The 71,662-nt window shown below is 42.9% G+C and overlaps 4 protein-coding genes and 1 pseudogene across 6 annotated transcripts; 2 read left to right on the top strand and 3 right to left on the bottom strand.

Moving 5' to 3' along the window:
* Positions 1 to 5,172: 5,172 nt before the first annotated feature.
* LOC105028617 (ileal sodium/bile acid cotransporter-like) lies at positions 5,173 to 12,931 on the top strand. 2 transcript variants are annotated; one of them, XM_029115492.2, is made up of 7 exons: positions 5,173 to 5,724; positions 6,296 to 6,414; positions 8,312 to 8,400; positions 9,827 to 10,002; positions 10,557 to 10,714; positions 11,434 to 11,509; positions 11,973 to 12,074. In XM_029115492.2, exons 1-7 carry the CDS (start codon positions 5,330 to 5,332, stop codon positions 11,986 to 11,988), a joined length of 1,029 nt encoding a protein of 342 aa, XP_028971325.2. In that variant the 5' UTR covers positions 5,173 to 5,329; the 3' UTR covers positions 11,989 to 12,074. The 2 variants fall into 2 exon arrangements, with proteins under 2 accessions (XP_028971325.2, XP_028971324.2); XM_029115491.2 differs by lacking the exon at positions 11,434 to 11,509 and having other exon boundaries at positions 11,973 to 12,931.
* Positions 12,932 to 16,405: 3,474 nt separating this feature from the next.
* On the bottom strand, positions 16,406 to 18,590 carry LOC117593487 (annotated as a pseudogene).
* A 2,631-nt stretch (positions 18,591 to 21,221) lies between these two features.
* On the top strand, positions 21,222 to 22,476 carry LOC114829938. The gene is made up of 3 exons (XM_034289104.1): positions 21,222 to 21,309; positions 21,410 to 21,692; positions 21,823 to 22,476. The coding sequence occupies exons 1-3, from the start codon at positions 21,269 to 21,271 to the stop codon at positions 22,474 to 22,476; spliced, it is 978 nt and encodes a 325-aa protein (XP_034144995.1). The 5' UTR covers positions 21,222 to 21,268.
* Positions 22,477 to 24,387: 1,911 nt separating this feature from the next.
* LOC105028615 (ileal sodium/bile acid cotransporter) lies at positions 24,388 to 30,361 on the bottom strand. The gene is made up of 6 exons (XM_020041459.3): positions 29,600 to 30,361; positions 29,140 to 29,258; positions 28,452 to 28,540; positions 27,248 to 27,423; positions 26,513 to 26,670; positions 24,388 to 25,635 (listed from the first exon to the last, which is right to left on the bottom strand). The coding sequence occupies exons 1-6, from the start codon at positions 29,992 to 29,994 to the stop codon at positions 25,454 to 25,456; spliced, it is 1,119 nt and encodes a 372-aa protein (XP_019897018.1). The 5' UTR covers positions 29,995 to 30,361; the 3' UTR covers positions 24,388 to 25,453.
* Positions 30,362 to 34,296: 3,935 nt separating this feature from the next.
* On the bottom strand, positions 34,297 to 51,971 carry gtpbp8 (GTP binding protein 8 (putative)). 2 transcript variants are annotated; one of them, XM_010901482.4, is made up of 7 exons: positions 51,822 to 51,971; positions 48,824 to 49,269; positions 47,214 to 47,312; positions 45,810 to 45,940; positions 45,113 to 45,212; positions 44,141 to 44,256; positions 34,297 to 34,770 (listed from the first exon to the last, which is right to left on the bottom strand). In XM_010901482.4, the coding sequence occupies exons 2-7, from the start codon at positions 49,145 to 49,147 to the stop codon at positions 34,689 to 34,691; spliced, it is 852 nt and encodes a 283-aa protein (XP_010899784.1). In that variant the 5' UTR covers positions 49,148 to 49,269; positions 51,822 to 51,971; the 3' UTR covers positions 34,297 to 34,688. The 2 variants fall into 2 exon arrangements, with proteins under 2 accessions (XP_010899784.1, XP_010899785.2); XM_010901483.4 differs by lacking the exon at positions 34,297 to 34,770 and adding an exon at positions 41,988 to 43,948.
* Positions 51,972 to 71,662: the final 19,691 nt, after the last annotated feature.

A 71,662-nucleotide genomic window follows, 5' to 3' on the forward strand; every position in this document is an offset into this window, starting at 1 on the left:
CCTGGCAATGTGGTTGGATTGATTTCCTGCCTGTTGGGCCCTGTCCGGGGCCTCCCCCGGGTAGGGCCACAGTGTCACCGGACCCCCCCGTCTCAGTTCCAAGGTGTTACGCTGCTATTTTAATGTGCTGGGGGACATGAGGGATGTACTACTAACTTTTCTCAGTTTCCTCCAGTTTTAAATTTTAGAAGGAGATGAGGTCCTTGTCCACACCTGTGGATTACCTGGTTTGGGTGGTCCGTTGCTGTCCCTGTCCTTGTCCACCTGGTCATACTTCTGACCTAGTTTAAAATCAAATAGACTCTGGATTTAGCCCAGAGCAATGTATTTATTATTCAAATTGGACTCTTAATATCTCACCCGGCACAGCCAGAAGAGGACTGGTCACCCCTCTGAGCCTGGCTCCTCTCTAGGTTTCTTCCTAAAATTCGACCTTCTTAGGGAGTTTTTCCTAGCCATTGAAATTCAACACTACTGTTGTTTGCTCCTTGGGGTTTAAGGCCGGGTGTCTCTGTAAAAGCACTTTGTGACAACTGCTGTTGTAAAAAGCGCTTTATAAATACATTTTGATTGATTGAACCAAGCATAAAGGGGAAACACTCTAAACTGTTATAAATAATATTACAAAAGCAATGGTTTTCCTTTTTTTATTTTATTATTTTATATTATTCATACAGGCAAAAAACTAACTGAGACCCTGGTCTAATTTACAGTGGTGTATTACTACAACAAACAATTAAACATAACATACAAATAAAAAGCATTTTAAATACATAAAACATGTAAAACAAGCATAAAACATATTATTTAAAAAAACATAAGTAAAAAGAACTGTACCTGGACAACATCCTGTTAATTTCCTTCACTATTAAATGTGGTGGCAGGACAATCATTTTCAGAGTTGACAGCAGTAATAAAATGGCTGTTCAAAGCGACAGAAATGGTTGTCCTGTTGGTAATAGAACCTGTCTCCAAAAATAACTTTGGTATGATTACGATTGAGTAAAGCAGATCGGTAGTAGTCTGATTTAGCAATACACTTGATGTTTTGCAGTTACTTAATCCTGAGCCAGTCAAAACTTAAACATGTTTTTCTAGACTTGGCCCATGCCTTATCTTGATTATAAATGGCCTCAAATAAATCAGCAGTAAACCAGGGATTTGATCTATTCCCTACTCATGCCTTTGTGAATCAGGCGTGCTTATCAGCAATGGTGTTAATAACACTAGTAAAATGCTCTATGGCCAGTTCAGCATTAACAAAAGCATGGATGCAATCCAGGTTAAAATGTTCCATATCATGTAAGCTTGTTCATGGAACAATAATTTATTTTATAACTGAAGTAATGTCTCTGATATTGTCTTTTATTGTCTTTGTTACAGACCGTAGGACTGTGGTCACAACATCTAGTAGAGAGACGCCACTAGCCATAGACTTGTCATGTACATTGGTGGGAATCTTAAGATTTGGCCTGCTAGGATTTTGGATTAGCTGTGTGAGGTTCAGCTCATTACAGAACTGTTTTATAATACCTGAGTCCTGTGTTTCCCAGTACAGAATTACATCTCAGGTAAAAACAACCTCAGAAGATATGATGGTGGCTAGAAAATCAGTTAACTGTTTAACCATATTGTACATCAGAGAGGGTCGAATGTCTTAGGGCTAATCATTCTTTTTGCTTTAGACTTTCACACAAAAACTAAGAGGTGATTTTTTTGTATAAATCACAACACCACCGGCCTATCTGCTCTGAATACACTGTATCCATCCAGAGCTATATCTGCATCACTGATGCTCTTGGTTAAATCATTGATGCTCTTAGCTTTCTTTACATACATGATATATACTACATTCTTGCTACATTACTTGCTGACCAGATTTTGCTCGGAAGGAAATCTAGTGTTTTTTTCAGCTACCAAACGCTGCATTTGGTGACGTTAACCATAACGTGAAATTCCGTAAGATAGCCACATTAGAGGCTACTTAGCTTTCTATGATTTTTGGTCTAAATCTAGGCAAAGATATTGATAAAAGTGATCTTGTCTTATATATATATATATATATATATATATATTTACACACTTATAAAAATGGCAAGGTGGTGTAAGCCTACAAAAAACACAAACCTTATAAAAATCCCCTAGGAAACAAATATATGTCCAAAATATATGCTTTTCCAGTTTTGCCACAAAGTTTTATGGGTATTATGACAATTAAAACTCATACTATTTGAGTCTATATCAATGCTATACCTGCACATTCCTCTCTTGCTAGATGTCTAATTAAAGGGCCAGAGGCATAATAAATAGAAATTATATATTTTTTAATCCAGATATAAAAACAGATATGAAATTTAATGTTTGACATGAATTCCAAACATCCAATGTTGTTTCTCTATAAATATTTGTATTTTTGCAAGTCAATAACGGAAGAACTGCATTGTATTTTGCATTTTCAGAAAATACAGAAATCTGCAAGTAGTAGTGAAAGGGTATTACCGATGATTTGTATAACTAAAAGAGGATAGCCCAAGAGAAGGTTTTAAACCAAATGTGTCAAACCTGGGAGATTGGCAGAGCCAAGCACAAGCTATCAAGATCCTATTAGGTAAAAGGTTGTTCATTCTGTTAGGAAACGACTAGGTACATGTTTGCAATAACATAATAGGCCTGCACTACCAATTTACATTTTAGAAAGGTTGGCCAAGAGGAAATAACATTTTTTAATTGATTTTGTTAAGCCCTTCTCCTGAGGAACAGAAGGGTTAAAATTAAAATACCTCTGCAAATTGAATGCTTCTGTTCCTCACTCAAAACTTTCTTTTTCAACTTTTTTGGAAAGTAAAGGAGAAAGTGCAGTGATAAATTTTTTCCGGAGCTGTAAATAAATATATACACATATCAACCCTGGTCAAAAAAGCACAGCAGTGCCTGTACTTTTTGAAGGAGGCTGAAGAAGTACCGCTGCACAACTGGGAGCATTCTGACTAACTGTGCCACAGTTTAGCAGTTGCTCCGTAGCCGACCAGAAGGACCTACAATGGAGAGTGAAAACCACCCAGGACATCACTGGTGCACACCTTCCAGCCATCGTAGACCTCCAGCGCAAACAGTGTCTGCACAGGGCGCCTGGCATCATCAGGGACCATTCACATCCAACAAACTGTTTGCCCTCCTACCATCAGGCAGGCAGTACAGGTCTCTTCGTTCCCGCAACAGCAGGCTTGTTGCACTACTCCCTTTGTACTACTCTGACACTGCCTTGCAAAGTCTGATAATAGAAGTTTCAGTTGTTACATGTCTACCTTGGGAACCCCACTGCTGCTGTCCCTGCATTTCAGTTGCACCTGCACCTTGCATATTCAATTAGCCTCATAGCACATTTAGAATTGCCAAAGTACTTGCATTTTTACAGTTTTAACATACATGTCTACCTCGGGGACCTCATTGCTGCTTTCTCAGCATCCCGGTCGCACATGCTACCTTATTCCTTCATTTTGCATTGATTGCACTTCTAGTATCTAGAAATGCCATCTGTACCCGCACAACTATTTATCCCACTTGTAAAATACATTATACATAATACCTGTAAATGTTCTGCCCTCCTCTATTTTGCCTTAATGGCACATTGAGTATTGCCATTTGTACTGCATTTGCCTTCATTGCACATCAATACATTCCCTTTGTAATATAAATATACTTAATACTTTTAAATGTTCTGCCCTCTTCTATTTTCACTTCTGGTTAGATGCAATCTGCATTCTAATATATCGTTGTTTTTCTTTCTATAGGTACATTTTTTAAAGATAAATAATCATATCAAAACGGAAACCTCATTGTTATAGTCAGGCTAGAACATTCGAGCATCAAACACAAATATCATATTCAAATAAAAACACATTTATAATTTTTTTTGAATTAACAAAACCTTTTAATCCTTTGCTACAATGTTACAAGTAGGCCTAGCTATCCACCCCGTTCCGTTCTGTTAGGAATGTAATACTCTGTCATGCTTTCTAGATACGTGTCTTTTCTGATTCTACAAAGATTTTACTTCATCACTGCACTCTCTTTGTCAACCTTCATTCTCCTTATTCCTGTAAGTTACATTATATAGCCAAAAGTATGTGGACACCTCTACTAATTATTGAATTCAAGTGTTTCAGCAACACACATTGCTCACATTTGCATAAAATCCAGCACATTGACATGAAATCTCAATAGACAAACAATGGCAGATTGCAGTGACTTGGCACTGTCACAGGATTCCACCTTTGCCACAAGTCAGTTCATAAAAGTTCTGCCCTACTAGATCTGCCCCGGGTAACCGTAAGCTCTATAATTGTGATGTGGAGGAGTGGAAGAGCAATAAGAGCCCTGCTACGAAGTAGTAGACCACACATATACACACAGAGCAGTGCTGCCGAGTGCTGAAGCGTGTAGCACGTAAAAACACTGCATTGCATCACTCACCACAGAGTTCCAAACTGCCTCTGAAAGCAACATCCACACAAGAACTGCATGTCGGTAGTTACCCTAAATAGGTTTCCATGGCAAAGCAGCCTAAGCAGTCGGATGGACAAATCTGAGTGTAGTGGATGCCAGGGGAACGCTACCTACTAGAATGCATAGTACCTACTGTGAAGGTAGAGGAGGGATAAAGGTCTGGGGCTATGATTTAGGGTTTGGGCAAGGACCCATTGTTCCAGTGAAGGGCCATCTTAATGCAACAGGATGCAAAGTAATTCACTGTGGTCCCAACTTCAGGCAGTTTTATTCATATATAAAAAAAAATCTTTCATAGTACCTATTGTCAGTGGGGAGAAGTGACAGTAATGCACAAAGGACAGGACCTTGTGCACACCCCAGCTACATTTAGGCATCTCTCCTTTGGTGGCATGACCAGGATGATCATGTAGCATGGCTGTGACTGAAAGAGACAATAAACATTTAAGGGCAGAGGTTTAAAAAAAAACAAATAAGATGGAGCAATCTCACTTATTGTACCTAAAGTAACTTCATTGTTCTTTACTTTGCGTTTGCATGTGGACAATGACCTCATAAAAAATGTAAGGCACAAGTTAATGTTTGACCCCCCCCCCCCCTGGTTTTAATTAGTGGTTGCTGTGTATTAAAGGTCATAATGAGCTCTGAACAGTCTCAATGCAGGTTTCACCCTGCGTGGATAACAGGAGTAGGAAGAGACAGAGGAACGGCCAACAATTGGACTGACTTCACCTTCCTCTATTCACTGGAAGAACTACGGAGTTCTTCCACTGAGATATTATTCCAAAATATATTTTCCACCCTCCCTCCCCATTTAATCATTATGAATGCAATAATGACTGCTGTGGTGTCAACCACCTGCCACCCCAACGCCACAAGATGCTCCGGGACGTCGTGCCTGGTTTCAGCAAGCCACTACAACGAGGTCCTGAACAAGATTCTCAGAATTGTCATGACCGTCATGGTGGCCTTGGTCATGTTCGCCATGGGCTGCAATGTGGAAGCCAGGAAGCTGTGGGAACAACTCAGAAAGCCCTGGGGAATCGCCATCGGCTTCCTGTGCCAGTTTGGCATCATGCCTTTCACCGCCTTTGCCCTGTCGCTGGCGTTTAACGTGCTGCCCATCCAGGCCATGGTCGTCATCATCATGGGCTGTTGCCCTGGGGGCTCCAGTTCAAACATCATTGCCTACTGGCTGGACGGAGACATGGACCTCAGGTGAGACTGACTGGAGGTGGCTGCACTCCTCCTCACAGGGTAACATACTTTGAATCTAGGCAAGACCTTTTTGGGCTCAGTGTTTCTGTGATAGGGACCATGGCCCATTTCCCATCTACATGAGCAGGACTATAGTGATTTCAAAGATGCATTGGACTTGCTTTGATATTTATGGAAATATGCATACAGCTCCAGAAAAAATTAAGATACCACTGCACCTTTTTCTTTCCTTTCCAAAAAAGTTGATAAGGAAGGTTTTGAGTGAGGAACAGAAGGTTTACAATTAAGAGATCTCTGGAAATGTATCGCTTATGTTCCTCACACAAAATCTTCCTTTTCAACTTTTTTGGAAAGGAAAGAAAAAGGTGCAGTGGTCTCGTATTTGTTTCCAGAGCTGTAAATAAAGGGACTGTCTGTAAGTTTTTTTTTTAATAATATTTGTTCATGTAAGCTGGTTTCAGTTCTTGCTGCGTCTGTGGATAACTTGTGTTTGAGTTTTGCCTTGGGTAAAGCCCTTTCATGTGAAGTATGTACCCAGCCTGATGTACTAATGTGGCGGTTCATCCTCCAGTATCAGCATGACAACCTGCTCCTCCATCCTGGCCCTGGGGATGATGCCTCTGTGTCTGCTCATATACACATCTGTCTGGACCTCTGCTGACACCATCCAGATCCCCTACCAAAGCATAGGTAGCTATCAGGGCTGAAACAGCTTGTCATAATATGTGATGATTGACCTCATGTTAGATTAGGGGACCCTGTTCCTGGAGGGCAAGCAGGCACATCATGGAGTAAAGGCATCAGTTCACTTACTGAATAAATTCAACACCCCTAATGTTCCCAGTTAAATCAAAGAGAAATGTTTCAGATTTTTACCTCAGATATTGGCTTAGTAGTAGTGTTATTGTAACAGCACCTTTTTGATTCCATCAGGCTGCCCTGTTACTAAAACATGGTACAGATCTCTGTGTACAGATTATATTTCAATGTATTGGAACACAATTAGAAATGCAAAAGCATTCTGATTTGTTTAGTGTAAATATCTAGGACAGTGATTCTCTACCCTGCTCCTGGGCGCCCCCTGCCCTTCATGTTTTAGATCTCCCCCTGCTCTGTCACACCTGATTCAAATGATCAACTCATTATCAAGTCCGTCATTAGCTACATCAGGTATGTTTGGGCAGGGCGAGATCAAAAACATGCAGGGCTGGGGGGCGTCCAGGAGCAGGTTTGAGAAAAACTGATATAGGACGTGCATTACATGACACCTCTGTCTCTAGCATGACCCTTCTGTCTCTTACATGAACCTTCTGTCTCTTACATGAACCTTCTGTCTCTTACATGACACCGCTGACTCTTACATGACACCTCGGTCAATTACATGACACCTCTGTCTCTTACATGACACCGCTGTCTCTTACATGACATCTCGGTCAAATACATGACACCTCTGTCTCTTACATGACACCTCTGTCTCTTTCATGACACTCCTGTCTGTGAAATGACACCTCTGTCTCTTACATGAACCTGCTGTCTCTTACATGACACCGCTGTCTCTTACATGACACCTCGGTCAATTACATGGCACCTATGTCTCTTACATGACCCTTCTGTTTCTTACATGACACTTCTGCATCTTAGATGACACCTCTCTGTCTTAGATGACCCTTCTGTAGTTACATGACACCTCTGTCTCTTGCATGACACCTCTGTCTCTTACATGACACCTATGTCTCTTACATGACCCTTCTTCAGTTACATGACACCTCTGTCTCTTACATGACCCTTCTGTTCCTTACATGACACTTCTGCATCTTAGATGACACTTCTGCATCTTAGATGACACCTCTGTCTCTTACATGACCCTTCTGTAGTTACATGACACCTCTGTCTCTTGCATGACACCTCTGTCTCTTACATGACCCTTCTGTCTCTTACATGACCCTTCTGTCTCTTACATGACACTTCTGCATCTTAGATGACACCTCTGTCTATTACATTACCCTTCTGTAGTTACATGACACCTCTGTCTCTTACATGACACCGCTGTCTCTTACATGACACCTCTGTCTCTTACATGACACCTCTGTCTCTTACAAGACATCTCTGACTCTTACGTTACACCTCTGTCCCTAACATGACACTCATGTCTGTTAGATGACACCGCTGTGTTTTTAGATGACACCTCTGTCTCTTACATGACACCTCTATCTCTTTAATGACACCTCTGTCTCTTACATGACACCTCTGTCTTTTAGATGACACCTCTGTCTTTTAGATGACACTTCTGTCTCTTTAATGACACCTCTGTCTCTTAAATGACACCTCTGTCTCTTTAATGACACCTCTGTCTTTTAGATGACACCTGTCTTTTAGATGACACCTCTGTTTCTTAGATAAAAACGTTGCCACTGCAAGGCCTCCTGGCATTACAGGGAAATTCCAGGTGGATTGGGCTACTTCGTTTGAGCAAAATTATAATTATTGGTAAAAAATAAATAAAAAGAGGCAGATTTAGAGGCCTCTGGAAAACAACATTTGAGTTTGTTGAAATGCTAACAGACCTACTGGATGTTTTTGTCTCCAGGTATCACACTGGTGTCTCTCCTCATTCCTGTCGGCCTGGGAATCCTCATCAAAAGCAAGTTTCCCAACGCAGCCAAGAAGTTCCTTGTGGTGAGATTACACCTCAAGATTACACAATACAGGGCAGATTTGTTGAGTCCTTGAGATGTTGGTTTCACATGTACACTTTTACCAGCCTTTCCCATAAAAGCCTGTAAGTCAGTCAAAGTTGCATTTGGCCTCAGATCAATCTCAAACTCATCCAGTTTGGAGGGACAGCCTAATTTGGCAGGGTCCTGGAGAGTGCTATACAGTTTTCACTTGCAATTAATGTTGGCCATGCTCCAAAGCATAGTGCAAGGCATTTCAAATACATTCAAACCCCTTCCCTGTTGTGTGTCTTTCCAAAGCTTAGTCCCTTAGTTCTTTGAAAAGCAACTTGGTGCTCATGGTTGAGCACATGCCTGCGCATATTCAATACCCAACAAAGGAACCTGTAGAAACAGCTGAATGCATCTTAACATTGTTAGCGGTCCTAACATTGTACAAACATCTCATACAGTAATTAACAGATTGCGTAGTGACGAGATTGAATAGACCTTCTGAAGTCAAAAAGGAATGACAGTTTTTCTGAATTGCTAAAACACTAAATCCCATTGTAAAAACTAAACTGGCAACTGCCAAAACTCTTTTATCAAATCAATCACACTGTTGTCAAAATCTTAAACACTATTCATCTGTTTAGGACACAATTTGCGAATCTGAATCGCCCATTTACCAAAACTCTTAACACATTCTCAAACACAGAACACAACTTTGCAGTGTCATACACTTGTACCCAGAATGGTGCACACAGGCTACAGAAGTTAAACACAACTAACACACTGTTCTCATCCTTTACACACTGCCACTCAAAATTGAAAACACATGTGTCCAATCAGTGCACACAATTAGAAAACAGTATTTCAGCCTGGTCAAATGCAAATGGCATGAGTTGATCCAACAATGGCGCAGAACAGAGGAAGAGGTGGAAGAGGAAGAGGAGTCTGTGTCAGAGGTGGTGGGCGAGGACAAAGACCAAGCAGATCAATAATTTCAAATGACATTCGAGCAACTGTCATAGATCATGTTCTGGTGCATGGCATGACTATGAGGGAGGCAGGGCAACGTGTGCAACCAAACCTAAGCAGGTTCTCAGTGGCTTCTATAATCCGGACCTTCAGAGAAGAAAACAGGTAAAGTATACTTGTCTCAGAAAGGGGACAATGAGACATAACTTTTGTTTGCACATTAGCTGGTTTTGTGTGGTTTTTGACGGTAGTGAGTGATTTTGATTAAAGTTAAAATGGTTTTGGGTCAAATGTTTGGTTTTGCAAGAGGAGTCAGAGGTTTTGTGAATGTAGCTTGAAAATTGGGTTTTGTGTTCACAGTTTAGAGAAAAGGAGAGCAGGTTTCAAGAAATGTGTCTTAGCAATTCAGAAAAACTGTAATGTACCTGCATGTGTGTGTGTGTGTCTGTATGCATGTGTGTGTGCAGGTGGGTTCCATCGTGGGCGTGCTCTTCATCGTCGTCTTCACAGTGGTTGGTGCAGTGCTGTACCAGTCCTCCTGGATCATCTCTCCCTCTCTCTGGATAATCGGAGCCATCTACCCGGTTGTGGGATGCGTCCTGGGCTTCTTCATGGCCCGCTTTGTGGGACAACCCTGGCACAGGTACCGTTTGATACGATATACATGAACACCCGGTCTGACTGCTGTCAACTACAGTAGCTTTTATTTACTGTAAAGGCGTTCTGTGAAAACAATAAGGGGACTTTTACTTGGATTTATTTTACAGACCAACAAATTCTTTGGTGAAAGGTCAAATCGTTCTTGGCCCCCAGTTAGCACTGTTAGCACGCTTCGGGGTCAATGGGTGTGTGTCAAACAGGGTTGCATATTTTTGTGGTGTTCTAGGCAACACCTGGTGTAGGCCTGGGGGACTGCATGGCATTTTTGCCACAGAAACAAACCCTGGTAAAGCGAGCAGTGTCAAAAAGCTGAGTGTCGATCATGGGGGGTAGTTTTGATGATGCAGGCCTTAACTGTGACGAAGGCCTTCACTGTGAACTGATCATCACGTAATTCAGAGAGGCTAAAAAAGACGTGCGATAAAAGGCACTATTTTCTATTACCAGCAACTTTCTGAATTCTGACCCAACCACTGAGCTAGATAACTTGCTTCCTAAAAAAAGAGAGAGATGTTTGGATTCCCCTTTTTGGATTAGGTGTCGTACCATCGCCCTGGAAACCGGCTTCCAGAACTCACAGCTGTGCAGCACGATTGTCCAACTGTCATTCACAGCCGAAGAGCTGGATGTCGTCTTTGCTTTCCCACTCATTTATAGACTTTTCCAACTGGTGGTGGCCGTCATGTTTGTAGCAGGTGAGTCCGAGGTTTATCACACTGATGAAGTTTGTGGAACTATTATGTTATTATTATGTAATCCTAGCCTCGTACAACTCTCCTTATCTTGCAAGCTCACTTTCACTTCACACATCAGTCTGGATACACAATGACATTTTGTCTTCCTCCGTCCAAAGGTTTTATTTGATGATGATTACGAATAGCGCAAAATTAGAAAAACAAACAACATCGGTGTAACGGTGAGGTGACTGAAGCCTCCGTCATCTCCCTCTTTTCCTGGTTTCCAGTCATTCACAAACTCACCCGGGACTCATTCATTGTCTTGTCAGATTAAACTAGAACTGACTGATGAGGTGACTCACAAAGATGAAATTAGATCTGACTGATGAGGTGACCCGGTCAGGTGAAACTAGAATTGACTTATGAAATGACCCAGTCAGATGAAAGGAGAACTGACTAATGAGGTGACCCGGTCAAGTGAAATTAGAACTGACTATTGAGGTGACCCGGTCAAGTGAAATTAGAACTGACTATTGAGGTGACCCGGTCAAGTGAAATTAGAACTGACTATTGAGGTGACCCGGTCAAGTGAAATTAGAACTGACTATTGAGGTGACCCGGTCAAGTGAAATTAGAACTGACTATTGAGGTGACCCGGTCAAGTGAAATTAGAACTGACTATTGAGGTGACCCGGTCATCTGAATGTTGAACTGACTAAAGGGATGTCTCCCTACAGGGATGCATTGTTTAGGAAAAGACACAAAGTGTTTGGACATCCCAGTGGGCACAGTTGGATCAATAATCCATCATATGTAAGTTTTTTAAGGGACAGGCTGTGAAATGGAGTAATGGTACAACAATCATTCATATGAAGTGGTTTGCTTCAACATGGCCTGTGTTGGTGGGTGGCAAGGAAGCAGACACACATGGTGCTATGTACAACAGAATTGGATGATGTCACGCTATTTAGTCTGCAAGATTTAGTTGTAATGTGGATGGTTGGGATGTGGTTCTGTGTGGATTAACCGTTTAAGCAACAAACATGTTGTAGATTTATCAATAAGGTTTGGTGTTACTGCCATTTTGTAATTTACATTAACAATAGTTCTTTGACATTTTAGCAGATTATTGTTTCCAACCTGATTGTTCACTCAATTTACAATCAACTAAGAAGTCATGGTTAAATAGAATTTCATGGATGCTTTTCACTGATAAAATGTGGTTTTAATGGTGCTCAGGTAGTAGGTGTAATATGAGTGGTTTTCCGTCCTACAGGTTATCAGATGTATAAGAGGATGTGTAGACGGAGTTCATCAAAGTCAGACCGCCAGGGAGCAGAGGGGGACGCAGAGACACCTCCTTCCAAGGACAAGCAGCAGAATGCTCTGGAAAATGGTGGCTTTGAATGTGACAAGAAAAGCAACACTGGACTAAAGCGCCAGATCACCCAGATGTGAGCATGAACAGGCCACAGGACTCTTGGACAGTTAACAGTATTGCAGCGTCTCGGGATCAATAGCTACAGACTTCCCTGTCAACCATGCCATCAATGAACACTACATGCCATCTACAGGCTGGAGGTGTGCATTACAGGTCTAGACATCAATAACGCCCTAGTCAATTTCCCACAGTGTGACCTACATAGCTTTATGTAGTGTTATTTTTCTCCAGTAGCAAGTGGCAACAAAGGAAGCAACGATGGCAATATAAGCTATTCCTGCCAAAGGGCATGATACACCCAACCAAAGCCACGCGTCCAACTCCCATTCATTTCAAATTGATATTTGCGTCGATAAGCGATATATGCAGCGGAAGGTTAAACTGCGCAATTCTGGCTTGGGGAGCAGTTTACCATTTCGACAACATCATTATTACCCTCGCATATAACCAATCACCGGGGTTGCTGTTATGTTTCGCTGGAATCTCTTTGCATGTTGGACAACCAAAGCTGATCCCAAATCATCCTTTGTTGGACAACCAATGAACATGTATCTGCTCTTTCAGAGCTATATTAACAACAAATAACTATGAAAGGCACTCAGACAGCAGCGGAGCTTGTTTGGGATTGACAAGTGTACACTAACATACCGTTAATATCGTCATGTTGCCCATATTGTATTTGTATTTTATAGGTGTTCATAGTGGTTTTATAGTGGTCGTTCTAATATATAAGCACATATTTTTATTTTATTTTTGTCAACTATAGCTTATAAATAAAGACAAATCTAAATCGATGTTCTGGTTCTAATCACGATTTTTCTGAATGTGATCATTCACAGATTTAGCAATTTAGGATTTTATGTTGCCACTCGGCAGTCCCCAGATTGTGTTATTACTCTTATCAACTGGTTAGGAACACAATTATAGCAATTAAAATGTATTTGATGGTCTCATATACCAAGGCAATCAGCAATCAGGGTTTGAACCACAGAGTTCCTAATTATTTGTAGTGCATATCAGTCATTTATTATCTCACAATTCACATGCATCATAGAAACTTTGTATTTCATTTTACATGGAACCTCCAGGATTTCCAGAATGCTTCTTTATGAAATGATGTTACTGGTATTTAAAATCTCCAAAAGGACTCATAATACCATGTATGCAATTCTTGACACACAGAAGTGTTGTGCAACTGCAGGTGCCAAAGTAATGGGACAGTGGAAAATGTGGCTCTGTTTTTCAGCATTTTGGTTTGAAATAGTACAATGACTCTGGGATTCATGTGTACATTGTTAGTCTTAACATGAGGATGCAGTCTGGTCATGTTATTTTGCTTCTGCACTCCAGCGCTTTGGATTTGACATGATACAATGATTATGGGGAAAAAGTGCAAAATAACAACTTTATTTTGAGTGTCTTCGTGGCATTAACCTCTAGGATCACCTGATTAACTTACCTCCTGTTACTTGTCAATTCTCAGTTCCAACCAAGTGACCGCGCCAAGCGTATCTGGTTATTTCAAACTTGCCCTGGGAACGTTTTCATTAGATTTTACGTCATTGAAGAGATTACACTGAACTCGGTTGCACTGGAATGTAGCGTAAGGAGCAACTTGACCCAGTTCAAGGTCAGTTAACTTCCACCTTGGATTGTGACACATCTCCTATGTCTGGAACCATCCTATCGGCCAATCCTCTGACAGATGAACGTTTTATGTTGCCACCTGGCGGTCCCCTACGACTCAGACTGGTTTTAGTTTCGTTTTTAGGAAGTACTGGGGGTTGCTCCTATCAGATATATGACCTATCAGATATTCTCATCGCCTTACAAGCGACAGAAACCAGGGTTTATTAGTTTATGGAGCTTGTGGTTTGTCTCACTGGCTAATATCTCTAGACACAGGGCTGTGGTTCAGAGGCAGAGGAAGTACGATCAAGTACCTGACAATCAAACAGACTGATAGAGGGAGGGTTTATACTGACCAGTTCCTTTATTCAGGGAGTCAGTCAGCAGTATAGAAAGACTCAGAGAGGCAGGGTTTATACTGACCAGTTCCTTTATTCAGGGAGTCAGTCATCAGTACAGACAGACTGAGTGAGGCAGGGTTTATACTGACCAGTTCCTTTATTCAGTGAGTCAGTCATCAGTACAGACAGACTGAGTGAGGCAGGGTTTATACTGACCAGTTCCTTTATTCAGTGAGTCAGTCATCAGTACAGACAGACTGAGAGATGCAGGGTTTATACTAACCAGTTCCTTTATTCAGTGAGTCAGTCAGCAGTACAGACAGACTGAGAGATGCAGGGTTTATACTGACCAGTTCCTTTATTCAGTGAGTCAGTCATCAGTACAGACAGACTGAGAGATGCAGGGTTTATACTAACCAGTTCCTTTATTCAGTGAGTCAGTCAGCAGTACAGACAGACTGAGAGATGCAGGGTTTATACTAACCAGTTCCTTTATTCAGTGAGTCAGTCAGCAGTACAGACAGACTGAGAGATGCAGGGTTTATACTGACCAGTTCCTTTATTCAGTGAGTCAGTCAGCAGTACAGACAGACTGAGAGATGCAGGGTTTATACTGACCAGTTCCTTTATTCAGTGAGTCAGTCAGCAGTACAGACAGCTCTGGGTTCTGTAGGGTTCTAGTAGCCAAGAGACAGACACTCAAGTCAAATGTCAGGTGATCTGCCCTGTTAATGAGCCACCTTGGCCCTTTAATACAATGGATTTTTACTCAGGGAAATTTTCTTGCAAGCATTTCGTCACTCTTACAAAAGGTTGCAAAAGGTCTCCTGGCCTAGACCACTTACAATCTCCTTAGTTATGCTGTTTGTGGGCTCTCTTCATCTCCTTGCAGATTAGGTTGAAGTCTTCCTCAGACTCTACTTCCTTGGGCTTGTAGGTGACGACGACAGGAGAGCCTGGCATTACCATTTATCCCCAGGTAGCCCGTCCTCCCTGACTGGTTGCTCTTTAATGATCACCTGTTCCGGGACTGGGTCCGGAGCTGACACTTTGAAGCTCACTTCCTGTTCTTTTCCCATTTTCTCAACAGCGTATTTTCATTCATTTCTGAAGACCATTTGGAAACAACAGCACATATTGTACGTAGTCCCTCCCATATAAAGCTTCTACTAAAAGTATTAGGAAATGGTCTTCCCAGCAGTCGTTATTAGGCAGCTGTGTGTGTGTTTCCATCATACACATACACAACATACCTGTCGATATCTAGTCTTGATTCTAGGATTTGCGTTTGTATGTGGAGTCTGTTGCTGGTGTCTGAAAATATGAGAATCAAATAAACGGAAATGCATGTCTAACTAACCAGTGAAAATCTGAAAATTTCAGATTTCTCGATATTTCCTCTGTCACAGAGACTTGGCCCTGTCTGATAATTTCTGCCTTTTTTGAATCACTGATCACCCCGGATGTTCAAGCTAACTCTGTTTCTGTTAAGAAAAGGTACATTAATGAGAGTGCCAATGCTCAGTTTATGGAAGCCATAGCTATCTCTCCAACAATAAGTGCAAAGTCAGTTGATGTACTCCTGGATAATTTTAATGCCAAAACACTGAATGTCATGGATCGGATTGCACCGGGCGTCGAGTGTGTGTACGCTCTTTCACATGTTAAGTGAGATCAAAAGTGTCAAGTACTGCAAAAAGTTACTTGGCATTATTGTCTGTATAATTATCTATGTGGACGTTAAAATCCCCTGTACTAATAAACAAGTTATAATCAACTGATATAACAGGGTAGAGTAGTTCAACAAAATCATCAATCAAATTTGCAGAATATCATGGAGGTCTATAAATGGTTAAAATTTGAAATAACTTTACTGATTACATAGAGTATGGTAGTGTGTACATTATTTATATCTCACATTTCACCTCACATGTTAAATAAATGTACATTTTACATCAAGCATTAAATGCTTTATTTCACATCATATGTTTAATATGTTTTCATTTTATGTCATGTGTTTAATTTTATGTTTTACATCACTTTTTTTATTAAGTGTACATTTTACATCACATGTTTATTAAGTTTACATCACATTTTTTGTCATTTAGAAAAAAGTACATCCTACTCAATGAACCTGTACGCAAGGTGATGAAAGAAAAACAAAACATATAAAACATATCAGATGATGGTTCACTATTACAATGCTGGGGTTGGTAGTAAGATGTGAATTTTATATACTCTTTAGATAACATTTCCCACAACATTACATCATCATAACACTGTCATAGAAACCTCTGATCTCATTCTTCAATTGGACATTTGAGTTTTGACCAAAGTCTGTCCCAGAAGGCCTGGTGCTGTCCGAGGTCCTGGGTCCAGTCCAGATAGGTCCTGGTCTTCACCAGGCGGGCCAGACTGTGGTGGGCAGACAGCAAGCGAGGGGGGATCTCCTCCAGGAAGACCAGGAGGAGGATGTCCCTTTGCTCCACCTGCAGCCTGGCGGTGGCCAGCTTCATCTCCAGGGAGCACCAGTTACTGCGCAGGTAGTGACGGCTGACCAGACAGAGGGTGTGGCGGCTCCGGTAGAGGCTGTCCGTGATGTTCTCCACAATGTCCTTCCCCAGCTGGAAGTCTCGGCTGTGCAGACAGAGTCTCAGGAAAGGAGGACCCCTCTGCTCCAGGTTGGGCAGCAGCTCCTCCACCACCCAGCGCTCGTCCTTCCCGCTGTAGGAGACAAATGCATCATAGTCGTAGCGCCCCGTGCCGTTGGACCGCATGGCCTCAGACAACCAGCCGAGGGTGATGTGGTAGAGAGGGAGAAGATTAGAGCCGACCAGGTTATGGGGCAACACCACCAGCATGAAGAGCAGGACTCCCAAGGCAGTGGTAGCAAAAAGAATAAAGTCCACCTGAGTAGAGCAGTTGGCCTCTGCGTACTTGACAAAGTTAGGGGTGTCTATTCCATCTCCTGACAAGCATTTCAATTCATCCAGAGGAACATCATACATGATCACTTCAACCTGCCTGAATTGTTTTGACCAGTTAATGAGCCAATTATTGTCACAACTGCAAAACATCTGTAATGTTTCAAGTACTAAATGTCTAAGGCTTGAGAGGGGTTCAGTAAATCTATACAATACATTGTAAACATTCTTGATACTCAAATATAATGTTTTCAAATATTTAAAGTCTCTAGTTAAACTCCCTTCTAAAGTGTAAATCCTGCAGTTTAAAAGTTTCAGGACCTCTAGTTTAGTCAGGTTGTGAAAGATGATGTCGGCCCACTCCTGATTTACAAGATTCAGCTTATTGAGAATCAGTTCCACAAAGGAATTCTTCTGCATCTGTATTCAGATATGTTACAGACTTAAAGATAGGTTGGTCACAATCCTCAAACGATACCGTCTTGCCTTTCAGCTGGAGACTCAGGTTCTTTTTAGATGTGATGTCACTGCCAATAATCAAGTGCATTGGCCGCATACCTGACCTGCACAGGTCAGTCAGCTGACTCAGAATGTTGCCTAATATAAGTGTCAGATTCATCCTGATTACAGGTTCTGTTGGTGGATAGTTGAAATCCCCCAGAAACATTTGTTCTAGACATGTGAGATGTATGAAAGCCAAGGCCTCAATGTTGGGATTCAGCTGATTATCTCTAAGATCTAAAAACATTAAAATTTGCAAACCAAAAAAGGTATATATTTTTTGTTATGTGTAAGAACTCAAGTTTTGTCAAACCTAGGAAAGCGTAGTCCTCAATGTGTGAAACTAAAAATATAGAGAATGCAGGTTCTCAACACAGCTGAACTGCTTTTCATAAAACATTTCTAGAGGACCCCCATGTAAATATAGTTTTATTAACCAAGTGATTGGTTGTTTCTGAAAGGAGCAAATGTAATTTCTCCTTTCTCCTTTGGAAGTAAAATCCCACTCAAAATATGGAATAATTGATTGATTGCATATATTCCAGTCCAATGCACAGTTTTATACTTGACATTGAGAGGCTTCTGAAATCAGCATCATATACAGTTATTTGATGGAGAGCAAACAAATGACTTTACAAATACTTTTCAAATACATTTTACTACCAAGAGTTAACCTCATTAATTCTATTTGTGTAATAACAGACAAAGGAAGTTGTAGTAGGACATCCTCAATCCTCAAAACGTGTCAGGTTCTGGAAACAGGCCAGTGAACCTTCCTCGATATGTTTGATTTCTCCAATTAATAAATGTACTTTTGTTGGTTTGTTCAAATCAGGTGTCATACGTTCTCTGGTTGTTAAGATTGAGCAGTTTGATTGGTTCAAAGATTTTACCTTTGTTGCCTCTACATGCAGCTCTTTAAGGGATGTTATATCAATTTTTCTGCATAATACCTCAGAAAAATCCTCCACACAGGGTGATATGGTGTCATAGATGTTTTGATATAAAAAAGAGAATTGTAGTAAATCAGGAATGCCATTGAAAACATCTGGGGCCATTGCTGATAGACTATGACCATGTACAGTGGGGAGAACAAGGATTTGATACACTGCTGATTTTGCAGGTTTTCCCAATTACAAAGCATGTAGAAGTCTGTAATTTTTATCATAGGTTCTCTTCAACTGTGAGTGACTGAATCTAAAAATCCAGAAAATCACATTGTATGATTTTTTAAGTAATTCATTTGCATTTTATTGCATGATATAAGTATTTGATACATCAGAAAAGCATATCTTAATATTTTGTACAGAAACCTTTGTTTGCAATTACAGAGATCATACGTTTCCTGTAGTTCTTGACCAGGTTTGCACACACTGCAGCAGGGATTTTGGCCCACTCTTCCATACAGACCTTCTCCAGATCCTTCAGGTTTCAGGGCTGTCGCTGGGCAATAGACTTTCAGCTCCCTCCAAAGATTTTCTATTGGGTTCAGGTCTGGAGACTGGCTAGGCCACTCCAAGACCTTGAGATGCTTCTTACGGAGCCACTCCTTAGTTGCCTTGGCTGTGTGTTTCGAGTCGTTGTCATTCTGGAAGACCCAGCCATGACCCATCTTCAATGCTCTTAATGAGGGAAGGAGGTTGTTGGCCAAGAACTCGCGATACATGGCCCCATCCATCCTCCCCTCAATACGGTGCAGTCGTCCTGTCCCCTTTGCAGAAAAGCATCCCCAAAGAATGATGCTTCATGGTTGGGATGGTGTTCTTGGGGTTGTACTCATCCTCCTTCTTCCTCCAAACACGGCGAGTGGAGTTTAGACCAAAAAGCTCTATTTTTGTCTCATCAGACCACATGAACTTCTTCCATTCCTCCTTTGGATCATACAGATGGTCATTGGCAAACTTCAGACGGGCCTGGACATGCGCTGGGTTGAGCAGGGGGACCTTGCGTGCGCTGCAGGATTTTAATCCATGACAGCGTAGTGTGTTACTAATTTTTTTCTTTGAGACTGTGGTCCCAGCTCTCTTCAGGTCATTGACCAGATCCTGCCGTGTAGTTCTGGGCTGATCCCTCACCTTCCTCATGATCATTGATGCCCCACAAGGTGAGATCTTGCATGGAGCCCCAGACCGAGGGAGATTGACCGTCATCTTGAACTTCTTCCATTTTCTAATAATTGCGCCAACAGTTGTTGCCTTCTCACTAAGCTGCTTGCCCAGCCTTGTGCAGGTCTACAATTGTATCCCTGATGTCCTTACACAGCTCTCTGTCTTGGCCATTGTGGAGAGTTTGGTGTCTGTTTGATTGAGTGTGTGGACAGGTGTCTTTTATACAGGTAACTAGTTCAAACAGGTGTAGTTAACACAGGTAATGAGTGGAGAACAGGAGGGCTTCTTAAAGAAAAACTAACAGGTCTGTGAGAGCCGGAATTCTTACTGGTTGGTAGGTGATCAAATACTTATGTCATGCAATAAAATGCTAATTAATGATTAAAAAAATCATACAATGTGATTTTCTGGATTTTTGTTTTAGATTCTGTCTCACAGTTGAAGTGTACCTATGTTTTGTAAGTAGGAAAACCTGCTAAATCGTTCTCCCCACTGTAACACACACTTTAACAACTCTCTGGGGTAGTTACTTTCAAGAGTCAGCATGTGAGAAACTGAACCTTACAAAAGGGTAAGTGTGACGAAATGCTTGTAAAAATGTATTGTATTACAGTTTTTTTCAGTTGCTAACAAGCGTTTGTCCAAACAGTAGTCACATTTTCAAAACTCTAAACACAATTAGCACAGCATCGGTCTTTTGTGGTCATACCATTCACACATTTAATGTCGTTTTCACACAATATGCAGTCAGTGAACACATTTCCACAATGCTTACATTTTCTTAACAGACAAGCTATACCTCCCAACAAAATTATTTATTGTTTTTGTAGTATTTACAAATGTTAACACACAACATCCCACAATAGCAAAAACAATATTCCAAACCTTAAATACAGTATAAAAACCTCTGCTTCTGAAATGATATCAGTTCAAAACCAAAATATATCAAAACTATATCTCAGCTGATAATAAACAAACAATTGAATAATTGACACAGCTGATTTATGTTTGGTGAATTGGGCCAACCACAGCTGATTCCAGTCTGGCTTAGACTCAGTGGCAGGGGCTTATTTTTTCTATTACTATAAAAGGAGGACTTTAAGGAGTGATGTTTTTGGAAACAGTAACAGAAAAAGACAAACATTGTAATGTCTGGACGAGGAAGAGGAAGAGCAAGGGGCCCAGGGAGAAGACCAGGTCCAGTGAGAGATGCAGAAGGAGGTGCAGTGAGAGGTGGAGGTGCAGTAAGAGGTGCAGTGAGAGGAGCAGTAAGAGGTGCAGTGAGAGGAGCAGTAAGAGGTGCAGTGAGAGGAGCAGTAAGAGGTGCATTGAGAGGTGGAGGTGCAGTGAGAGGAGCAGTAAGAGGTGCAGTGAGAGGTGGAGGTGCAGTGAGAGGAGCAGTAAGAGGTGCAGTGAGAGGAGCAGTGAGAGGAGCAGTGAGAGGTGCAGGTGCAGGCCCAAGGAGAGGGCAAGGTAAAGGTGTAAGAATGCGTGGTGGTGGCATTCCAAGGGCTGCAAGAACAGTAGTCAGTGATGAAATTCGTGCCACTATCATTGACCATGTAATCAACCATGGTCTCTCACTAAGAGAGGCTGGTGAAAGAGTCAAACCCAATTTGAGTCGGTCAATGGTTGCCTCCATTATTCGCATCTTTCAACAAACCAACAGGTAAGTATTGCATTTTACATGGTTTGTTTCTATTCTCATTTGACATGTCAATAAGGTCATACAGTAATGCATATGTTGATATTTTTATTTTTCTCTACAGAATGCAACGTCTTCCACCCTCTGGGGGAAGAGGAAAGCTCCTCAATAATGATCAAGAGCTTGCCATTGTAGAAATGGTTGTTGCAAATAATGCAATTAAACTGCATGAAATCAAAACTAGAATTGTGGAGGACCATGAGATATTTGCCAATATAGAAAGCATCAGCCTCACAACCATTACGCGGACATTGTCCAAACACCGAGTGCGGATGAAGCAGCTCTACACTGTTCCCTTTGAAAGGAACAGTGAGAGAGTCAAGGAGCTACGACGACAATATGTCCAGGTATAGTGTATATTCAATTCAATGTCCAGTTATATAACCTTTGCACTTTTCAAGTAGGTTACCTACACAGTAATAGGTTACAGTACAGTATGGTAGACACAGTAATGACATGACTTAAACTTTGTTTCAGAGAGTTATGGAATTGGAAGCCAACCAGGCCCCTCATGAATTCATTTACATCGATGAGGCAGGATTCAATCTGTCCAAAAGGCGTCGACGTGGACGAAATATAATTGGAAAAAGGGCCACAGTTGATGTGCCAGGACAGAGAGGGGCAAACATTACTATGTGTGCAGCAATGGCAAATACAGGATTACTCCTTCACAGATGCCAGGTTGGACCTTATAATACTGAGCGCCTCCTTGCGTTTCTTAATGATCTCCACCAGCGCCTGGTACCAGAGCAGGGTCAGGAGGGTGAAAACATGAGGACCTTTGTAATTACCTGGGACAATGTTGCTTTCCATCATTCACAAGCAATAACAGCATGGTTTGAAGTCCACCCAGTACTGGTGAGTCTCTTCCTTCCACCCTATTCACCTTTCCTCAACCCCATAGAGGAGTTATTTTCTGCATGGAGGTGGAAGGTTTATGACCATCAGCCACATGACCAGATGTCCCTACTTGAAGCCATGGATGCTGGATGCAGGGATATCACAGTTCAAGATTGCCAAGGGTGGATCCGACATACCAAGCGGTTTTATCCCAGGTGCATCGCCTTAGATGATATCAGATGTGATGTTGACGAAAACATGTGGCCTAACCCTGAAGATCGCAGGGATTAGATACATCAATTCTGTGCCATTTTTAGTTCCCCCCCTTTTTATTTGGGCTTTTTGCTGTTTTTTTTTGGTCAGAATGCTCTTGTGTTTCATGGATATTTTGTAAATAAACCTTGAAAATAAAATAAACCTTGTCTGTTCTACTGTACCTTCTTTGGTAAACAGTTACTGTAAGAAATAACTGATTTGCTTTTTACTGGAATGCGTTTGAATGTGAACATTACTGTACATGTGCACATACAGTTCCAAACCAATAAATTTAGTGTAAACGGTGGATTGCATGTTACCTGAAACATAAAAATCTATGCAGTTTTTATAATTTTAACAATAGCCAGAATTTTGAAACCTGGTGTACTTCGTTTGACTGCATGTACCTTGTGAAGTGAAAACAAATGTTACTCTTTGACAGAATTATTTCATTTTGAGTCAGATTTCCAGTGTTTTGGTAAAGTTAGTGTGTGTAGAGAAAAACATGTTCTGTTTTGAAATTAAGAGTTAGTATATATTTAACAAAATGTGTTTTTGAGAAGAAAATGAACAATTTGGCCAATTGTGTTTTGTAGGTGTGAGTCTGTGTTAAGAGTTTAGAAAAATTATCTAAAGTATGGGCAAGCGCTTGTTAGCGATTGAAAAAAACTGTAAAGGGCCAAGGTGGCTCAGTAACAGGGCAGATCACCTGAAGCTTTACTGTGTGTTTGTCTCTTGGCTGCTGGACGCAGAGCTGTCTGTACTGCTGACTGACTCCCTGAATAAAGGAACTGGTCAGTATAAACCCTGCCTCTCTCAGTCTGTCTGTACTGCTGACTGACTCACTGAATAAAGGAACTGGTCAGTATAAACCCTGCCTCTCTCAGTCTGTCTGTACTGCTGACTGACTCACTGAATAAAGGAACTGGTTAGTATAAACCCTGCCTTTCTCAGTCTGTCTGTACTGCTGACTGACTCCCTGAATAAAGGAACTGGTCAGTATAAACCCTGCCTCTCTCAGTCTGTCTGTACTGATGACTGACTCACTGAATTAAGGAACTGGTTAGTATAAACCCTGCCTCTCTCAGTCTGTCTGTACTGATGACTGACTCACTGAATAAAGGAACTGGTTAGTATAAACCCTGCCTCTCTTAGTCTGTCTGTACTGCAGACTGACTCACTGAATTAAGGAACTGGTCAGTATAAACCCTGCCTCTCTCAGTCTGTCTGTACTGCTGACTGACTCACTGAATTAAGGAACTGGTCAGTATAAACCCTGCCTCTCTCAGTCTGTCTGTACTGCAGACTGACTCACTGAATTAAGGAACTGGTCAGTATAAACCCTGCCTCTCTCAGTCTGTCTGTACTGCTGACTGACTCACTGAATTAAGGAACTGGTCAGTATAAACCCTGCCTCTCTCAGTCTGTCTGTACTGCTGACTGACTCCCTGAATAAAGGAACTGGTTAGTATAAACCCTGCCTCTCTCAGTCTGTCTGTACTGATAACTGACTCCCTGAATAAAGGAACTGGTTAGTATAAACCCTGCCTCTCTGAGTCCATCTGTACTGCTGACTGACTCCCTGGGCTCGCTTGGCACCGTCCACCTGGTTGAAACTGAGAACTGACAAGTCAACAGGAGATAAGTTAATCAGGTGATCCTAGAGGGTAATGCCACAAGAACATGGAAAATAAAGTTGATATTCTGCACTTTTTCCCCATAATCATTGTATAATGTCAAATCCAAAGCGCTGGAGTGCAGAAGCAAAATAACACGACTTGTGTCACTGCCCAAATATTCATGGACCAGACTGTATCCTCATGTTAAGGCAATCTACACATTAATCCCAAAAGACCTAATCAGACCTAAGATCACAAAAACAAAGCCACCATTTTTTTCCAGTCTTTAAAGAAATATCTGCCACAGTAAAACCTGTTGATACGCCACTTTAGAAAAAAACAACGTTAACCTTTATTGACATTTATGGCAATTCAAGAAAAACAATATGTTAGAAGCCTACCATAATTGATTCAACCAAATATTAAAGTACATCATACTTTGTGGAGTTCTTCACTGATACATAAGGATATTGATCTCTGTTCATAGTTACACATGCTCTATAAGCTTACAAAACTATTATTACATCGATACATTCATTCATTAAAACACTGAAGAAACACAACATTTCTGTGTGTCAAGAATTGCCTACATGGTATTATGAGTCCTTTTGGAGCTTTTAAACACCAATAATAAAATAAAATAATGAAGCATTCTGAAAATATCCTGGAGGGTCCAGGTAGATTGAATACAAAGTTTCCATTTTGAACTTCAAGATGGGTAATAAATTAGTTGACACTAAAGAACTATAAACTGGGGGGGTTCGAATCCTGATTGCCTGAGACTGTAAATCTTGAGTATAACATCAAATTACTTTAACTTGCTATTATTGTGTCGGCAACCTGTTTCTAATCGCAACAAGGCGTCTCGCCAATATACCACGATTAAGCTCTTGTTTTATTGCGCTAATGAACTGCTCTTAGCTGTGGTATATTGGCCATATAACACACCCCCTCATGCCTAACTGCTTACAAATGTTTTAAACATTATTGTAGGTCTGATTGGAGTGACCAATCAGAAACCTTTTCATGGTGAACGGTGTTATCTTGTGTGTCTTTTGTGGGGCTAAAGAGGATGACACCCTGACCTCTTAACAAGACTCACAATCCCTCAGCGTAGTCACTGTCACACAGCAACCCAGGCCTCCATCAGGTCCCTGCTTGTTTTTCAATGACATAACATAGTTTCCTACTGCTGAACAGTATGTGCTTTTACATGAGGTAAATATTAATGGACACTTGTCCCACGTTGACAGTTGGCTAGCCTGGTATTGCACACCTCCAGCCTGTAGAGGGCAGTGTTTGTTGATGGCATGGTTGACAGGGAGGTCTGTAGCTATTGATCCCGAGACGCTGCATACTGTTAACTGTCCAAGAGTCCTGTGGCCTGCTCATGCTCACATCTGGGTGATATGGCTTTTTTGTCCAGTGTTGCCGTTCTCGTCACATTCAAAGCCACCATTTTCCAGAGCATTCTGCTGCTTGTCCTTGGAAGGAGGTGTCTCTGCGTCCCCCTCTGCTTCCTGGCGGTCTGACTTTGATGAACTCCGTCTACACATCCTCTTATACATCTGATAACCTGTAGGAGAAAAAATAAAAAGCATCCATGAAAAGACGAGACTTACAGTGGACAAGACTTACAGTGGACAAGACTTACAGTGGACAAGACTTACAGTGGACAAGACTTACAGAGGACAAGACTCATTCTTTTACATCACAACAACCTGGCATTTTAACAGGGGTGTGTAGACTTTTTATATCCACTTTAGTAGCCTGAAAACTAAGTCAGCGATCAGGCTGGCAACAGTCATCTGCTAGAATTTCCAACACCTTTTGGTAACATAGATTGCATAACGGTAGTAGTGTAGTACACGCTAGTTCCTTAAAGGGTTATTCCGCCCAAAACCACATTATGACGACCCAGATAACTACTACCTGAAGTCGGCAGGCTCAGTTCTAGTTTCACCTGTGCGGGTCATGTCATTAGTCCATTCTAGTTTCACCTGTGCGGGTCATGTCATTAGTCCATTCTAGTTTCACCTGTGCGGGTCATGTCATTAGTCCATTCTAGTTTCACCTGTGCGGGTCATGTCATTAGTCCGTTCTAGTTTCACCTGACCGAGTCACATCATTAGTCCGTTCTAGTTTCACCTGTGCAGGTCAAGCCTTTAGTCAGATCTAGGTTACCGGCACCTGCCACTTTGCTAGTATTATTTTCAGCTGTGCTGACCCAGTTGGTGTCGGACAGCCGCTGGGACATTTTTGTAGTTTTAGTTCATTTAGTTGTGTTGTTTTGCTCCCATGTTGACACATTGTTAAGCTTCAGTTCACACAAAAAACAACTAAAAGTTTAATTGAAATGTATTTTTTATTTTACTGACAGGAAACATGATTTGTTTTTCTGGGGGTGGATAACAATCTACAAGCCTCATTGGTTTTATAAACCTGTGACTCACCTCCTACAAACATTACGGCCACCACCAGTTGGAAGATGCTATAGATGAGTGGGAAGGCGAACATGACCTCCAGCTCTTCGGGTGTGAATGACAGTTGGACAATCGTGCTGCACAGCTGTGAGTTCTGGAAGCCGGTTTCCAGGGCGATGGTACGACACCTAATCCAAAAAGGGGAATCCAAACATCTCTCTGTGACGTTGGGCCAGTTATTAGACGGTCGATTGGTAAAGAAAAAAAAAAAAAACTATGTATTTTTTTTTTTTTATCCTCTCTCAATTTTTGTCACTGTTATGGCCCTGCCTCATTGCAACTACTCCCAACAAGATAAGGGAGAGTTGATGACCGTCATACGTCTTTCAAAGCTTCTTGATACACTGCCCACTTTGCCAGGCGGCACAAACGCCTTGCATTCCCCTCAACATACCACTGGTGGTGCCTAGAGAGCCACAAAATGAAGCAGCCGTATTCGACATCCCCCCACATTGCTCCCAGCTCTACAGGAAATTCTGACTCTCAGGGGTATGTCATGACCTGGTTTTTCTACTCCTGGTTTCAAAGGAGTTGCAAATTTGGGGGCTCGCCAAGATTTGACATTTCAGTGAAGAATGTGTTGGTCTGTCAAATAAACCAAAGCTAATATGTCCTTGGTTGTTTTCCCAGAATTATTTTGGAGTAAATATAAGCTAGTTGACATCAGTCAGACCGGGTGTTCATGTATATTGTATCACACGGTACCTGTGCCAGGGTTGTCCCACAAAGCGGGCCATGAAGAAGCCCAGGACGAACCCCACAACCGGGTAGATGGCTCCAATGATCCAGAGAGAGGGAGAGATGGTCCAGGAGGACTGGTACAGCACGGCACCAACCACTGCAATGATGATGATGAGGAGCAAGCCCACGATGGAACCCACCTGTGCATACAGACACAAACATACACAAACACAGAGGTACATTAATGCAATCTTTTTGCAACACAATCTGCCAATTCCTCTATGACATGTTCATACAATGTTAACTCCCCTAACAAATGAGAATAATGAGGTACTCAAACAAATATGTTAATCGGCTTCCACTTCTAATTCACATTGTGAGTGGAGGAATTCAGCAGTTTCTATATGTTCCTTCTGTGGGTATTGATTTGCACAAGCACATGCTCAGCCATGAGTACCCAGTTGCTTTTCAAAGAACCAAGGGCCTAAACAGTTGAAAGACACACAACAGGAGGGACTTGAACATGTTTCAAACGCCTTGCACTATGCTTTGCAGTATGGTCAAGATTAATAAAAAGTGAAAAGTGGCCCTCCCCAGACCCTGCCGAGATTAGGCTGTCCCTCCAAACTGGATGACTAGGCAAGTAGGAGATTGATCTGAGAGGCTGTCAGGAGGCCAGTGGCAACTTTGACGGAGTTACAGGCTTTTCGAAGAAAGGCCAGTCAAAGCGTACATGTGAAACCAACACCACAAAGACTCAACAAATCTGGCCTGTATTGTAGAGTGACAAGAAGGAAGCAATTCTGGAAATATTTCAGCTTGAATACCATTTTTGCAAGTATACAAAAAAAATTACAGCATCACTTTATGAGGATTCATCATGAGGGACTGAAGCATATTTCAGGATAGAAGCGTAAATAAATGGAGTAAACATGCTAAACATGTTCAACAGGATTAAGACTGCCTAGCCACTGTAAATAATTTGCAAGATAATGTTTACACATATCGGGGGTTGACATCCCTACAAGCTGCATAGTCACATTTCTACCTCAGCATAGCATGAAATAGACACTGCTTTGGTGGAGTTCCATTGACCTCTTTAGCTAATTTATCCAATTGATGTTTACGGGTTATTAGTCAGATCCATGCTGATCCAGTTGGTACATGGCCGTCCTGCCATCAGACATAAGGCCTAGAGCAGTTGCACCGAATGGGGGTTGAATCTCACCTTGAGGATCTTCTTGGCTACATTGGGAAACTTGGTTTTGATGAAGATTCCCAGGGCGACAGGAATGAGGAGAGACACCAGCGTGATACCTGGGGACAAAAACATCCAGTAGGTCTGTTAGCATCCAGGGCGACTGGGACCAGAAAAGCAGCACTGACATTTCAACAGACATTTTGTTTTACAGAGACTTCCACATCTTCCCCTTTTACCAAGTCATTATAATTTTGCGCATGAAAATCAAGTGGCCTAGCCCATCTGGGATTTCTCCTTAATGCCAGGAGGCCTGGGAATGCTGAAGAGACAGAGGTATCATCTAAGAGACAGAGCTATCATCTAAGAGACAGAGGTGTCATCTCATGCACATCTTAGAAGTACAAATTTAAATGCTTTTGTATTTCTAATTGTGTTCCAATACATTTAAATATAACCATAGAGATCTGATCCATGTTTTAGTATCTGGGCAGCCTGATGGAATTGAAAAGGTGCTGTTACATTAAACCTCCTACTAAGACAAAATCTGAGGAAACATCTGGACAATTTCTCTTCAATGTATTCAGTCACTACTGATGCCTTTCCTCAGTTCCATAAAGGGCCTGCTTGCCCTCCAGGAACAGGGTCACCTTCCTCTCATCTAACATGAGGTCAATCACCACATATTATGACAAGCTGTTTCAGCCCTGATAGCTACCTATGCTTTGGTAGGGGATCTGGATGGTGTCAGCAGAGGTCCAGACAGATGTGTATATGAGCAGACACAGAGGCATCATCCCCAGGGCCAGGATGGAGGAGCAGGTTGTCATGCTGATACTGGATGATGAACCGCCACATTAGTACATCAGGCTGGGTACATACTTCACATGAAAGGGCTTTACCCAAGGCAAAACTCAAAAGTTATCCACACAACCAGCAAGAACTGAAACCAACTTACATGAATACATATTATGTAAAAAACGGTCCCTTTCTGATATATATAAATATCAAAGCAAGCCCAATGTATCTTAAAATCACTATAGTCCTGCTCATGTAGAAGGGAAATGGGCCATCTCTGGTCTCTATCACAGAAACACTGAGCCCAAAAAGGTCTTGCCTAGATTCAAAATATATGTTCTCCTGTGAGGAGGAGTGCAGCCACCTCCAGTCAGTCTCACCTGAGGTCCATGTCTCCGTCCAGCCAGTAGGCAATGATGTTTGAACTGGAGCCCCCAGGGCAACAGCCCATGATGATGATGACCACTGCCTGGACGGGCAGCACGTTGAACGCCAGCGACAGGGCAAAGGCGGTGAAAGGCATGATGCCAAACTGGCACAGGAAGCCGATGGCGATTCCCCAGGGCTTTCTGATGTGCCCCCACAGCTTTCTGACCTCCACATTGCAGCCCATGGCGAACATGACCAAGGCCAGCATGACGGTCAGGAAGATGCTGAGAATCAGGCTCAGGACCTCGTTGTAGTTGCTTGCTGGAACCAGGCACGACGTCCCAGAGCATCTTGTGGCGTTGGGGTGGCAGGTGGATGACACCATGGAATTCACCGTTGTGTTCATAGTGAAGAAATCTAGCAGAGGATATTATAAAAAAACTGATCTCAGCAGGACTCCGGAGAAGGCTATCGAGTGGACAAAGGTAGGTGAAGTCGTTCCTGTAGTTCCCCTGTCTCTTCGTACTTCTTTATCCATGCGGGTGAAGCCTGCATTGAGACCGTTCAGCGCTCATCCCATCCTTTAATACACAACGACTCCTAATTAAAACCAGGACAGAGAATCTGAGAAAATCAAAAATTTACTTGTGCCTTACATTCTTTTTATGAGGTCATTGTCCACAAGCAAATGTAGAGTAAAGAACAGTGAAGTTGTGTCAACTTTTAGGTACAATAAGTGTGATTGCACAATCACATTTTTTTTTTTATCACTGTTCAGCTCTTAAAATGTTTATTGTATCTTTCAGTCACAGCCATGCTACACGGTCACCGTGATCGCGCCACCAAAGGAGGGGTGCCTACCTGTCCTGATGAGCGTGCACAAGGTCCTGTCCTTTGTGCGTCATAGTCACTTCTGCCCACTGACAACAGAAGCTATAAAAGTGGAGGACTGTAAAAGAATATACGAATAAAACGGTCTTGGAATCATTGTAAAAAAAAAATATATATATACAAAAAACATTGTCATTAGGAAGGAAGTCACTGTGCCTGTCGCTGCCAGATACTGTGTTATTTTATGTTATAAGACTCATACCAGGGAAGGAATGGACCATTTGGTCTCCAACCTTTTTCAAGCGTTCTACATGTACTTAAAGAAATATATTGGTTTCATTGAAGTTTTAGAGGGTTTGATTGTTTCTCACTATTTCCTCAATTTCCTTTACCCTAATGGTAGGGATAGGTGAATTAGAAGACCCCCCCCCCCCCCCCCCCACACACACACTTTTTTCCACACCACACGTTTTCTGACCAAATAGCATATGTTTAGAAACGTGTAAATAACGATACCTACATTAGTTTACTGTTACCGACGGGCAACCAAAGTCAAAACAGCTTTGCCCATAACAATGCCAACAGGTTTACTTGCGCAAGTCTGTGATTGTACGGTGAAACACAATTCCACTACTACTTCAGATAGTATTTATTTTCTGTAAATACTAAATACAATTCAGTGCTTCTGTTAAATACAATTCAGTGCTTCTGTTAATTGAGTTATTTATAGAGAAACAACACTGGATATTCTCAGTACATGTCAATGATTCATTTTATTTCAACAAGGAACACAGACTGAGACCAAGGTGTCATACAGCTGGGCCTCGCGTATACATTGACACATAGAGTTTAGGTACAATGATTAAAAACAAACTCAGGCCTCAAGTTGTAGTGGCTATTGGGCCTGGCAAGGATTATGGGGTCTCTTAGATGTAACCCAGGGACGGGGTCTTTGCTGAAATCAATATTGATATTACAGCCAATAACAGGACCGGATTTTCTAAAGAAAATGCAGTGCGCTTGTCTTCACACAGTGGAAAACAGCACATGGTGCATACATGTATCTCACACAGATACAAGTAACATCTCTGAAACAAATACAAGTCATGTAATACTATGGAAGTGTACATACAAGTCATGTAATACTATGGAGGTGTAAATACAGGTCATGTAATACTATGGAGGTGTACATACAGGTCATGTAATACAATGAAGGTGTACATACAGGTCATGTAATACTATGAAGGTGTACATACAGGTCATGTAATACTATGGAGGTGTATATACAAGTCATGTAATACTATGGAGGTGTAAATACAGGTCATGTAATACTATGGAGGTGTAAATACAGGTCATGTAATACTATGAAGGTGTACATACAGGTCATGTAATACTATGGAGGTGTACATACAGGTCATGTAATACTATGAAGGTGTACATACAGGTCATGTAATACTATGAAGGTGTACATACAGGTCATGTAATACTATGGAGGTGTACATACAAGTCATGTAATACTATGGAGGTGTAAATACAGGTCATGTAATACTATGGAGGTGTACATGCAGGTCATGTAATACAATGAAGGTGTACATACAGGTCATGTAATACTATGGATGTGTACATACAAGTCATGTACAGTCAGAATATGTTTGATGTACCACTCTGGAGGATTACCTGCATAAGATATTATAAAATATAAAAATTATACACTAATTAATAACAGACACATTTGCCAGGTGTCATCATTTTGATGTAACTTGATCACAGCTTTTCTCGATTGCTTACAAGCATCGGTCAATACTGAAACCGCAATAACAAAACTCTTCACACAGGGTGCATTACCAACATGCATCGTTGCAAAACAGTCACACCCCCAAAACTCACTAAAACCACCAAAAATATTCAAACATAATTAACATTTTCTAAAAAATATCAAAAATGTTCTTTATGTTTCAATCTGGTTACTGCAGAAATGCACACCAGTTGCCACCATTCTGTTTTGAATGTGTTTTTAGCAGTTTTGATAACTGTGTGTAAGCATTTGAGAAAACATGGGCTGTGAATATATTGTTTTGTAGGTGGTTGAGTTTGAATGAGAAAAGAGTTAATGGATTTTGGGGAATGTGTTCATTGAATGCATTTTGTGTGAAAGCAAAGAGAAACTATTCACAGTTTGGTTCACATACACTTCCATTTTGCTGACAGTGTGAAGAGTTTTGTTACTGTAACTTCTGTATTGTTCGATGCTCATAAGCAATCGGGAAAAAAAGTTTAGACGCAGTGTCATGTTAACTAGCCAGCATTGGCAGCAATTTTTCACAAACTTTAAAATGGCTTGCTAATGACATCACATCTGTCAATGTACATTTTGATGCTAAGATATTGATTGCAGAGTTGTTTTCTATTAAATATCAGCATACTTTAGCAATGTTGTCATAAATCTAAGGCGCTATAGTGTAATTTGGACAAAATGGTAATCAGGCCTGTTTAAAGTCAACAGCCCCCTTTATCACCAATATCACTGCAGCGTGATACAGAATGTTAACAACCATGGCAACGTTGCGAGGCCGGGTGATGGGCATGAATAGACCTGTAACTAGGGTGTTATTACATAACTATCCAGTTGATGTTACATAAGTCACCTTCCTTTACCTCAGACGACACTGGGTTTAGTCTTAGAACTGACCCCTTCCCACTTGAATATAACTGTACCTCCCATCTTCAGTATGAAACCAGTTGCATGAGTGTGTGTTCACCTTAGTGATTCAGGGATTCTGTCATTCAACAGATGCCTGGAACAATGTATGATCACTTTCATCTGTACATTAAAGTTATAGTATACTGTGAGGGGGAAAAAGTATTTGATCCCGTGCTGATTTTGTACGTTTGCCCACTGACAAAGCAATGATCAGGCTATAATTTTAATGGTAGGTTTATTTGAAAAGTGAGAGAAAGAATAACAATTTTAAAAAATCCAGGAAAATACTAAAATGTTATAAATTGATTTGCATTTTAATAAGGGAAATAAGTATTAGTTCCCCTCTCAATCAGAAAGATTTCTGGCTCCCAGGTGTCTTTTATACAGGTAACGAGCTGAGATTAGGAGCACACTCAGACAACTGGGTGAAAGTGTTGTGGTCAGATGAGAACAAAATCGATCTCTTTGGCATCAACTCAACTGGATGTGTTTGGAGAGGAGGAACGCTGCCAATGACCCCAAGAACACCATCCCCACCGTTAAACATGGAGGTGGAAACATTATGCTTTGGGGGTGTTTTTCAGCTAAGGGGACAGGACAACTTCACCGCATCAAAGGGCATCACAGGGCCATGTACCGTCAAATCTTGGGTGAGATCCTCCTTCCCTCAGCCAGGGCATTGAAAATGGGTTGTGGATGGGTATTCCAGCATGACGACCCAAAACACACGGCCAAGGCAACAACGGAGTTGCTCAAGAAGAAGCACATTAAGGCTTGGAGTGGCCTAGCAAGTCTCCAGACTTTAATTCCATAGAAAATCTGTGGAGGGAGTTGCCAAATGTCAGCCTCGAAACCTTAATGACTTGTAGATTCCCTCCTGAAATGTGTGCAAACCTGGTGGCCAACTACCAGAAACGTCTGACCTCTGTGATCGCCAACAAGGGTTATGCCACTAATTACTAAGTCATGTTTTGCCGAGGGCTTGAATACTTATTTCACTCATTAAAACGCAAATCAATTTATAAAACTTTTGACATGCGTTTTTGAGGATATTTTTTTCACTGTTTAAATAAACCTACCATTAATATTATAGACTGATAATTTCTGTGGGTAAACGTACAAACTCAGCAGGGGATCAAATACTTTTTTCCCTCACTGTAGCTACTACAGGCCCAGAGTTTACAACACAAACACCAACACATCTTTCATGTTGGTTTTTTTTACTACAAAATAAACACAAAACAATTCATGCTTAAACAGAAATAGCAGTCTTCCCATAACCTATTTTCCTTTCAGTGATTATGTTTTCATGTAAAACATTGTCCATAGAAACCAATGAAAAGGCTGGAGAAGGGGTTCTTAGATTAGCTGTCTTTTTTATTAGTTAGAACAGAAACGCTGGCTGCAGCATGAGCCAAGCATGACGAATTTCCAGTCACTTTTCAAATCCACAATACTGTATCAGCGGAGATTGTTCATAAAGTTCTGATCTGATTCCCAATTGGTTTTCAGCTGTGCTCCGCTATGTAGTCAATGAGATGGTGGGATTACCTGGTCTGAGATCAGTTTTAAGTGTTTCCCAGCTGAATGCTCCCTGTGACATGAGCAATGAAACACCTAAGCAGATAAATCCCAGAGAAATTGACAGAGCTGTAGAGAAAGAGAAACATAAAGTGAGATATGAAATTTCCAAAGATGCATGTACTTCACAGCCCAAGGATACATTGTGCAAAACAGGACATGGTAAAAGAAAGTTTGCATAAGTCTGAAGTGATACTCAATTTAAAACATTAGTGTGTGTAAGTTTACAAGCTATTAACGCTACATCCACCAAATGCCTACGCCAATTGGCGCTTGAGTGTGTAATAAAAATAAAACTGCCATTTTGAAAGCTACTTCCATGACTTTTCCTAAATATGTGTATATTACATTGTTCCACTGTCAGACTTCTAAACTGCCAAACAGAAATATATTTAGAGACTATTCACCAGTTTTTTACCCTATTTTCCGACTTAACCCACTGCACAGCCCACAGCACTTAGCGTTACCAAAATGGAACCCAGGTGCTAATCAACTCTCACTGAATGCATAACGTCAATGGATGAATGCGCATTACTCCCAGATGAATGATACAGCCTTCGTTAAATTTGAATGAACATACAAATGACATACAAGAATTCAATAACAACTCAATAATTTAATTAGGCTCTTATTGAAACATAATACAAACGATATAGGCTACTTGACAATTTAATATTGTATCAGACGTTGCAATAAAAAAAAAAAAATGTCCATAGGATATTCAGCTTCTTTTGTAGGCGTATTCATCAAATGTAAATAAAAAATGTAAATCTAAATAATTATTCATGAAATGAAATACCAACGACATTCTTTATCAATTTACAAATAATTTTACTAGGAGACCAAGAGAAACAAAACCGTGCACACATCCTATCTTCTCTCTTTGAATTTCCTCTGCTAATTTTACTGAAGATTAAGATTCTACAAATGTATAAGGCTACATAATTATTCACAAACAGAAATACCAAACATGTTCTTCAATCACAAATGACCAATTCAACTCAATGTTCAATGTTACACGTTACTGTTTTTAATAGGAAAAACATGAGTTTTTTTCCCGTTTTGTTTACATTCGTTTCAGTTGTTACATTAATGAATAGCAATGGAATAGCAATGATGTCAATGGATGAATGGGTGATAAACCCCTGATCAACCTAGACACACTCAGACACACCTATGCATGTGATTGAAGTGTAATGATGAAGAATGATGATGAGGATGGAAACCGTACATAATTTGAACTCGGTGAGCAAGTCAGACAAAACTCTGACACAACAGCATTTAGATAACAATGGCAAATCCAACCTGACGATTCAACGGCCTGACAGCATTGCAGATGCAGCAAAATTTTGATGATATGGCATCAGATGGAAGATCAGAAATAGGTCCCAAAATCTACATTGAGGAGAACAAGTATTTGATACAGTGTCGATTATGTAGGTTTTCCTACTTACAAAGCATGTAGAGGGGTCTGTATCTAAAACAAAAATCCAGAAAATCACATTGTATGATTTTTAAATAATTAATTTGCATTTTATTGCATGACATAAGTATTTGATCACCTACCAACCAGTAAGAATTCCGTCTCTCACAGACCTGTTAGTTTTTTCTTTAAGAAACACTCCTGTTCTCCACTCATTACCTGTATTAACTGCACCTGTTTGAACTCATTACCTGTATAAAAGACACCTGTCCACACACTCAATCAAACAGACTCCAACCTCTCCACAATGGCCAAGACCAGAGAGCTGTGTAAGGACATCAGGGATAGAATTGTAGACCTGCACAAGGCTGGGATGGGCTACAGGACAATAGGCAAGTAGCTTGGTGAGAAGGCAACAACTGTTGGCGCAATTATTAGAAAATGGAAAAAGTTCAATGATCTGAAGAGAGCTGGGACCACAGTCTCAAAGAAAACCATTAGTAACACACTACACCATCATGGATTAAAATCCTGCAGCGAACGCAAGGTCCCCCTGCTCAAGCCAGCGCATGTCCAGGCCTGTCTGAGGTTTGCCAATGACCATCTGGATGATCCAGAAGAGGAATGGGAGAAGGTCAGACCACTTTATACTGTTACGGGCAATACAATGTTGGTATTCAGGACTAATATCAAGGAATTCTCAAAGTGGGTTAAAATGAACAAACCCCCCTGCACTGTGAAACATTTTTGTTAACCTATTAACTTTTTAAACCAAACCTTGGCTAAAATGCACCATAAGCATTGAACTGTGAAACTCACCGAACCGTGAAATAAATGAACCATCCCATCCCTATTGAACAGTGACATATCCACCACCGTTCAAAGGTTTAGGATCACTAGGATCGCTATCCATTAAAACATAAATGACATGAGTTTGAATAGGAAATATAGCAAAATGAATAGGAAATGGTCATTGACAAGGTTAGAAATAATGATTTTTAATTAAAATCATAATTCTGAAGAGATGATAATATTGAAATCTCTTCAGATTACCTCAAAACATTGCTTTTGTCAAACCCTCCATTCGCAGCTATTACAGCCTCGCAGACCTTTGGCATTCTAGTTGTCAATTTGTGGAGGTTGTCTGAAGAGAATTCATCTCATGCTTCTTGAAGCACCTCCCACAAGTTGCATTGGCTTGATGGGCACCATTTATGTACTATACGGTCAAGCTGCTCCCACAACAGCTCAATAGGATACAGAATACCATGTGGTCTGATGAGACAAAAATAGAGCTTTTTGGTCTAAAATCCACTCGCCGTGTTTGGAGGAAGAAGAAGGATGAGTACAACTCCAAGAACACCATCCCAACCGTGAAGCATGGAGGTGGAAACATCATTCTTTGGGGATGCTTTTCTGCAAAGGGGACAGGACGACTGCACCGTATTGAGGGGAGGATTGATGGGGCCATGTATCGCGAGATCTTGGCCAACAACCTCCTTCCCTCAGTAAGAGCATTGAAGATGGGTCATGGCTGGGTCTTCCAGCATGACAACGACTCGAAACGGAGTGGCTCCGTAAGAAGCATCTCAAGGTCCTGGAGTGGCCTAGCCAGTCTCCAGACCTGAACCCAATAGAAAATCTTTGGAGGGAGCTGAAAGTCTGTATTGCTCAACGACAGCCCCGAAACCTGAAGGATCTGGAGAAGGTCTGTATGGAGGAGTGGGCCAAAATCCCTGCTGCAGTGTGTGCAAACCTGGTCAAGAACTACAGGAAACGAATGATCTCTGTAATTGCAAACAAATGTTTCTGTACCAAATATTAAGTTCTTCTTTTCTGATGTATCAAATACTTATGTCATGCAATAAAATGCAAATGAATTACTTAAAAATCACACAGAGATTTTCTAGATAATTTTTTTTGATTCCGTCACTCACAGTTGAAGAGTACCTATGATAAAAATGACAGACCTCTACATGCTTTGTAAGTGGGAAAACCAGCAAAATCAGCAGTGTCTCAAATACTTGTTCTCCCCACTGTACGTGTCGGATGTCAAGTGTTTTTCTGATTCTGATAAGGAGCCGCCACCTCCAATGCCTGAGCCTCCTCACAAAAAAAAAGAAAATGAACTAGCGGTGACCGCAAAAGACACTGTGAGCCTGGGAGGGACGGCACGATTCGGGCACACCAGGAAGACAACATTCACAGAATGTCCTCACCGAGAGAGCAGGCCCAACAACCCAAGACAGAGTGCACTTGACAGTTGTCTTTGTTTGTGTGACGTGCAGATGCGGCAGCACATCGGAGACTGTACTGTCACTCGTGCACACAGAAAAGGAGAGTGTGCGTGGGACATGTCTGTTGATGAACTCAAAGCATTCATTGCTCTCTTGCGTGTCCGCGGCGCATGTGGTGGGAAGAGCATGGATGTGCAGTCATTTCGGTCTGATCGATCTGGGAGGGACCCTTTAGTGTTGGTAAATGAGTGTTTGTGTGCTGGTTTTGTAGATCTGTTGTCAGTTCTACATCTGCTTCCCGACAATTAACGTTTATGGAGACTTCTAACGGCCGTCCAAATCACCAAGGCCTTTGGTAATGCTAATCTGTGCCAAAGCTCTTAGGAATGTAATTACTGACCAATAAAGGAAACCCTTTATTGCTCTGTCATTTTTGATAAACCCTTTATTGTTTTCCGTAAATCATTATATAAAATACATTTTATTCCCAGGAACAGCACCTACAGGGAGAAGGTGTGAGTCTGGTTGAAAAGTAGTCTTGAGGCGAAAAATGTATGGGAAAATAAAAAAAGCTGCTTCTGGTAAAATCAAAAAATTATGCATGCTAGTTGGTTTGATGGCCAACGTCCAATGTTGGTTTTGAAATTGAGGATGTGCCACCCACATTTAAACCGAATGCATGGCAATACTTACATTTGGTTTAAATAAAACAATTAAAAGGTTGTCGACAAGACTACGACCATGCAAGTTATGTAAAATTAACACAGCAAAAACAACAGATACTTTTTATGATATTTTAAGAAAACATTATTTACACTTTATACTGTTACGGGCAATACAATGTTGGTATTCAGGACTAATATCAAGGAATTCTCAAAGTGGGTTAAAATGAACAAACCCCCCTGCACTGTGAAACATTTTTGTTAACCTATTAACTTTTTAAACCAAACCTTGGCTAAAATGCACCATAAGCATTGAACTGTGAAACTCACCGAACCGTGAAATAAATGAACCATCCCATCCCTATTGAACAGTGACATATCCACCACAGTTCAAAGGTTTAGGATCACTAGGATCGCTATCCATGAAAACATAAATGACATGAGTTTGAATAGGAAATATAGCAAAATGAATAGGAAATGGTCATTGACAAGGTTAGAAATAATGATTTTTAATTAAAATCATAATTCTGAAGAGATGATAATATTGAAATCTCTTCAGATTACCTCAAAACATTGCTTTTGTCAAACCCTCCATTCGCAGCTATTACAGCCTCGCAGACCTTTGGCATTCTAGTTGTCAATTTGTGGAGGTTGTCTGAAGAGAATTCATCTCATGCTTCTTGAAGCACCTCCCACAAGTTGCATTGGCTTGATGGGCACCATTTATGTACTATACGGTCAAGCTGCTCCCACAACAGCTCAATAGGATACAGAATACCAGCTGGACTGCATCTTCCCTAAATAGTTTCACCAAACTATTCTTGCATAGTTTGTGCTTTGGGTAATTGTCCTGGGCTTCAATCAAGCGCCGTCCACAGGGTATGGCATGGCATTGCAAAATGGAGTGATAGCCTTCCTTCTTCAAAATCCCTTTTATCCTGTACAAATGTCCCACTTTACTACCACCAAAGCGTCCCCAGACCATCACATTGCCTTCACCATGCTTGACAGATGGAGTAAAGCACTGCTCCATAATCTTTTCATTTGGTCTGCGCCTCAAATGTTATTTTTTGTGATCTGGACATCTCAAAATTAGATTTGTCTGTCCATAACACTTTTTTCCAATCTTCCTCTGTCCAGGGTCTATGTTCTTTTGACCATCTTAATCTTTTCTTTTTATTGGCAGTCTGAGATATGGCTTTTTCTGTGCAAATCTGTCTAGAAGACAAGCATCCCCAAGTCATCCATTCACGGTTGATGTTGGAACTGGTGTTTTGCAAGTACTATTTAATATAGCTGCCAATAGAAGACTTGTGAGGCATCTGTTTCTCAAAGTAGACTAATGTATTTGTCCTCTTGCTCAGTTATGCACTAGGGCCATTCCACTCCTCTTTCTATTCTGGTTAGAGCCAGTATGTGCTGTTCTGTGAAGGGAGTAGTACACAGCATTGTAAGAGCTCTCCAGATTCTCTGCAATTTCAAGCATGGAATACACATCATCTATCAGAACAAGAAAACACTCACCTAAAGGATTATTAGGAACACCATACTAATACTGTGTTTGACCCCCTTTCGCCTTCAGAACTGCCCTAATTCTACGTGGCATTGATTCAACAAGGTGCTGAAAGCATTCTTTAGAAATGTTGGCCCATATTGATAGGATAGGATCTTGCAGTTGATGGAAACATCCAGGGCACGAAGCTCCCGTTCCACCACATCCCAAAGATGCTCTATTGGGTTTAGATCTGGTGACTGTGGGGGCCATTTCAGTACAGTGAACTCATTGTCATGTTCAAGAAACCAATTTGAAATGATTTGAGCTTTGTGACATGGTGCATTATCCTGCTGGAAGTAGCCATCAGAGGATGGGTACATGGTGGTCATAAAGGGAGGGACATGGTCAGAAACAATGCTCAGGTAGGCCGTGGCATTTAAATGATGCCCAATTGGCACAAAGGTGCCTAAAGTGTGCCAAGAAAACATCCCCCACACCATTACACCACCACCACCAGCCTGCACAGTGGTAACAAGGCATGATTGATCCATGTTATCATTCTGATAACGCCAAATTCTGACTCCACCATCTGAATGTCTCAACAGAAATCGAGACTCATCAGACCAGGCAACATTCTTCCAGTCTTCAACTGTCCAATTCTGGCGAGCTCGTTCAAATTGTAGCCTCTTTTTCCTATTTGTAGTGGAGATGAGTGGTACCCGGTGGGGTCTTCTGCTGTTGTAGCCCATCCGCCTCAAGGTTGTGCGTGTTGTGGCTTCACAAATGCTTTGCTGCATACATCGGTTGTAACAAGTGGTTATTTCAGTCAAAGTTGCTCTTCTATCAGCTTGAATCAGTCGGCCCATTCTCCTCTGACCTCTAGCATCAACTAGGCAATTTCGCCCACAGGACTGCCGCGTACAGGATGTTTTTCCCTTTTCACACCATTCGTTGTAAACCCTAGAAATGGTTGTGCGTGAAAATCCCAGTAACTGAGCAGATTGTGAAATACTCAGACTGGCCCGCCTGGCATCAACAACCATACCATGCTCAAAATTGCTTAAATCACCTTTCCCATTCTGACATTCAGTTAGGAGTTCAGGATATTGTCTTGACCAGAACCACACCCCTAAATGCATTGAAGCAACTGCCATGTGATTGGCTGATTAGATAATTGCATTAATGAGAAATTGAACAGGTGTTCCTAATAATCCTTTAGGTGAGTGTAGACTGATGAGTTTCAAAAGAAAGTTATTTGTTTCTGGCCATTTTGAGCCTGTAATTGAACCCTCAATTGCTGATGCTCCAGATACTCAACCAGTCTTAAAAAAAAAGGTCCGTTTTATTGCTTCTTTAATGGTAGGATTGTATGATTTTATCGATTTTTGTTTTAGATTTCATCTCTCACAGTTGAAGTGTACCTATGATAAAAAGTACAGACCGCTACAAGCTTTGTAAGTGGGAAAACCTGTGTATCAAATACTTGTTCTCCCCACTGTATGCATTCCCAGTTGGATGAAAAAGTCAAGCTGGAGACTTCGCCCAGCACTTTCAACAAAGTCCTAAAAGCGGGGCGTTCCCAAAAGGAAGTATTTAATGGAACGGGGTGATTGTGTAACATTTCAGTCAGTTCAAGGTGTTTTGACTTACAGATGCAACCTAAGGTTATTAGGATATTAATGATTTTAAGTAGAACCCATTACCTCACAAACTACAACTGACTCAGACATAAACGTGACAATACATTTATTTTTGGTAGATTCTGTCTCATGAACAATGTTATTCCCTATCGAATGTCCTTCAATTCCAATGACAGTGTGTAGCCTTATCTGATCATACATAGACATCTGATCCAATTTATGTGCTAGATTACACAAATGGTGTAGGCCTTTGGCAGATAACAATAATCAAAGATGAATTGCAGTCCATCTTAGATTAGATAATATGTAAGCTACACTGCAGAAAACCCTCTGACACAAAGTTTTAAACTTGAATAATATGTTTTTTGTGAAGTACTGTGTCCTTGCATTGTCAACTTACTGCATACAAGAACCCACTTAAACTTAAAAATACTTCTAAGACTGTCATTATTGTCTTTATGATCAGATGTGGTTAACTACATACGTTAGTTGAAGCATATGTAAAAATTAACACTTAGCGAATTCAGGGTATTATTATTCAAATATAAAATGTTGTTTTGGGGGTGGAGTTTATCAGGACTGTATCCAAACCCTTTCCTCGGGAGACCAGTAAAGTATGATTTATATGCGTGAGTTCATGCATTTTCAATGACAACATTCAATGACTGTACAACTTTTGTACAGTCCGCATTCCTATGATCAGACCATAGACAAAACTAAACTAATAAATTAAAATCCATTTTATTCCTCTAAGACTGTATGACACCCGACAAATAACCAACACTTAGACCCAGTGAGCTTAAACATAAGATTGGAAGTCATATCTGATAACCTGACAAAGACTTCTTTGACTGCAAAACTTAGTTTGGTGTGGGGGTGGGGAGAATGAGCTGATAAAAACATAAAAAGCTTCCCGCTTGCAAAGTTTTGGAGGCAGAAAAACACAGACAAACACGGAACGGAGTTTGGGTCTTGGGTCAGTAAATAATGTCACGGCACACACCTGTTAAAGTTTGTGTTTCTAACTGGTCCAATTAAGCACTGCAAATGTATATGACCTGCTGCAATATACTTGTTTTTGCTTTTGGTGTAAAGGCTAAGTAGTTGGTTTAGTCGGTCATCTGTCAAGTTACTTTTATGAACTGAAAAATGACTTCAACAGAAAAACATGACAAGTCACATTTATTACCAAATCATTGCTAAACAAATCTACAATTATAACATATTCTGCTTATTGGTATCAACCTGGTTTAATAATCGATGTTGGTAATTTAGTGGGGGATTTTACGCGTTGAGTGTTAATTATGACACTTATAGACCAGACCCAAACTGCTCCAAAACTCTAGTCTGAGTTTGCTTTTTAGTTCTTCATAATATTTTGGGATTTAATTTTATTCAGATTTGTGATGGAATTATACACTGACAGCATGTTTCTTCTGACTTTGGTCATTTCATTTTTCATTATTATTTTTTTTTCCGCCAGTCTCCCTGAAAATCCTCAAAAGCTATACAGTTAAATAAATGGAATCAACAGTTACAGATTTGGGTTTAGTGTTTGTATTTCTACAGCATATTAAGTATTCACTTTGATTCTTGATCAAACCGTCACAACTTGCACATCAGTGTTATTTTATCCTATTGAAAACACAGTGATATAACCTGTGTCCATATTGCCCAGCCAGACAAAACAACGTGGTGACAAATCACCCAATTGGTTTTGTTCTCCACGATCATGCCAGTGTTTGACCTCCATACAATGCAAGTCCGATCTTGGGTCTTGTCGTGTGTTGCTACAATGTCAAAGAGATGAAGGGTGCGTCGGTTGGTGTACAGCCAAATACAGTTGGCTGTGACTGTGTCCTTGACCAGCGCGTTTGTGCGTAACTGTGACATGGCGGGTACACACTGACTCATCTCAACAGTCCACAAAAGGGCATGAGCATACATATTGGTGTGTGTATGTGTGTGTGTACGTGTCTCACCTGACCAGGAAGGGCTGTGGGAAGCAACCAGCAGTTTTTGTAATCATTTCCTGAAGTTCCAGCACTCTCCGCAACAGCGCCCCCTGGCTAGACTTATCAATCTTGGTCACCACAACCTGCGTCACACACAACATACAGGCCTTCTCTGTCATCTCCTGGAAGGTTCTAGAAACTACAGGCAACACTGACAGGGACCTGCACATTTATACACCCACAGGAGAATTGATTCTGAAGCCAGCGATCTTTGCAGTTGTTCTACAAGGTTTCTATTAGCACGTTTTTCTCATTTAAACCCATATGTTCCACACACGTCAACCCTGCACCCCCGCTACCCTCCCCAAATGACAGCAGCTTAATTTAAGTCCCATTCGACATAATTGTAGTTGTGGTCAAAGTGCTTAATAACTTGATTGCATTAATAATTCACAGCCTCATGCATTAAAGCGGAAGACAGGGCCACTCAATAATGACTTGGTCCACGATGGCAGTTTTTAAATAGCTTCATTGGACAAGTTTGAATATTCTCTAATATATACTGTAATGAGGAGTTCTACATTAAACTGCACTACTGTCAACGTGATGGAACCACGGAGAGGGAAAGACAGGGTTGGGGGTCAATTTGAATTTAATCCTTTTAGTTTATTGAGAAGCTGCCTTTTATTCAGCTATTAAATTGTAATTTCAGTTCACTGCCTGAAAGGCCTCCCTTCAATTCATACTGACCCCACACCGGGGTCAACTGGCATGCAATCAAAAACTGAACTGAGATGTGCGCAAGATTCTGAAGTAACATAAACAATCCGACTACACACAGACCAGTTTGAACTCAACCTATATAAAATACATTACATTCACATGCAGTCTAAGCTGTTAAAGAAAGAACTGAGTGCCAAGAAAGTCTCAATTGGACGAGTTCTCTCTGAGAGGGGGTATCTCTGAGAGAAGATCTCTCTGACAGGAGGTACATCTCACCGCATAAGGCCGACTGAACTCTTCACACATCTCCAGGGCGATCATGTCCGCCTTTTGTAGCCCAACGGACCCGTCCACCAACAGAAACGTCCTCACTAGACTGACAGGAAGGAGACAGAGATCATATTACACACCAAGAGACACACACACAGTACATTCGATCTACATCTGACTTATTCTCCAATCCCTGGAGAGCTACCGTGAATTCAACCAAAGAAATTCATATAATTAGCTGTTGGATAAGCGGAATAAGGTCAGCTACAACAGGTGTTGGTGTGAGAACCCACAAGAGGGAACATAGAGAGAGTGCATATATGAATCTACATGCAGGGGAAGGCGGACAACCGGCTTTGAGTCAGTGACAGATGCTAAAGTAGTTAATCCAGGCTAAAGTAGTTACTCCAGGCTAAAGTAGTTACTCCAGGCTAAAGTAGTTACTCCAGGCTAAAGTAGATACTCCAGGCTAAAGTAGATACTCCAGGCTAAAGTAGATACTCCAGGCTAATGTAGATACTCCAGGCTAAAGTAGTTAACAACTGTATTCACTGGGTGCTCTTTCTGGTAACTCCCCATACTCTAAGCTAAATCTTGCTTGGATCCTTGTTACAGATGTCCTCTTTCCTAAAATTCTGTACATTGCTTGAAGTCCCAGACGACAAAACTCTAAAACATCCTGTAACCCTGGAAGCACACCTACTTCGTCCGGGTGTCAAGATACGGCTCCACCATCTCCACAAAGTCTTGCGGAGCCTTGTAGCCATAACCAGGCATGTCCACCAAAGTGAATGCCTTGCCAACCTTGAAGAAGTTCATCTTCTTGGTATGGCCCTGAGAGAGAGAGAGAGAGAGAGAGAGAAAGATCAAGATACAGTGTCTCACAATTACTGCTCCTGGGCATTTAGTACTTTGTGCACCCTCCACTTGCCAAGACAGCAGCAGTGTTTCATGTTGGACAAATTTGGATAACACATATCAAGGGATCTGAGACTTCACCCATGCAGAATCACTGCACATCCTTTACACCTTGGCCAGACCAGACCCACCGATTGTATTGTGAAGACATAGTTTTGTTGCAAGCCTGTTTCATATCGATAAGCATAATTTTTTGATTCACGACGTGCAGTAGTCGGTTATCCCGCCCTTTTGGATTTGTCAGATTATATTTATAGACATAAACACTATACATATTGCATGGCTAGTCCATGGTCCCTGCTTGTGGACTCTTCTCTTCATCTCACCCCACAGGTTTTCAAAGGGGTTTTGGTCTGGGGGGATTCTGTGGTCAATGAGACAATGTGTCCTATGGAATGTCCAAAAAAAAAACATTTTTGTCACCTGGCATATGTTACTCTCCAATTCTCTGCTACTTGGACACAGTCCATGGTGCCATATACCACTCTAATTGTAGGGATAAAACAGTCCACACACATGAAACATTTTCAAAACCTCACATTATATATCCACTGCCATACTTGACAGTGGTAATATGTGGTTTTCTGCATGACCATCACCTTGTTTATGTCAAATCCACCTCTGGTATTTGTGGCCAAAACACTACTCGTCTCATTTGACCACAGAACCAGGTTTTGATCAAAGTTCCAATGATGTTTACCAAACCCCAGATGCTGGTGTTTATGTAGAGGCTTTTATTTGGCAAGACATCCAAATAGACTGACATGTAATATACGTTTTAGAGACTTGATGACCCCAGGATTCAACCAACTTCCGCAATTCTCTTTAATCTTTAGATAATATTTTACATCTCATTGTGTCAGGACGGAATATACTTATTGTCCAGGCAGGTTCATCACAGCTGAGATTGATTTGTTAAATATTGCCCTAATCGTGAAGATGTCTGTTTATTCTTGTAGCCAATCATTTATTTATGAAGCAAACACCCTCGTCTCATTTATGTTTAGTGTTCTCTGAACTTCCCTATGTTAACAGACAAAGGGAGTTTGCTGTGTGTCACCTTACATTTATACTCCAGTAAAAATGGAAGTCATGGATGACAACTGACAAGTTCCCAATATCACTTCTAATGACAAAAAGGGGCACCAATAATTGTGATATTTTTTCTGAAAGAATCCTGGTAACTCACCGGCGTTTTGGAGACTCTGACTTCAACCTCAGGAGCCAAGGAAAACAGAGCTCGAATGAGAGAGGACTTCCCAACATTACTCCTGCCGATGAAACATACCTGGAAACATACACTATCGCATTATCAGTCTAATGACATAAAACATACACCATCCGCATTATCAGTCTAATGACATAAAACATACACCATCCACATTATCAGTCTAATGACATAAAACAAACACTATTCGCATTATCAGTCTAATGACATAAAACATACACCATCCGCATTATCAGTCTAATGACATAAAACATACACTATTCGCATTATCAGTCTAATGACATAAAACATACACCATCCGCATTATCAGTCTAATGACATAAAACATACACTATTCGCATTATCAGTCTAATGACATAAAACATACACCATCCGCATTATCAGTCTAATGACATAAAACATAATACAATGCTTATCTTGGCTGACAGAGAATGGCGGCAAGCACACGTGACTCCCATGAGGGGCAGGTATGAGAAGAAAGATGCATGACAAAGTATGGCCTGACTAAAGAACGCATCCCCAGAAAACAGTGCCAGCTAAACTGCTTAAATGTAAGACCGAGGTGTCTGATGATCTAATCGACAATAAGGTGTTCAATCACGCTGTATACATCCTGGTTATCACGCTGAAGACGTGGCTCTGAACCTAAAGACACGTTTCCCTGTGCTGCAGAGGGCACGGCCACAGGACTGCCAGTGTGTGTTGCCAGCCATGATAAGCAGCAGTCATTTGTAGGGACGTGACGGCGCGCTACTGTAATATCCCTGAAGTCTCGGGGGACGATCAGACCAAGCCGAGCAATCCGTCTCCCACTGACGCAAGATGGAGTCGGCCTGACAAGATGGATGCAGGGAGCAGCTTCCCGCGGGCCCGGGGATAAATCACAGCGTGGCGGGGGAGGTGGCGAGCGGAGCAGTAACTAAAACCATGTGTCTCAGTCACTGAACTCTGGCGCTCCCTCTGCTCCTCCACCCAAACAACTTTCCATTTGGAACTGCAAGGCAGAATCTCAGCTGAAGTCCTGTTCCAACCGGGTCTATATAAACCCCCTTAAGAGGTTGTTTCGTTTATGAAGCCACGGCCGACGTTTCCTCGCCAGTGTGACAGCAAGGCCAAAGCATTAATGCAATTCATAACTTCAGTCATCCCCCGCCCTGAGTCATCCTCTATCAGATTGGACCTCCCACCCTTCAAATCAAATGGACAGGCTGCTCCTCACACATACTTATCTTCCCCTACCTCTGCTTGGCGTGCACACGCACACACACGCACACACACGTTTGTATGGCTATCCTCATGGGGACCAGAAAATAGAAACTGCATGCTCCTTTACCTAGATGTAATGCCTAACATTAACCAACAACACCTGGACCTTAAAGAAACCCTGATTCTAACTCTAAAATTCATTTTAAGTTTGACCCTAAACCTAAACCCTAAATTGAGTTTTACCTCATGGGGGCCGGCAAAAGATCCCCATGAGTCCAATTTCATCTGGTTTTACTATACTCATCGGGACATTTGGTCCCCATAAGTACAGTTTGACCTAAAAACATACACACACAAACACCTACCTCTGGCTGGGATAATGAGGGTGCATGATCTACTCTCACAGCGGAGGTGTGGTAATCAATCGTGTGGGAGGGTGACGAGGAGAAGAGTTTCTCTGCCCTGGCTATGTCCTCCATACTGGGCTGGAAGAGCTGGAAGTGTCCACTGGCCGCTGAACTAACCAGGTAGGGCTCTAGCTCACTGAAGGGGAACAGCAGGCCCTGGAGCTTCCTCTGGGGGAGCAGAGAGGCTTGCTGAAAAGAAGCCAGGTTGTGAGCACCTTCCCGGGACGAAGTCCAAAACCCCGTCCATGGCTTTAGCAATTTCCCCAGCCTCCGGCAGAACATCTTGGGCAGTTTTTTTTTGGTGTGCCGTGGTACAGCTTGTATGTAAACAAATGGGGTGGTTGTGATGAAATGCAGTCAACGGACTGTCTGCATGCGCTTCCTTTACATTGTCCCCCCGTCTCCTGGATAAAAACAATCAGATCAATGATCATTTGACACAGGCTCAGACACTGTACAACACAGTTCAAACACAGCGAGCCCATCATTTATGTCGGCTTACATAAATGATGGGCTTATTGGCTACCAAAGGCTTCAAGCTCATCTCTAATTTAACTGAATTGAAGAGCCTGGCTGAGGTTGTTACAAGGCCACTGTCAACAACTGAATATTTAACCTCTCATCCAATATCCACTGAAAGTATTGCAGTAATAGTAGCCTACGTGTATGCAGCCTTTCCAAACAATAGTCAAAGCTGGAGCTTGACACACGCCGTTCCGTGTTTGAAGACAATGATCTACATTGTTAGAGGACTCCTAAAAATATGACATGTTACCTTGGCTTATGTCTCAGCGAGTGTGGCTTATGTCTCAGCGAGTGTGGCTTATGTCTCAGCGAGTGTGGCTTATGTCTCAGCGAGTGTGGCTTATGTCTCAGCGAGTGTGGCTTATGTCTCAGCGAGTGTGGCTTATGTCTCAGCGAGTGTGGCTTATGTCTCAGCGAGTGTGGCTTATGTCTCAGCGAGTGTGGCTTATGTCTCAGCGGACGTGGCAAATGTATCAGTGGTTGTGTCAAGACAGGTTTCTACAGATATTGCAAATCCAGGAGAAACTGTGTTTGTACAAACAAGTCATGTTAGAAAATCTAGTTATTTATTGTGTACTACGGTAAATTGTCTCATGCCACCAAAACCACAAATGTTGAAACTTGGAGATTCATGTCTACCAAAGGTGGTTTAGTTATTTCATTTATATGTTATTTTATGAACCACATATTATACATCCAGACCAAAAAAATGCCCAAAAATGCATCTTTAATATACTTGAAAAATTATCAAGCTAAATGTTATAAATTGGATCAAACTTAGCCAACTAAGGTTAGGGCTAAGATTAGGCTAGCTTACTCATTTTATTGACAAACTTGACCTGAGTACAGAGGTCAAAATATTATAAACTAGGAGGTTCGATTTCTGAATGTTGACTGGCTGAAAGCCAGGTATAAAAAAAAACTGATAGCACGAGTATGATAGCATCCCATGCATACCAAGTTCCCAGAGAACTTGGTATCCCAACTCTCTCCCTTACCGTTAAAAAAGAAAAAGAAAAAAAAGAAACTGTTTGTGACAGTTAGATTTCGGCTGTCTAATTTTTTATATCTATAGATAAAAAAAGATGTTCAAATTATGCCTGTATGGAAAAACAATTTACTTAATACTGATTTACTCAGTAACCATTTCCATAATTTACTAGTGTTTTTAGAGTAAAGAGTGAAGTGCATGCCAAAGTTATTTCTCCCATTTAGAATGTTCTGAAGTTGAACCATCTACATTCCTAATCCATCTGTTTCATATTGTCCACGTTCATCAAGTTAAGTGCAAGGTATTCATTGATAAGAAGTCCGCAATAATAAATCAGCTACACTACATGTGTGTGCTTATTGCCTCTTACTATGGAGTAAGAGGCTTTCAGTGTTGTAGAAGCCTAATGAATGGCAACACAACCAAGAACACAGCTCATACAGCCTAGCAGGAGCTACAGCTGTCCTTTTAAACGATGAATAACAATTAAACAAATCCCCCTGTTTTGAAAACAGGTCTACTCATCAAAAGTTTGTGCCAAACTCACATTTGAGAAGACTTTGGATGATGTCACTTTTTGGAAATCAGCACGGTGTCATAAAGATATAAAAGCCCCTTACACTGCTTCACAACAACGCACATGAAACTGGAAGTTACTTTAAGTTACTCTGGATAGTGTCCGCTAAATAGCTCAACTGTTAATGTAAACTGTATAGTAGCCTCCACTGCCTGGTTTTGGTTCCTGTTTTCCGACCTTTTGGATCTTACTGACAAAATGTGCTGGCCTGTATTATGATATGTGCCGCAAGAGGTTTGGAGAACCTTGGTTCTGTTTACCAGCTGCTGCCTTTTGCGGTTACTTCCCTCACTGTGCCCATCCCTCCACTCCATCTGTCGCTACCAACAAGGTGCAGAACTTGCCATTAGTGTTTCTTTGAGCAAAGGGGCTTTGCTGTATGAGTGACAGAGACATGCAGCCTGACAATTAAAATGTGTGAACCCCTCGTGTTGTTTCACCCACTCTTCATACATACAATAATTCAAGACCCTCATCTGTCATAACCTACTTTAGTGTAGCTATCTGCAGGCAGTGGCAGGGTCCCTGGTGAAAGCGTTTAGTCCGCGAACTAATTCAGGCTAAGTCTGACTAGGTAGTGTGCCTGCTGCCACTATAACTCGTCAACAGCCCACTGCGCACCCTGTTTGGTATAGTGACCGGAGTACAACCAAGCACCCATAAAGGTGAATTAAAACACACCCTTTATCCTTTAAGAGAATGGAGCGAATTCGCAAGGTGCCTCTGCATAACACATTGCATAGAAGAACCGTTATTTGAAAAGAAGATACAGATTTAATCCTAAATCTACCATTTCCTTGTTATGAAGTGGCTCAGACGGTTCACCAGAAAACTCTCTGGAGTCCGTAATAAATAAAACTTACCCGATGACTTTCTGCTATACTCTTGTAGCTGTGAATCATGTGACAAAACAAATAGTAATGAAACAACTTTAAAAAACGTAGGGCTAGATGTCAATTACCATCGCAACGTTCTCCATGTTTGATTATGGGTGTTACATTGAAATGCATCCGGTAGAAACAAATACACACTATACATTTTCCGCCTCAACAAAAAGCTTTAGATTACGATGAATACACGTAGTTTTTTCTCAATTTCTTGTCACTCAAATCTATTGATTATTCATGTACAAAAGAACGTCTCAGCATTATTCCACCCAAAACAACACTTTTACAGTTTTGTATTATAGGTTTATAAACCATTCTTCGTATTGTCGGGTGACATGTTGTAAGAATTTCATTGTACTGGATGACGCTGTGTTTTTCGGTGCATTTGACAAATAAACCTTGGAACTGTTTACAATACGGCTAAAACTACAATACAGTGGTCTACCTGATGTATGGACTTGTGTTTAGAGAGCAGTTTAATCCTACTTGGCCTGCATTACATTCTTCCAGATGATTCATGGCCCTTCGCTGAACCTCCAGAATTAAAATGATACTGTAACATTGTTGAGGTCCTACTCAGTTTTGGAAAGGAACTTCCTATCTCATTTCTTTCTGATGTTGGGTTTGTCAAATACAGTATATCCTCTATCACCCTCTCAAGGAAGATTGGGAAGGGATTAACATTATGACATTAAAATACAGCAAGCCAAGAAAATGTTGTGCAGTGCCGTAATATATGGGATCTAAGAGGTGGCGATGATAAGAGTGACTTTGCGCAGACCTTTCTCCCTTTACATTCCTTTAGATTGACTCTCGGGTAGACAAGGCTTCCCAAAGATGTGTTTATGTTTTCTGCCAGGTGTCTGGAGATCTGCCTGTGTACAGGGAGTGGACTGTTGAACAGCAATGTTTTCCAACTTAGATGGGTGATAGTTTAGGTCTGTTTTTTATTTGCCTACTGAAGTAAATTTAAGCATGTAGTTAGTCAACCCTATAATACAGTAGCCTACTAACTAAATCAACAATGTTTGTATGCTTAAATATCTACTGGGTTTCAGGCCACCTTGCTCTTCATAAGTTTTTAAATGGACATGGTTTTCCTGAAATTCCTGTTTGAAGATTCACAGAGAAAGCAGAGGAATAAGCTAGAGATCAGGAATCCTTTAAACTATATCAGATGCAAAGTCCTCTGGGTGGCAGTGTTGCCTGTATAAACCCTCTATTCAGCTCTACACCCATCCCTGCGACCCACTCCCTCTGGACTCCTGCACTGTAACCCTCTAAGTTGTATAAAATGACTGCAGTGATTCATGCTGAATCACATCAGCTATTTCAGTGAACGCCTAAACGTTTCTAAAGTATTCCCCCCTCGCCCATTTACACTGCGGGCCTAACACACGCTACATGCGCTAATCATGCAGATTATTTTTCAGTCATCAGCCACTCCGGTGGATTTAGCGTTCAACCGTTTTTAGGTCATGTACCTGTGTGTGAATCATCAGTTGGCTCCGCACCGGCTGATATAAAGTAAAAAGAGTGTCTCCGTTCGACCTCAGCTGGGCTACTTAGTGAATGAGATAGTGTCAGCTGCATCATTTCACAGAAGGGAAGAGAATGATGGTCCCTAAATCACATTCCAACAGGAATTAACAGCGTGGACAGCTGACGGGGATATTTTATGGAAGGCCATTACTACGCCCAGAATGACCGGCGGTCATTTATATGGCTCTTAACACAATAGAGAACTGGGAGAATTCATTAAACCCAAAACCACACATTCCCAGGTCTTTAAAGAGGCACTTACTCCGGAGAGACACAGAGTCAGGACACGGCAGCATGGGGGAGGGAGGGAGGTTAGGGGGGATGATGGGGGAGGGAGGAGGGAGGAGAGGACTGAGGGAAGTAGTAGGGAGGGAGGGGGAGGGAGGTTAGGGAGGGAGGGAGGAGGAGATGAGAGGACGGAGGAAGGTCCTCTCTGGTTCTCATGGCTCTGCCCCCCCCCCCCCCATCGTTCAGAGCCACAGGATCAAATGGCAGTGCAATCAATCGTCCCCAAGCAGACATCTATAGCAGGGCCATGATGGCATTTACCTCCCCAGGGTACATATCAATAAAATAAAACAGAAATCATAAAAAATGGATCGTCCTCAAACAACCCAGTACGGAGATAACAATCCTCTGTTTCTGTCTTACTCTCTCTCTCTCTGTCTGTCTCACTGATGAGGGTGTTCTTCTCATATGTCTGTGTGATTTATGAGGTTCAGGAAGCACTGGCTGTGTTGTGATGCACGTGCATCAGGAACTAGTGTCCACTGCAACAAGGCCCGGTGTAACACTGAGTCCAGCTGCATTGGTGATCACACGCACACACACAGACAGACAGACAAACGCACACACACACACACACACACACTGCACACAGACAGACACACACACATGCACCAACACACACACTTACAGACAAACACACGCACACACACACACGCACACAGACCGACACACACACACACACCCACACTAGAGGTACCTAAACAGTGAATCATTGTGCACTGTGACCTCCACTGCCCCTTTAAGACGTGTCACCACATTCATTTGCATGTTAACCAGAGTGCCCCCATCTCTGTCCTCTGTGTGTCCACACTTTGTGTGATGGGGACACAAAGGGAACATGTGCTGCTGGAACGCCCCCCCTCCCTGAGCGGCACCTCCTTTTGTGTGAGCAGAAGGATGAAGTACCAGTGCACTTCATCAAGTCAGTAGGTCAAACCATCAATACGCCCTATTCCAAGCGTTGACGCCCCATCTAATGCCCGGCTTGGAGATCAGCGCCCGTCGGGGGGGCTTGCATGCATTCTTCTGATAGGCATTTTTTAATGCTTTTCAGGCCATCCTGTCTGTGAGGCTGACTCATGTTTTTGCACCTTGCAATGGACATCACCAGCTGAACATGCATGACTGGTGCATGCAGTAATGATGCGAACGAAAACCTCTGCCGTACAAGAGACAGCTGTGAAGCCAATCCATAAAATACGTCTGGTAAATTGAAATGGGGAGACTACCTACACAACATGGAAATAAGATGGAATAAGAGTTATAATTGTATAACTTGAAACCCAAAGTGCAAGATAACAATGCCAAAAAAAGGGAGCTTGACTCAAAAATACATTTTCACTGCCCTGTAGATCTTCCCATCTGCCTTGCATTGGCTGAACAATATCTTGTGTGTCCATGCTGGTGTTTATGAATGTGATTTAATATCAGTGTTTGTCTTATCCATTCTGTTCGGTGCACTTGGGGGAACTATGAAGCAACAGGCTCTCATCTATATCAGAACCCTGTGATGAACCAGGAAGTAAAACTAGGGCTGAACCGGCGCCAGCTAGCACCCTAGGCCTGAAAACCACAAACACGATAAATCCTGAACTAATATGAGCTTCAAGGTCCCCCATTTTGAGGACCCCCCCCCCCCCCCCACCCCTGACTCCTTCTCCCTTGTCTCTTTTCTTTAGGCGTCAGCCTTAAATACAGTATACATATTTTGGCAGGTGCTGTTTGGAGGATATTAGAGAGCTAGCGCCCAGCGCTCAGAGATATCGATTGTGGGTTTGCTGCCAAGAGTTCCAGCTCTGCTGCTCTGCTGGCATCGATACGTATAGAGAAAAAGGGATGAGGCGCAGTGACCTTGAGCCAGCATCCAGGAAGAAAAACTGATAAATCCACTGCAGGAAGGATATGCAGAGGAAAACAAACAATGGCCGCCAGGCCACACTAATTCTGGATGGAGAGAAACAGAGAGAGAGAGAGAATGAGAGAGTCCAAATCTCCACAAATATGCAAATCTTGAAGACTGTCCACTGGACTTCCTCGGCTGCCTAGGACACCATCTTTTCTTGCCCTGAATTGCTTGAGTTACCTTTGACAATGTGACAATCATTAAATCGACTTTGATGCTGATCAAGAGCATGGGAGGAAAGCTCTGCTATAGTTCACATCACATACAAAACATGCATTGTCAGTAAGATTCTGTGTCATATGAAAAAATAAATAAACTGAAATAAAATAAAGAGCCACTGGAGACTGTCACACATTCTCTCCTCCAGTGCCTCTTTTGAAGATATATATAAAAAAAAATCTTTGGGGCTGAGGCAACACACACACACACACACACACACACACACCACCCCCAGACATTCACCCAACACCCAATCCCTTCATCCCTCTTCTTCTCTGTTTCCAGAGAGATGATTTATCCCCTCTGTCCCTCTCTTTCTCTGTGGCCCTGGGGGTCAGATCCCAGTTCCACCACTTTGTCTGGAGTCTAAATACGCACAATGGAAAAGCAAGGCCTACACAAGCCAATAATAGACTTTAAAGAAGTATTTATTTTTTATTTTCCTTCAATAAACGAGAAAGGGAACACAAACTCTGGGAGTCACTGTGGACTGGAGTCAAGACTCAGCCCTGCGATCAGGGAGGAGATCCTGCACAGTCAGTTAATGAAGGTGGTGCTGTGAAAGCCCTACGGCAGTCATCAAAGAGTTCAAGTTTTCACAGATAACAGAAACCAGTGGGAACGTTTCCACAGAGACACCAGAGTCAGGTATTATATTAACCGTTTGGCCGATGTGTTTTAATATATAGAGCTCTGGAAAATATTAAGAGACCACTGCTCCTTTTACTTTCCTTTCCAAAAAAATTGAAAAGGAAGATTTTGAGTGAGGAACAGAAGAGTTATAATTAAGAGACCATGGCAAATTGAACACTTCTGTTCCTCACTCAAAACTTTCCTTTTTGACTTTTTTGGAAAGGAAAAGGTGCAGTGGTCTCTTCAATTTTTTCTGGAGCTATATATAATAACTATTTTATATTTCAATGGAAGCCACTTAAGCTTTCTGTTAACATTCTACCAATGCCATGTAATTGAACTATTTAAATGGAAGTTCTCCTCAAAGGCTGTGGAGCTGCTCACAACAGTTGTGGATGTGGATCCACTCAGGAGTAGGAGGTAGATGGATAGCCTGTAATCATGGCTGTCATTACCTCTGAGGTCACTAACGACTGTTCTCCTGCCAGGGCCACCTTCGTCAGGCGAGGGGGAGGGAGGAGGGAGAGACAGGGGAGGGGAGGGGCGGGGCGTATGAATGAGGATTTGTCTTTCATGTGGATATGAGACTGGAGACACTGGTGTGGCTGATGGGGCTGGGGGAGAGGAGGTTTTGGTGGAGGGGTTGCCAGTGAGAGAGTTAATTCCTGTGACAGTCTCACACTGTTCTTCTCATAAACACAGTGTATGCGTGTGTGTGTATGTGTGTGTGTGTGTGTGTGTGTGTGTGTGCGTGCGTGCATGCCTATACAATGTCCTCCCGAATTATTAGCACCCTAGGTGAATATGAAAAAAAAAATTCTGTGTAAAAATGCAATTTGTGTTTATCAGCTTGATCTTACATAGAAAATGGACAGTGAATCTAACCTTTAATTGACCAAACATTGTTCAAAGAAAAATACAATCCTCATCAAGAAATAATAAAATGTTATTAAAAAACTAGTGCCACAATTATTAGCACCACTGCATTTAATACTTAATGCAGCCTCGCTTGGCCAAGATAATAGCTCTAAGCCATCTCCTGTAATGTTTTATAAGGTGGGAGAACACATATAAAGGGATCTGAGTCCTTGGTCCTTGCGTGCGGACACTTTCTTCATCTCACCCTACATGTTTTCAATGACATTTGGGTTAGGAGACTGTAAAGGCCATTGTAGAAGCTTGAATCGTTGGTCAGTGAAAAAAAAATTCTGTGGATTTGGATGGTTGTCCTGCTGGAAGATCCAACTACAACCCAGTTTAAGATCCAACCACAACCCAGTTTAAGATCCAACCATGTCCCAGTTCAAGACTTCTGACAGAGGCAGATGGGCCTTGACCTAAAGGCTCCTGCTGCTTGATGAGTCCATGTTGCCATATATCCTAACCTGGCTTCCAGAGCCTTTGGAAGTAAAAGCTCAACAACACCACAGATCCACCACCATACTTCACAATGGCGTACAGGTTCTTTTCTGCATGATCATGGCTCTTTTTGCACTAAAACCTCCTCTGGTGTTTATTGTCAAAAAGCAACATTTTGTCTCATCAGGCCGGAGAGCCTGGTTCCAATGTAATGTAGCGAACTCCAGCCACTTATGTTTGTGATTCAGTGACAGTCCAGGCTTTTTCAGGCAATCTCTCCAAATAAAATGTTGGCATTGAGGCATGGAGAATCTATTGCAGTTTTGGAGATTTGATGACCCACAGTGAGAAAGGACTCTTAAGAATAAAATTATTTCTTAGAATATTCATGAATTTGATTTTGTTCATGACATTTTCTAGGAGTGCCAGTAAAAGTGGAATCCAGGTTTTTTCGTGTTTTTTTACTTTGAACAGTTTTCGCTCAAATTTGACAGCAAGATTTGTTTTACATGTGTATGTATCTGTATGTTTCTATCAATATATGTGAGTACATTTATGTTTGTGTATCTATATGTGTGTGTATCTATGTGTTTGGATATCTATGTGTGTGTTTATCTATATGTGTGTCTATCTATATATGTGTGTAAATATATGTGAGTGTATATATCAATTCCTCTGTGTGTGTTTACATGTCTGCATATGAGCAGTATTGTGTGTGTCTGGGCATATGTGTGTGTGTGTGTGTGTATTGGCATAACATTACATTGCCCCACAACTCTCTGACTGTCTAAAGGGCCCAAGACCAGCTGGTGGAGACCAAAACCCACTGAGCCTCCCCTCAGTCCCAGAGAAGAGTCTGAGACACTGACAATAGGCCCTGTTCCATGGACGCACAGAGGCAGTGTCAAGGCACTCTGTTGGGCCATTGTGACCTGCTGGACCCTGGCAGGACCGGGTCATACTAACAATGTGTTTAATGGACACGGCTAAATGCAGGGCGATTCACCCGCGGCTCACGGCACCATCTGTGGGGGGGGCTTGGCTGGGTGAGGAGGGTGAAGTTATCGCGGAGCAGGGATGTAGGATGGATGGGTGGGTGGATGTGGGGGGGGGCTTGTCTGGAGGACGGAGGGTTGGAAGTCCAGAAGGATTTGGTCTCTCTACGATGGCACCGTTTTAGGGAGGATGACGTGAGTGAAGTGCGAAGGGCTGTGAGGTGATCGGGGGAAAGAGACTGAGATACAGAGAGAGAGAGACAAATGGAAAAGCGTCTATAAAGAACGAGAGAGAGAGGAATGTAAAAGAGAGATAAAAGAGAGATAAATTGTTATTAGGAACCACATGAAGGATGACTTTGAGACCGTTTCGGGCTGATGAAATGGATGATTTTAATCAACTTGTGAAAAAACTAAATGCAAGAACATTTGGTGATTTTGTTAGTGCAGAATTGTTATTTATGCATATACCGTCGCAGCACATTTGTATGATGTGCACAATTTCACTATTGACATGCGTGTAGGAAAAACCCTGTTAAAATTACTTTAAACCTGACATTGCCGCTTAGATAAGCAACAAACATTCCACCGTATAAGGCCAAGAAGAAGGTCAAGCTGCTCTTTCTCTAGACATACTGGTTGCATTGTGTATTAGAGGTTTACGTCACGACACAACTCCATATGTCGACAGTGTTTGTTTATTGCCTTCTAAACCTCCTGTCTGTCTCGCTATCGTCCCAGACCCTACAAGACGCTGCCCGCTCGCTTGTTAAACAGGCAGTGATTGATTGAGCAGGTCTGGCAGTCCTGGACCCCTGTCACGGTTCATTTGTTATACATTTATAGTTCATAATCCATCTGCTCACACCTCTTAGAATTTCATCTAATTTTTCATCTTCCTTTTGTAAGAGGAGACTCGTTTTTTCTCTATGGAAGTGATGGATAGTAAAGTGTCTGTTCGCTGTTGTCTGAAAATAGTCCCGGCACAGTTAGTGGGTTTTGGGCAGACTCACATAGTGACTAGCTAAATCCAGTTTAATTAAATTTAATTGTTTATCAGCGTTTTAGTTGTATTTATTCATTTATCTGTGTAATAAATGTAATAAATCACCATGTTTTCATTTAAAAAATGCAATCCCGGAGCCAATTGACATGCGCTAACAGTTGAAGCTGAGACTGTAACTTTGAAATCTATTTTCACCAATTGAGAAATGAATGTTCGAGCTAAACTAACAAGTATCTTCATCACTCCTAGATTTCCGTCGATAGTTTTGACAAGAAATGTGACTCAGCTCACGAGTACAGACTACCCACCATGCATTAATCAGTGTTTCCACTCTCCCTTTCTGTCAGCTCCCAGCAGATGGCAGTGGAGACCCACGAATCCCCAGCCAGCATCTGAGTCACTGAGAGTTTAAAATCTGTTGCCTCGCGCGACATTCTGGGACACTCCAGACTGTGCATGTGAACCGAAATCATTTTACCCAGCGTTTCTTCGCCCTCTCTCCCCAGCCAAGCATACTCATCTAGGCTATTAACCATTCAAGTTGAAGGGGGGGCCGTAGTGGGCAAACAGAGCCTGGGAGCAAGCTAGGCCGGCTAACCTTTAGCGAGTTGCCTGCTGTAGGCCATTTGGTGAGAGTCATAGGGACAGAGAGTTATTATCCGGTTATAACACGGGGGCAAGGGAGTAATTACCCGGGTTATAACACTGGGTCAGGGGAGTTATTACCCGGTTATAACATGGGGGCAGGGGAGTAATTACCTGGGTTATAACATGGGGCAGGGGAGTAATTACCCGGGTTATAACACTGGGGCAGGGGAGTTATTACCCGGTTATAACACGAGGGCAGGGGAGTTATTACCCGGTTATAACACAGGGCAGGGGAGTTATTACCCGGTAATAACACGGGGCAGGGGAGTTATTACCCGGTTATAACACAGGGCAGGGGAGTTATTACCCGGTTATAACACAGGGCAGGGGAGTTATTACCCGGTTATAACACGAGGGCAGGGGAGCTAGTACAGTCGAGGATCGGCAAAGGCTGTGGCTGATACTGAGCCGGGCCATTCCTGAATCTGCTAACAAAAAAGGGGTCCGACATCGTACAGTTGGAGGCCTATGGCACAAAGCTATGATCTAAAGAGGTAGGGTTAGCTGTGGCTCATTACTTGGATGCGGTAAGCACCGTGGAGAATGTTAATTTACGCTTTAAAGTAGAGCGTTGACTCAGCTTGCTTGGGGCGGCTTAAAAACATTATAAAATTATCTAGTAAAGGACTTTCCGACAAGTTGCTCATAAAAGCTTATTTTAGTATCGGACTGGGATGCCATATAAACCTAATTGAGTAATTCGCTGAACGAGTTGTCCTCGATAGGCTTGGGCTTGGATGCCTGTTTTCTTGATTTAAAAATGATCTGAGGCTAACATGATTGAGAGGGGAATCTGAATTTGAAATGATCTGAGGCTATCATGATTGAGGGGGGAATCTGAATTTGAAATGATCTGAGGCTATCATGATTGAGGGGGGAATCTGAATTTGAAATGATCTGAGGCTATCATGATTGAGGGGGGAATCTGAATTTGAAATTATCTGAGGCTATCATGATTGAGGGGGGAATCTGAATTTGAAATTATCTGAGGCTATCATGATTGAGGGGGGAATCTGAATTTGAAATGATCTGAGGCTATCATGATTGAGGGGGGAATCTGAATTTGAAATGATCTGAGGCTATCATGATTGAGGGGGGAATCTGAATTTGAAATGATCTGAGGCTATCATGATTGAGGGGGGAATCTGAATTTGAAATGATCTGAGGCTATCATGATTGAGGGGGGTATCTGAATTTGTGCAGAAAGGTGTTCCACAGGGCTGGACGACAAGACCTACTCTGTTCACTATTCCACTTTGATTTTAAATGTTTCCATGCCCTAAGCAACATCAAATAAATAAATACAACCACTTAATAAAAGCAAAAGCTTTCATTAAAAAATGACTGACATTGATGCATGCGAAACAGTGTGGTCCAGAGAGTCAAACCGGCTGTCCAATTACCTGAGCTACAGAGGACGCTGACCTAGGCTCAACCCTTCAATGGCAGCTGTAACGTATACGTGTGAGAGAGAGAGAGTGGACGTGTGTGTGACAACCCACCGTGTCCACATTAAAGGCTGCCACTGCATAACGAGGTGGAGTTCTGGGAACTGTTAAGGGACACACGGCGCACGCCCATCGTCTGATCTCTGCCCGGCTCGTGGACGCGCCTCACGTCACCCACGCCCCGGTGGCTCGCCCCCCCCCCCCCCCGGTCACCTTTCTGTCCTTGTCGCTCCTGCGGACAGCACTCAGGGGGACGACGGTGATCCTGCTGGCCCGTGGCACGGCCGCTGGCGTCGGGGTAAACCTGGGCTGATCCTCGGCGCATGTAGCAACAGACATTATCCATGCGTCTTGTCCTGGCACAGCACAGAGCCAGCAAGGGAGACGCTCACTGCCGCGCCTTACTGGGAGGAGGTGGAGGGAGGAGGTGGTGGGAGGGGCAGACGGAAAAAGACAAAGGGAGGGGTTGAGAAAGAGACAGAGGGATGGAGACGGGGGGGTCGGGAGGCAACAGTGAGGGGGAGAATGAGAGAAAAGGCCATATTAAATTAAGTCCTGGATTTAAATGCTTCTCTGGCAAGCTCAAGTGAGGCATAACAGCAACCCTCTCTGTTTGTGTGAGAGATCGTGATCATGGCCTTTGTTCATTACGAACGCTGTGAGACCATGAAAGAGAGAGGGGGGGCGGGGTATTTTTTCCAAACCTTTGGAATGGAGGTGACTTTCTCAGTCCAGCTGATATTCCTCTAGAAGTCCAGACCTCAGAGCTGGTTTATTTGTTCTTCGCTCATAAATAGTGCAGTTTCATTTTCACCCCAACATAAAGTAAAGCTGCAATTCGCTAAGTTATTTGACTATGCTACATTTTTGCAGCGTGGGCAATATTTAATAGGTTTAGCACATCGACATGCAAGCGGGCTAGCCGTAGAGAGAAAGAGAGAGAGAGAGAGAAAGAGAGAGAGAGAGAAAAGGAGAGAGAGAGAGAAAGAGAGAGAGAGAGAGAAAGGGAGAGAGAGAGAAAGAGAGAGAGAGGGGTTAGGGAAAGATGAGGAGAGGAAGAGGTAGATTGAGAGCAGACAGAGAAAAAAAAACAGAGTGCGTCTAAACGAGGGAACTGTGCTGGGCTGTGTGTTGCTCTCCAAGCCCTTGTGGTTGCGGGTGTCTGTCCAGGCTTAGCGGTTCCTGGACCAGAGGCAGCGTGGGCCTCTCTGGGCCTGGCGGTGCGGTGGCAGTGGGCCTCTTTGGCTCAGCACTTGGCGCTAGCTAGCTTCGCCGTCTCCTCATTCCAGTCAGCGGAGGACACGGAGGAGGGGAGTGTGCGTCAGGGAGAGAGGCCACACCGTGGGGCCATCGCGGCCCAGAACAGCCCCCCGCTCCCAGGCCTGCTGACTCGACAATCCGCCGTCGACCTCTCTCCGAAAACAGCTCTATTCATGACACACTCCGGCGAAGGAGCCGACACCCCCCTGCCCCGTCACGTGTCCACGGGCCACGACCCCCGCCGCGAACCACCATACACCCACACTTACCTCTCGATCATTGGAGGAAGGAAACGACCAGGGAGCAGTGATTAGGACGCCGGCACGCTTACGGTCATGAAAGACGGGAGTGATTAGGAGAGGTCTGGCTGGCTAGCCCGTCACTACAGACGCACACCCAGGCGGCTGAGAGGATGACTCACGACACACGTGCCTCATGGGACGGGCGATTACTATTCCGCGTCATGTGTCACCCAGGCGTCCAGCGGGCGTTGTGTTTCCATCCGTCTCCAACCCAGTCTTTCTCAGAGTGAGTGGATCTGTAGGATGAGAATAACGACGTAACATTACGGCTAACGACATGTTCTAATGACATAATGGGACCAATGCACGGGAACGAATGGAGCTAACAAGCCCCCCCCCCACCCCCCCCCCCAACTCCATGAAACACAATGAAATGTCCCACAGTCTAGTCTCGTCTCAGAGGTCCACCAAACGGGGGGGGCGTGGAGAGACACAGCAGCGCGAGGCTTCTTGGTCAATGCAAACTTGATTCCGAAGGCCACTCTCCACCCCCCCCCCCCCCCCCCCCCCCCTCCCGCCCCTTCGCCTTCCGATCGAAGACTCAGCAGTGTGTCGTTGCCATGACATCGCCATGGGACAGCCCCGTTCGGCTGCCAAACCTGCATTGCTGACAGCCACATCGGGGACGTGTCATTACTCACTCCTCAGCCCGCTGTTGTGTTCCCATAGGCTCACGTGGCGACGCTCTCCTAAATAAATGATGTAGGCCGACAACAGCTAAGACCTCGCCCGGGTCTGTCTTCAAATCAGCTTGTTCAATCAGTTACAAGCCCTGGAGTGGCCCCGCGTTGCACTTACCTTCCTCCCACTTTCCGCTGTTTGTTCGCGGTGAAATCCCCGCAGGCTAGCATAGCGCTAGCAATCAACCTGTGAGGCGAAGTCATCTCTGAGTGAACGACAGCTTCACGACAGCTTCATTAGGAGCACAGATGGCAAGGAAATCGTGGAGAGAGGAGCAGGTAGGCGTTGCTGGCGATGTGAAGTTGTGTATATGTGAGGGGCCGCAGGGCCATTTCACAGCTTGACCGGCTGGCCGGGATCCGGCACGTCTGTCCTCATCAAGTCTGGCGTCAGTCAGGGTCACACTGCCCTGCATGTCACTGGGGATCCGACTCTGTCGGGTCACGTCAGTAGCTTTCAACAGAACACTGCCCCCCTCAGGTTAGGAGCTTCACTATAACAACATTGAGAGTGGTTGTTTCTGGTCTGTTACACTGTTCTCGCAATGTTCTGCTAGGTAACAGACGGTCGCCCAAAACATACTGCGATTATTCATCTTAATCCAGTGTGCGCTTTATTTTAGTTATTCTATCCTTGCAAAGGGAAGATACTGTTTGTGTATGTGTGTGTGTGTGTGTGTTTGTGTGGTGCATGAGAGGCAGATAACTAGAAAATAGTGGAAACAGGAGAGAGAATAACCAGAGAGAGATATAGAGTTTGATAGTCAGAGAGAGAAAGAGAGAGGTTCAGAATAGTCAGAGATAGATAAAGAGAGATAAAGAGAGAGAGCAAGGTAGAGAATAGACAGAGAGATAGTCCCCAAGAAGGGACATTAAGAATGGAGAAAAGACAGTAGAAAAACACATATAGTATAGATGTTAGCCAGAGGAAAAGGGCTCAAGACATCCATTTAGCTTCACAGGTACAGATAAGACATCAGAGACCTTCCTGCTCGGTCTGAATGTTTAATGCCCGCCGGGGAAGAACATGCGTACACAGCAGAAGCCCTACTCAGACAGACACACTCACAGAGAGAGGATGAATAAACCCATGTCCCGAAGTTGTCAAATTCACGGGAGAATATGCAGGAGGAGGAAACAGCAGCGCTGCCAAAGGAACAGGCAGCCCAGACGGTTCTCCTCTCCCACCACCTACACAGCGTATGTTACGCGAAGAGAACCAGGGTGAAGGCGAACAAAGTTAGGCTGGTGCAAAGGGGGAACTGGGTGGGTATGGGAAAATGGCTGTAGATAAGTCAGACCGGAACGTGTGAGAGGAGAAAGGACACTTATCCCACTCACTCTCTCTCTCTCTCTCACTCTCTCTCTCTCTCTCTCTCACTCTCTCTTTCACTCTCTCTATCTCTGCTGTGGAGGTCTGTGTCCCTGTATTTCTCTGCTCGCTCAAATCTTCTTCCCTTCGAACATGCTTGGCCATGAGGAGGAAACGTCTATCACTCTGACTGAGACCAGGTCCGAAGGCTCGTCCCGTCACAATAAACCCAACCACACAGGCAGACCACAGCGAATCTCACAGCTGGACTTTGCCTCGCTCGACACTGGTTCAGGGACATTAGTGGTCTCACTTGACCATGTAGTGGTCTCAACTGACCATTCACCCGCCCGGCCTCCATTATTATAGATCTGAGCCTCCCGTTCAAAATAAACGAAAGACACAAAGCCTAAGCACGGAAGCTCTGAGGATAACAACGTGCATTTAGAGTGTGTTTCTTTGATTTTCTCCTTTCAGTTTTTCCTCAATTCCAATTTCAGTGTTTTTTCTCTCCCTCTCTGTGGTGATATTGATTTCTATTCCTGCAGAGGCAGGAATAACAGCTTGGCATCCGGCGTGGAGGAGCTCAGTGTTCCAAGTCAGTATTCTGGATTGCAATCCAGCACTGTTTAATGATAGCCCTACTCTGTCCTGGGTTAAATGAGAGTATGTGAATGTAATGAATGCAATGAAATATATAAGGGATAAATAGTGTTGAGGTCTGGTCCACGTTTGGCAGATTCTACCCGTAGGCTGTTCTTACCGTCTCACAACCATCAAACCCATGTGTGAATTATTCCTCTGCAGTGTTGCAGTACAATATATTCCAAATCCCAGTGAAACCTTGCCGAAGACTGAAGGAGAAGGAGATGGGCCACAGTGGAAAGGCATCACTGGAACAACAGAAGATTGACAGCACGTTTAGATGGCCCTGACACTGATTTGACCTTTGAACTCTAACCCTACAGCGGTCTATGCTAATCCGAGTAATGCATCACTTTCCCTGGCGAACAGCAGTTCAAGAAATCCACGGCAGGCCTTTGCCCAGCTGCTTATTGTGTATACAGCGATAACCTCATCCTTTCTGGTGGACTTACATCTGCACTGTGACAGTTACGAGGAGTAGACCACTGTCAGGGATGCTGTGCTGTGGACAAAGAGAATAAGGCCTTAATGAAATAACACATAGCCCCGTCTCAAACTATCCATTGCTCATGCTGTTCTGCACAGTGCTAATTCTCCATCACTCAAAGCGCAGCCTCATTGCATGTCTACCTGGGTTTCCTCCCCACTGTCTGACGTGTCTCTACCCCCCAGAGGAGTGCATCTCTTTGGGCCTGGGACAGACAGGACACACTGCCCCCTGGACATGGACTTTTATGTAAAGAGCCAATCAGCAGCACACAGCCTAAGGCGTGTTATGCTGGCTGTGTTTGGCAGCTGTTTGGGAAAAGGTGGGGCTATTCCGACGGTTGAGTTACCAGCTGATAATGAATCTGACCACTGGAACCGCAAGAACCGCAGGAACCCGCAAAAACCGCAGGAACCGCCCAACGCGAACCATTGATGTGAAAGTACCTTCTCAAAAGCATTTCCCAATCTCAGTCCTGGGGACCGGAAGGGCATCAATGTTCTGTTGATTTGCCCGGGCCGATTCAGTAAAAGCTTGACGTTGAGTTCAATATTTGAGCTCCCTATGGAGTGAAAACCCAAACTAAATGCTTACCGACTGGACAGACTTAGTGAAACCCTGCATTACAAAAACTTGTTGGGTCATAGTGTTTATTTTATTCCTAGATATTACGTTTTACTGAGTTCATTGGTAAAATTGTTGTACTGACGCCGACGCTGATTTGTTCTTTGAACTCCAAGGTCGCGCTACTCTGAGGAATGCAGTACACTCCCTAGCGAACAATAATTAAATATATGACCCAGAAAAACATTCTGATTAAACCACGAGTATGACCTGTATCGTTATAACCTCTTCCTTGACCCTTGACCTCTTTACGAACATCCTCCCCACGGTCCTGGACCTACACCTGCCCTGTGGGGATATGCAGGGCTGTGCCGTGGCAACGCGATCATGCTCCCACGGTTACGCAGAGCAGACCGCATCATACTTGCACAGAGTGGTCAGGCCTGGGCCACGGAAGATACTACACCGTACTTCACTGTCGGTGTAAATCAGCCAATGGGACAGGGAGGTCAAGAGGTCAGAGCCTGCCAGTCACCTGGCGTTCCTCAATTTCCATATTACACAAGAAGAGAATTATAGTAAGCATATGTACTGTACCCATACATGCATATGCTTCCAGAATGGTATTTTGGTACAGCCGCTTGCACTGGTTCTTCAGTCCATGGGGATCGGGTGGCGATGAAGGCCAGATGAAAACCAGGAGGTTGTTTTCCTCCTCGGCATGATCTTCCACTGTTGATGTTTACAAATTACTAACATGACGCCTAGCAAGATATCTCTCTAACATGGCCATGCTATGATTTTATAATGGACTATTTACAGTCTTGTTTAAGCATAGGTGAAATTGATCAGTTGCAACTAAGTTGTAAGGTTAAACAAAACAATCAGGCCTAGCCCTGTCCAGACAGACTTTCCCCTCAGCCTCCGTAGCCCTTCGCCTTTCTCAGGGCAGGTACTGTGACAGCACCTTGTTCAATCACGTTGTTTAGGGAAACAAAAACACAAAAACACATCGATACCACATCGCAACACTGGAGGTCAGGGCTGAGAAGCGGTCAACCGACAAGACCGCCCCAGCAGGAAGCTGCCACACAGAATGGAAAATCAATGCTGTTCTAGTTGCCTGAGTGGATGGACTTAATAATTACAGCGATGGAGGAGGGAGACAGGAGAAAGGGGAAGATAGGAGGAAAGACTGATAGAGAGGGAGAGAGGAGGAAAGACTGATAGTGAGGGAGAGAGGAGGAAATATTAATAGAGGGAAAGAGGAGGAAAGACTGATAGAGAGGGAGAGAGGAGGAAATATTAATAGAGAGGGAGAGAGGAGGAAAGACTGATAGAGAGGGAGAGAGGAGGAAATATTAATAGAGAGGGAGAGAGGAGGAAAGACTGATAGAGAGGGAGAGAGGAGGAAAGACTGATAGAGAGGGAGAGAGGAGGAAAGACTGATAGAGAGGGAGAGAGGAGGAAATATTAATAGAGAGGGAAAGAGGAGCAAAGACTGATAGAGAGGGAGAGAGGAGGAAAGACTGATAGTGAGGGAGAGAGGAGGAAAGACTGATAGAGAGAGAGGAGGAAAGGCTGATAGAGAGGAGGAGGATGAGAGCATGAAAGAAAGTGATAGATAAATAAAGCAAAGGATGCAGAGAAAGAGAAAGAGAGGAGGAATGGAGCAAAAAGAAAGTGTGAGAGAAAGAGAAGAAAAGTGAAAGGGAGCGAGAGAAGGATGGAGAAAGATTGGGCGGGAAGGAAAGAAAAGGAGAGAGCCGCTGACCCCACGGGGGTTATTCATGGGCACCTCCCTGCTCCTCGTGTGACGTGAAACCAATACTATTATCCCATACCAAATCCACCGCAGTCTGCTTCTGCCGGGGCTCCAGGAGAAAAACGCCATCGTGTCGCAGTGGCACCGACGCATGCAGGGCCTTAATGAGATTTCTGAACCGCTCGGATTTCGTGAATTAGCCAGCGCTGGGTCCCCTCGTCTAGCCCAGTGGAGCAACAAATGATTACACACTTAGAAATCCCATCGCTTAGTCCCGGACACTTCATTCGCTGGTTCCTGCCGGAGACCCAGGCAGATGTGACCGGCACCAGGGGTGAGTCTCGCGTCAGATGGGCTTTTTTTGGCGTAATGTGGCCGATCTGGTTGGCGGCCGATCACTCGGTGGTTGGTGAAGGCTACTCCAGAGCAGGGCCAAGCGTCACGCACGGGGGGACGCGACCCCGCCCTCCTCGATAATCGTTCAAGCGATCGTGCCGGGCAGTGCGGGCTGCTTGTGCCCCGACCATTCGGCCCACGTGCATATTTGACGTGATCACACAGGCCACGGTGAGGACGGAGTATGAAATGACGTGCAGATGTAGTCATGTCAAAGGCCAATATAGAACAATGCAACCACATGTCCTGGCCGGGGTAATTGCTGAGAACTCCTCTTTGCAAGGACCGGACCGCCCAACACACCTCCTCCGCCTCCACCCATCACTAAATCTCACCCTCCGCTTTGGCCATCCCTTATTCTCCTCACCCCTCCCTCGCTCCCTCCCCCATAGCCTCTCAGGAAGCTCAGTGCCTTTGTGTGTGAGGGCAACACAATGCAGGTTTAACACCACTGAACTCGGGTGCGGAATCTGGATGCTGCTAACCGACCCAATTAACCAGGAGTTCAATGGAGACCAAATGAAAAAGACCTCACCAGAAAATGCTGTCAAGACGGTCAAGGCCGCAACAATAAAGGCATGAGCCTCCTAACTCACACAATCCCTCAGAGCTCCGTGATTAGGCCGGGGAGGTTTAGCCTCCCCTTTCATGAGGAGAAGGAGTGAGGAGGGGAGAGGCTATTCAGTCGTGGCGAAGGGCTTGGGCAAATGGCAGCGCGATCGGGGTGAGAACCATTGAGAGGTGCTTACTGAGGTGTGACCGGCCACTGTTCAAAAAACAACAACCGCTCACACAGTGATGATGGGATGGAAAATAACAGGGAAAACCTGTTCTTATGCACCGGAATTAAAGGTCGTAAGGAGTCATTGTAAACACGGACGTAAATGTGCAAAATGCTCTAAATTCACAGGATCGAACATGTTTTCCTGTGAGGAATTTGAATTTCAATGGGCTACACTGAACTGACCCTATATCCCTTTCCTTTCTATGCAGTATGGTGGGCCTGCCTCCCAGCGTGTTGACTCCATAGCCCCGTGGCGACACCTTTCTCCGGGTAAAACCCTCTCCTGGCAGAGCGAAGCTGAGTGGGCTAAACTAATTACCGTCAGTCCTCTCTGCCCGGGCAGTGTAAGCCAGAGGCTTTACCAGGACAATGGATCCTTTAGCTCTCAGAGGCTCTCCCATTTACCATCTACATTTGCTAGCATCCAGGCCAACAAAGAGGCTTCCATTAGAGTAATTAGGAGCAAAATGAAATTCACTCTTGTTTAGTATGTAAAGTAAGTTGTTTGGCTGGGTAAAAAAAAAAAAAAAACATTTCTTGAAAATTGGGACCTTTGATATCTTTTGGCTTTGTTCAGCACTTGGGCGATAATAAAAAGCAAAGCTGGGGACTTTTTTTCCCTTCAAATCTCTGCAGTTTTTATTTCAGCAATTTAGCAGTTCCCCTCACCCAGAGTAACTTAGTGGAGCAATTTGGGTTCAGTACCTAGCTCAAGGACTGTTTTCTATTTTAAGTTTGGGGTTTTGAATCTCAATCATGACTAGACTGTCTGCAGCCTTTAATGAAGGTCCTGGTCCTGTTTGTTTCCATGCACAATTACAATAAGTACATCCGATCCCACTAGACTTACCAGTGAACCACAAGCACAGATTCCTCTGAATTTGGATTTGATGTTTTAACGAAATGCGTAGACGCACGTATCACATCGGAAGACCAAAAGCTTCTGTGGGAAATATATTTTCTAACTTGGTCAAAACAATGTATCTATCAAACAAAGTTGCAAAGAGTTCTTGAAAGCAACATCAGCGGGTTATCAGTCCTGATGAATTCACCACTTCACATTCCAGGATGACAGACAGTCCCGCCAGCTCATCTCACCAGTGCTAGTCAACCGGCGTTTAAACACTTATCCAACTCATAACACCCTAGGACCCAGGTCACCGGCCCTGGGGACCCAACAGAGGAGGCCTGACCTAGGCTGAGTGACCTTCACGCCCCCCCCCCCCCCCACGCCACCGTCTGATCCCGGACTTGGTCCCATGCTGGGGTGGGCTGATTGCGTGCAGGTGTGAATGGTAGGCCTCGGAGCAGGAGTTTGGAGGTGGGGGGCTGGGGATTTCTGGGATCCCTTACAGATGTGAGTCGGCTTGAAATCCGACCCTGAGGTGTTCATGTTTGAGCCCTGTGACGTGCCACTACCGGCGCTCGATGTACAAATTGGTCCAATCCAATGTACCAGCTGGGCCTGGATCACAGAACCTACCGTAACTACAGACACTTATGGTCAACGATTCAAAGCGTAATAATGACTAATTAATAGCTTACAAAGAACGGATTACTAATTGAATGATAACTGATTAG

The sequence above is a fragment of the Esox lucius genome, chromosome 20, assembly GCF_011004845.1.
Source record: "Esox lucius isolate fEsoLuc1 chromosome 20, fEsoLuc1.pri, whole genome shotgun sequence".
Classification (NCBI taxonomy): Eukaryota; Metazoa; Chordata; class Actinopteri; order Esociformes; family Esocidae; genus Esox; species Esox lucius.

Bases quoted from the DNA above. Each gene is read 5' to 3' on its own strand.
- LOC105028617 (XM_029115491.2), top strand. From the start codon at position 5,330: ATGAATGCAATAATGACTGCTGTGGTGTCAACCACCTGCCACCCCAAC. The intron at 8,401-9,826 runs GTGAGATTACAC...GTGTGTGTGCAG, and splicing joins CAGCCAAGAAGTTCCTTGTG to GTGGGTTCCATCGTGGGCGT. The intron at 10,003-10,556 runs GTACCGTTTGAT...TTTTTGGATTAG, and splicing joins GTGGGACAACCCTGGCACAG to GTGTCGTACCATCGCCCTGG.
- LOC114829938 (XM_034289104.1), top strand. From the start codon at position 21,269: ATGGTTGCCTCCATTATTCGCATCTTTCAACAAACCAACAG. The intron at 21,310-21,409 runs GTAAGTATTGCA...TTTTCTCTACAG, and splicing joins ATCTTTCAACAAACCAACAG to AATGCAACGTCTTCCACCCT. The intron at 21,693-21,822 runs GTATAGTGTATA...ACTTTGTTTCAG, and splicing joins TACGACGACAATATGTCCAG to AGAGTTATGGAATTGGAAGC.
- LOC105028615 (XM_020041459.3), bottom strand. From the start codon at position 29,994: ATGAACACAACGGTGAATTCCATGGTGTCATCCACCTGCCACCCCAAC. The intron at 27,424-28,451 runs GTGAGATTCAAC...CTGTATGCACAG, and splicing joins TAGCCAAGAAGATCCTCAAG to GTGGGTTCCATCGTGGGCTT. The intron at 26,671-27,247 runs GTACCGTGTGAT...TTTTTGGATTAG, and splicing joins GTGGGACAACCCTGGCACAG to GTGTCGTACCATCGCCCTGG.
- gtpbp8 (XM_010901483.4), bottom strand. From the start codon at position 49,147: ATGTTCTGCCGGAGGCTGGGGAAATTGCTAAAGCCATGGACGGGGTTT. The intron at 44,257-45,112 runs GTGAGATGTACC...TGTGTGACGCAG, and splicing joins AGTTCAGTCGGCCTTATGCG to GTTGTGGTGACCAAGATTGA. The intron at 43,949-44,140 runs GTGAGACACGTA...TTGACATTGTAG, and splicing joins CCACAGCCCTTCCTGGTCAG to CAACACACGACAAGACCCAA.